The 72,089-nt window shown below is 28.1% G+C and overlaps 4 protein-coding genes across 9 annotated transcripts; 2 read left to right on the forward strand and 2 right to left on the reverse strand.

Moving 5' to 3' along the window:
- Nucleotides 1-13,839: 13,839 nt before the first annotated feature.
- Nucleotides 13,840-26,515, reverse strand: LOC130935622 (calcineurin B-like protein 1). Of its 3 annotated transcripts, none has more exons than XM_057865451.1 (8): nucleotides 25,768-26,515; nucleotides 25,400-25,547; nucleotides 18,238-18,320; nucleotides 17,886-17,945; nucleotides 17,347-17,455; nucleotides 17,203-17,255; nucleotides 16,895-16,951; nucleotides 13,840-14,308 (listed from the first exon to the last, which is right to left on the reverse strand). In XM_057865451.1, the coding sequence occupies exons 1-8, from the start codon at nucleotides 25,873-25,875 to the stop codon at nucleotides 14,267-14,269; spliced, it is 660 nt and encodes a 219-aa protein (XP_057721434.1). In that variant the 5' UTR covers nucleotides 25,876-26,515; the 3' UTR covers nucleotides 13,840-14,266. The 3 variants fall into 3 exon arrangements, with proteins under 3 accessions (XP_057721434.1, XP_057721432.1, XP_057721433.1); XM_057865449.1 differs by lacking the exon at nucleotides 13,840-14,308 and adding an exon at nucleotides 14,911-15,578; XM_057865450.1 differs by lacking the exon at nucleotides 13,840-14,308 and having other exon boundaries at nucleotides 16,409-16,951.
- A 6,572-nt stretch (nucleotides 26,516-33,087) lies between these two features.
- LOC130934725 (uncharacterized) lies at nucleotides 33,088-33,612 on the forward strand. The gene has a single exon (XM_057864266.1). The coding sequence runs from the start codon at nucleotides 33,088-33,090 to the stop codon at nucleotides 33,610-33,612; it is 525 nt and encodes a 174-aa protein (XP_057720249.1).
- Nucleotides 33,613-35,346: 1,734 nt separating this feature from the next.
- On the forward strand, nucleotides 35,347-38,659 carry LOC130935198 (uncharacterized). Of its 4 annotated transcripts, none has more exons than XM_057864805.1 (3): nucleotides 35,347-35,595; nucleotides 35,677-35,817; nucleotides 38,332-38,659. In XM_057864805.1, exons 1-3 carry the CDS (start codon nucleotides 35,551-35,553, stop codon nucleotides 38,512-38,514), a joined length of 369 nt encoding a protein of 122 aa, XP_057720788.1. In that variant the 5' UTR covers nucleotides 35,347-35,550; the 3' UTR covers nucleotides 38,515-38,659. The 4 variants fall into 4 exon arrangements, with proteins under 4 accessions (XP_057720788.1, XP_057720789.1, XP_057720790.1 ...); XM_057864806.1 differs by having other exon boundaries at nucleotides 38,335-38,659; XM_057864807.1 differs by having other exon boundaries at nucleotides 35,680-35,817.
- A 119-nt stretch (nucleotides 38,660-38,778) lies between these two features.
- On the reverse strand, nucleotides 38,779-43,092 carry LOC130935197 (GDSL esterase/lipase At1g28600-like). The gene is made up of 5 exons (XM_057864803.1): nucleotides 42,726-43,092; nucleotides 41,231-41,461; nucleotides 40,673-40,821; nucleotides 39,360-39,633; nucleotides 38,779-39,068 (listed from the first exon to the last, which is right to left on the reverse strand). Exons 1-5 carry the CDS (start codon nucleotides 43,003-43,005, stop codon nucleotides 38,833-38,835), a joined length of 1,170 nt encoding a protein of 389 aa, XP_057720786.1. The 5' UTR covers nucleotides 43,006-43,092; the 3' UTR covers nucleotides 38,779-38,832.
- Between the last annotated feature and the right edge of the window lie 28,997 nt (nucleotides 43,093-72,089).

Here is a 72,089-nt window from a genome sequence, read left to right on the forward strand (position 1 = left end):
CTTTTTTAATTACAATACACATATTTATTGTTCTTCTTTTCACTCTCTTCATTTTTTTTACCAGGCAAGAAATAATAATTGAATAAGATATACATTAATTGCATTAATAGTAATAATAAAAAATACGTTAATATTCAAATTATTTTATGGACCATTATAACAAAAATATTATCTATTATTAATAATTCTACTAAATCTGGTGAATTTGTTTCTTACAATGCCTATGCCAATTTTTAACCTATTATGCATATATAATTTTTAACCTATATAACATTTATTAATGGTTGTAAACAATTTTTTAACTAATTTTGTTTCGTCTCCCGTAAAAAATTTAACCTGTTTTTTAATTAGTTATATATATATAATTTTTTATATAAAATTATATCAAATATTTTTTATTTTAAAAAATATAATTTATGATCCTAATAAATTAGAATGTATAATTTTCTATCCTAATAAACATATACATGAGAGTATTCTTGGAGTACTCTATTTATATTTAAATTATAGAAATATTGTTAGTATAATATTTTTATGTATATCTACATTATCCATTAATATTATTAATAATATTTCTATATATATCTAAATTATCCATTAATATATTTTTTTATTCTCGTGTTAGTTTACTTTTCATGTGTATTTTGGTTCACATGTGTTTGTTTTATGGTATCAAAGCATACTCTAATACCGAACAAACACAAAAGGAACTAAGAAAACTTACTCGTCATATGACCTCGATGCGAGTGACAACCCAGGAAATGTAATCAAGCAAGTGTAGCTGCTTGTAGAAAATTATGAGGAATGGGTTAGAGCGGTGAAAATATCACTTCGGGCTTGGAGAAAATGGGGATTTATCGATGAAATTCTCACAAAATCAGAACAAGGTGCATCTGATCTTGAAGATTTGTGGACAGTACAATCCATGATTGTATCATGGATCTTGAACAGGATCGAACCAAGCTTACGGTCGACCAGTGCGTATGTAAAGAACGTACGGACACTGTGGGAAGATATCAAAGAGCGGTTTTTCACTGTGAACGGACCATGAATACAACAACTGAAGTCAGATTTGACGAGATGTAAGCAGGAAAGAATGACCATGACAGCGTATTATGGAAAATTAAAAATAATGTGGGATGAATTAGCACAGTGCGAGCAAATTTTCAAATGCACGTGTGGTAGATGTAAGCGCGAGATTGGATCTCAACTTGAGAAGCGAAGGGAAGAAGAGAGGGTCCACCAATTTTTGATGGGCCTAGATGATACGAGTTACGGAACAGTGCGGTCAAATATTCTGGCAACCGATCCTTTGCCATCGCTGAATCGTGTGTACGCAATGCTAGTTTAAGAGGAGAGAGTGAAGACGATGGCTAAGGCATCAGAAGAGAGAGGGTTGGTTGTGGGACTCGCAATGTAGACAGGGAATAGGACGAAGGGACGAGAAATCCTAGCAAAAAATCAACAATATGCTCTCACTGTGGCAAAAGTGGGCATGATGTTAAAGGATGCTTTCAGATTGTAGAATATCCAAAATGGTGGAGCGATCGACCAAGGAATTAAGGAAGAGACGGTGGCAAAGGTTACAGACGACAAGGCACGCGTACTCGAGGAATTCCAGCGCGTGCACATGTGGCACACACCGATGGAAGTGGTAGGCATGCTACCAATATAGAAGATACAAGACGTGAGATATCAGGATTGACAAATGAACAATGGCAAGTATGGGTAGATATGATAAACAAGCAAAAACCAAATGACTCAAAGAAAATAACTGGTAAGAAAATTTTTTATTTATGGATCATTGATAGTGGAGCTTCCAACCACATGACTGGAACCCTGAAAAATTTATGTGAAAAGAAAACTATACACGGATGTCCAATAGGTTTACCAGATGGAGAGTAGGTGATACTTGAAGGAGGACTTGAATAGTGTGCAAGCAAGCAAGGAATAGTGATAGTGTGCAAGCAAGGAATAGTGATACTTGAAGGAGGACTTGAATTGAAAAATGTTCTCTATGTACCTCAATTAAAATGCAACTTACTCCCAGTTTCTCAATTAACAGATGAAGAACACTGTCTAGTACAATTCACTGATAAATTTTGTGTCATATAGAACCGCACTTCAAGGACGCTGATTGGAGCGGGTGAGCGGAAGGATGTGCCCTATTGGTATCATGGGGTACACAAGATTCAAGCTTGTCATACCAAAACAGAGAATCAACTAGCACTTTGGCATAAGAGACTAGGGCATCCATCATTTCAAATTGTACAAATGCTCCGTAATGTAAGTAGAAAATATACCGCCAATAAGATTTGTGAAATTTGTGAAAAATCTAAGCAAACAAGAGATAAGTTTTCTTTGAGTGACTATCAAGCTTCCAATATTTTTTATTTAATCCATTGTGACTTGTGGGGACCCTATAGAACTCCCTCCTCATGTGGTGCTTCGTATTTCTTAACTATTGTGGATGATTGTTCACGAGCGGTTTGGATATATTTGTTGAAAGAAAAGGCTGAGGTATCAATCACATTGAAAAAAATTTTCACTTTAGTTGAACGCCAATATAACAAATATGTTAAAATTGTGCGATATGATACTGGAACGGAATTCATGTGTTTAAAACAATACTTCCTACAACAAGACATTATTCACCAATTGTCATGTGTTAATATACCGCAACAAAATAGACGAGTAGAGAGCAAACATCGACATATTCTCAATGTTGCTAGATCATTACGTTTTCAAGGCAATCTTCCTATCCAGTTTTGGGGAGAATGTGTCTTAACTGCTGGCTATTTAATTAATCATACGCCATCCTCAGTACTAAAGGGTAAGACTCCGTATGAGATTTTTCATGGAACAATTCCAAGTTATGAGTACTTGCGGATTTTTGGTTCTTTGTGTTATGCTCAAAATCAGAATAGGCAACGGGACAAATTTGCCAGCCGTAGTAAAAAATGTGTGTTTGTCGGGTATCCTTTTGGACAAAAAGGATGGAAATTATTTAACTTGGAAAAAGAAGTTTTCTTTGTTTCTCGTGACATTCATTTTGTTGAAGATATGTTTCCCTTCAAAGCGGATCAGGTTTTGGAACCAAGGATTGAAGATATTGGACATCCTATGACAGAAACAATTGTTGAAAAAGATACACACAACGAGACCAGTACTCCACACTTGAATGACTGTGCTGGGGACTCTCTTATTGAAGAACCTATTGACCAACAAGGGGGACATGAGCTCAATGAAGAGATTGAAGAGTACATCACTGACGATGCATCGAAACCAAGTGTAGTAGAAACAACATCGATTTCTGATCTACCACTAGTCACGATGGACGTTCCATTTGGTCGGGGTCACCGCATGAAGACACCCTTAGTTAGGTTGCGCGATTTTGTCTTTGTTGCTATGATAGCAATAAGCCCTACCAACCAACCTCCCTCTCCATCAAAATCTTCAGGTGTGTCCTATCCTATACAAAATTTTGTGAATTATAATTCCTTTTCCAAACAACACCACAGTTTTCTTGCCTCTCTCCAGACAGAACAGGAGCCTTTATTTTTCTCTCAAGCAGTTAGAGATGAGCATTGGCGCAAAGCGATGTCCCAAGAAATTCATGCACTTCAACTCAATGACACTTGGAAGCTCACAACCCTTCCTCCAGGAAAGAAAACACATGGGTGTAAGTGAGTTTATTAAATTAAATACAACTCTGACGAGACAATAAAGAGGTTCAATGCAAAACTGGTAATTTTGGAAAATAATCAAGTGAAAGACTTGGATTACAATAAAACATTTTCTCCAGTGGTAAAGATGGTAACAATTTGCACAACACTCGCAATGGCAGCAGCCCAAGATTGAGAACTCCACCAAATGGATGTCCATCATGCATTTCTTTATGGAAAACTTAATGAGGACGTTTACATGAAACTTCTCCCTAGTTTTCAAGTGTCTCAACATGAACTGGTTTGTAAACTTCAAAAATCTCTCCGGACTGCGACAAGCTCCACGATGCTGGTTTGCAAAACTTTCATCTGCTCTCCTTCGATATGGTTTCAAGCAATCCCTAAAGGACCATTCCTTGTTTAGCCTTCGCCACAATAGCGTGCAATTGGTAGTTTTGGTATATGTTGATGACCTTGTAATTGCAGGAAATGATGGTGCTGCAATTCAGCATTTCAAAGAGTATTTACACATGTTTAGAGTATTTTCACATGAAAGATTTAGGCCGGCTGAAATACTTCTTGGGAGTTGAGGTTCCCAGATCTCCGACTGAAATCTTTCTGTGCCAAAGAAAATATGCTTTGGATATAATCACCGAAACAGGACTTCTAGGTGCTAAGCCTGTAGAACACCGTGCGAAGAGAATCATCGACTGGGGTCAGCTACAGGTTCTCTTTTATCCGATCCTAGCATATATCGTCAACTTGTTGGAAGACTAATTTATTTATGTTTTACTCGGCCTTATCTGGCCTATATGTTGTCCAAGTTCAAGCAAAATTCACGCATCGAACACTGGCAAGCTGCTTTGCGTGTTGTACGCTATTTAAAGGGACATCCTGGACAAGGAGTTCTTCTCCCAAAAGAGAATGATTTGCGGCTCTATGGATGGTGTGATTCCGATTGGCTAGTTGTCCACTCACTCGCAAGTCAATCACAGGCTAGTTCATCTAGCTTGGTAACTCACCAATATCTTGGGAGACTCAGAGACAGTGTCTGCCTCGAGGCTGAATATCGTTCAATGGCTCAAACAACAAAAGAATTGAAGCGGATTAAAGATATACTCTCCTCTCTATACGTGCCTCATCATGCCCCCATTGATCTCTATTGCGACAGTCAAGCAGCTAGTTTTTCATAAACGCACAAGGCACATTGAAGTAGATTGTCATCTTGTTCGGATGAGATCGTGCACCAACGCCTCTTTCTATCTTATGTTCCCACTCAAACTCAGTTGGCCGACCTTTTTACTAAAGCTCTTAGTGCCAAAAAGTTTGAGGCAATATTGATCAAGTTAGGCATTAAAAACTTGCATGCTCCAACTTGAGGGGGGTATTAATGGATAATTTAGATATACATAAAAATATTATATTAATAATATATCTATAATTTAAGTATAAATATGGTATTCCAAAAAATACTCTCATATATATCTTTATTAGGATAGAAAATTATGCATTTTAATTTGTTATTATCGTAAATTATATTTTTTAAGATAAAAAATATTTGATATAATTTCATATTAAAAGTCATATATATATATATATATGTGTGTGTTTATGACTAATAGAAGAACAGGTTGAATTTTTTACAAAATAACAAGATTAATTAATATTACCCCATTAGTTACCTGCTATCCACATCATTATTCCCTTCATGCCCTTCTTCTTTCTCGGAAAAGCGATCTTTGATAATAAGCAATTGTATAAGCATCCCATAAAAGTTTTCAAAGTGCACATTACTATAAATTCGGTGAAAAGAAAATTCTTTTCAAAGATGATCTCTCAAACAAGGTGAGATTATAAATTCGGTGAAAATCATGCTATATATAGAATTGGCATTTTTCTTAATGTTGCCTTCAATAATTTTCAGGTGGACAAAATTGAAGACTATTAAATTCATAAGCTCTAGGCCTAAGCCTCTTGCACTCTATGTCTTTTCCAAAGATAAGACACTGCAGAATAGAATGATATCTGAAACATCTTCTGGCAGTTTAACTTTCAATGATGCAATTCTATAAGTATTTTTCTATCTACTCTTGATCCTTAATTTCACATGCTTCAAAAATGTTATATATGAACATTGATTTAGAATAATGTGTAGTATGCAGCGGATTCTCTACCATTTGGTGGAGTTGGAGAAAGTGGATTTGGAATGTAACATGAGAAGTTCTCTTTTGACACATTCAGCAGCCAAAAGGCAGTAGTTAGAAGAAGCTTCCTCACTGATTTCTGGTATAGGTATTCACCATGGACACTGAACAAGTTTCAGCTTCTTGAGGTCTCTTACAACTATGATTATTTGGGGTTGCTCCTTGTCTTGCTTGGCCTAAAGACACCATCAAAACACAGATCATATTTCGCTAACCTACCCCTGATTACTTTCACCATCATTAGTATTATTATTTATTTATTTAAAAGTGATTAAGAAATCAAGATTCTTAGGTTGATTGCTTGATCAGCTTAGCAATATTTATTGAGGACAACCAGACTGGATCTGAGATCACAAAAGTTTAGAAGATTGTTCAATGGTAGTTTTAAACTTAAGTAATTAATCAACCTTCAAGGAATATATAGATAGATATAGTGACATGGCAGGTTAGCTTTTAATATTCTTGTTGCTTATGATCTTCATTTGTCCATCTGCCAAGAACATTTGAAGCCTAATTTACTATATTAAATTCTACAATTTTCTCATCCTAGATATGTGTTCTCTGTTTTGATTTTCTCTTCTAAGTTTGTTAAATTTTTCTTACCCCAATTAAAATTTTACGTTTGTTGTTGTTGTTGCAGTGCTTCAGCTTTCTTTGTGACTCAGCACTGCGTGCATTGGCAAGAGATGGAAGAACAGTGATAGCTTCCATTCATCAACCAAGCAGTGAAGTGTTTGAACTCTTTGATCAATTCTACTTGCTCTCTGATGGCAAAACTGTTTACTTTGGCCAAGCTTCTGAGGCATACGAGGTACCAATCTACCAATAATAATACTATTTCTAAATTCTTAAAATTATTCATTTGTATGTGATTGATTGTGAGCATTATTATGCTGCATGGTTTCAACAGTTCTTTGCGCAAGCTGGTTTTTCATGCCCTGCTTTGAGGAATCCATCAGATCATTTCCTTAGATGCATCAACTCTGACTTTGACAAAGTCAAATCAACTCTTAAGGGGTCCATGAAACTTAGGGTATTATTATTCTACTCATCTTTATGCATGTCATAATCTTGACTATTGTAACATTTTAGTTTCATTCTTTTTAAGATTGTGGTTCTGATCAGTCCATATTTATGACAATGAGTTTATATAACTATATGTTCCTTAACTAAAATGTTTTAACTTTGTTATCTCAGTTTGAGGGAAGTGATTATCCCTTGGAAAAGATCACTACTGCTGAAGCTATCGGGACTCTTATTGATTACTACCGCACTTCTCATCATTCTTATGCTGCAATACAGAAATTCGATGAGATATCCAAAGTTGTAAGTACAGAAAGTACATAAATTTTATTTTTTAAAATAGTACCCAAACACAGTCTTATTGCTATTAATATCAACTAAACCAAACTTAGCACTAAGCAAATGAGTGATCTCTTTTTTTTTTTTCATAATTTTCTGCAGAAAGGAACAGTGCTTGATACAAGAGGAAGCCAAGCTAGCTTCTTAATGTAGTCTTACACGTTAACAAAGCTCTCCTTCATTAAAATGTCTAGGGACTTTGGTTACTATTGGCTTTGTCCTGCACTTCTTGAGATTTATCACAAGGGTAGTCACAGACAACTAAATTTGGAAATATATATTATATATTTATATTTCTTTAAATAATAAATAACAGGTCATTAAAATTAGATAAATCATTGTTTCAACAAATATTTTTAGGTATCAAAACTAAATTATAAATATTGATACATGAGTCTATCTTTTCACTCATTTTTTAACATTGATTTTTTAGTAGTATATTTTTTACCCACTTCTAACGCTATTCTTTCTTCGTAAATCTTTTATTCTTTGCTTCGATCATGAAAGGATTGAAGCCATATGGTATTTTTATTTTTTTAAAAAATTCTCGTATTTTTTATACGTTAAGATCATGTTTTTTCTATTGATTACTTAGATTACTACTTCATATAAATTAATTATTTTAAATAAAATATAATTGACAAGATACCTCATTTATATTAATAATAGTTCAAGTAATCAATAGAAAAAATATTATTTTAACATATAAAAAATAAGAATACCATATGACTTCAATTCTTCCATGTTAGAAACAAGAATAAGAGATTTACAAAGGAATAGTAAATGAAGTGAGTTGAAAAGATAGATTACAAAAAAAGAATAGTGTTAAAAGTGAGTGAAAAGATAGAGTAATGCATCAATATTTATAGCTTATTTTTTATACCTAAAAACATTTGTTGAAATAATGACTTATCTAATCTTAATAACCTGTTATTTATTATATAAATGTATAATATATAGTTTGTCAGTAAAATTTTACGCTTTCAAACTCCTTTTAAGATACTGGAATGGAATAAAGTGTAGATGAAGAAGATACTGGAGGTTCCAACTTCCAAGTACATGATTTGAGTTTGATTCAATTATTCACATCTATTTATCTATTTCTGACTTTCTGTATTGTAACCCATAACTATGACAAAAATAAAATAATAATAATAATAATAATAAAGATAAAAAGGTATATGATGGTGGAGTGGTGTTAGAAAGTGGAATACAGTGGCGAGGAGAACAATGTGGGTATGGGTAAGGGAGGCGGTGGCAACTGAAATAGTGAAATTACTTGAAGAAAGCACTGATTATGTGCATTGAAAGATTTTGATTAAATTATTTTTTTCCTCTTAATCCTTATTCATTAGTCGAAAAAGTGGTTGCTCTAACAAAATTTTAAAAATTTGAATTTAAAATTATTTGATTACAGAAAAATATTATTCTAACAATTTACATATTATCGACGTTTTCTTTTATTAATTTTTTAAAATTAAATTTTGTATTTTTTATTATTCATTAAAATAGAAAAGGTATAAAAAATTAATTTTTAATTAGTCAATACTAGTTTATTTTAATTTTTTTAATATTTAGTATTTATAATTTAAGAAATAGAATTAAAATTTATAATTTAGGATCTAAAAATTAAAATAATATAATTTTAAAAAATTAATTAATTTTAACCCAAAAAAATAATTTCCTAACATTTTTTATTAAAATATTATTTCCTAATATTAATATGTATAATAAATTATAGATATCTAATCATTTGAGTAATTTGATAAGCACTTAGCCTTTTAAAAAAATAAAAAGTCACATTCTTCTATTACCATTAAGTGTTAAGGCCATGCCGTTTTTGCTTCCAACTATCTTTTTACTGAAACTATCAAATTTTTAATTTAAAAATATTTTAATTTTTTTAATTAACTTATTCATTTATATTAATGAATAAATATTTTAGAGATATCAGCTACAATTAAGGTATATCTTTTAACATCAGATCAAGTCTAATAGAAAAAAATGCTAAGCATTATAAAAAAAGAAAAAGTTTTCGTTCATTGTCAATAATCAAAATAATAATGCAACAACAGTTTGTACAAGAAAACAGAAAAGATTTATGAGTCCATGCAAACGACTACTAAAGTTGCAATGTTATAGAGAATGGAAGAAGACAGTAATTTTTTTGCTGTAACAGATTTAAAATTGAAGGGAAAATGGGCATTTATTATATTGTTGATAATTTAAAAAAAAATATATTTTCTTCTTTTGCGATAGCAACAAAACAAAATATTATTTTTAACATATCAAACTAGAAATTAATTTTAATGCCGTGTTAGTATAAAATAGTTTAATAAAATTATTAATAACTGAATTATTATTTTGGCCCCCCACCAGGAACCAATCATTAAGCACATAGAGAATAATAATGTAATCACTAATCAAGGTGATGACTAATCACACTTTGAATGATATTCTAAGTTAGGGATAATGAAGATAAATAATAGATGTTCAGATACAATAGCATATATTACTAAACACTATGTCCACAACTTTTTAACAGATGTGGTCCACAACTCCACATTAATCCGTGAACCAATTTTAGATGCTAAGGCTCCTTCTTTCATCAAAGAAGGAAAATGGTTCAAAGCAGTAGTAACTAGTAACTGTGCCATTCCTCCTCTTTCCATCATTCCTTCTTCCAAGCCCAGCACATGGCATGTCCATAAAAGTTCATTGTGGCAAACCTTATTCAGGAAGCTTACTCTCTTCTTTGTTATAATATTATGCAATAAAATCCTTATTATATATCATACATGACGCATGTGATCGATCCTCTCTTCCCCCTTGCAATTAATTACATACCTATTGCGTGCAAGTACTTTCCGTTTACTTGCTGGCATAAGAATTAACAAAGATGATGGATGGAGCGGGAAAAACGTTTTCTTTTTGCTATACTGTATATAATGTTCCAACAGGCAGTACCAGCGTCTGGCTCCTTTTTATGGAAGTAGAAACAATAAAGAGTACGTATATGCCTACATCAATTATTGAGTGTTCGAAATGATAAGTCTCACACAAAAAAATTTTGCCTGTCTTTTTTCTTTATTTTAGAAAATAAACCCCAAGATTTGAATTATTGGAATGATACCTATAACTTATTTACACGAATGGATCATTGTTCTAATGCTGAAAATATCAATTGTTAACTGAAATTTTATAAAAGATTGAGTTTTAAATTTATTTCGGTATGGATCGTAAAACAATTACAAGAACTATTTAGATTATATATGGATCATTAATAGTATAATTTCTGATTCAAATATCAATAAATTATAATTTTTATTCATGTAATTTAAAATTGATGGTAATTAGTGGCTAAAAGAAGGGGGTTGAATCTTAACTTATTTTTTTACTGAATATTAATATCTGATTTTTCAAAGAATTTTTAGGAGATTTTTCTGCTTTTGTCTCGTGTCGAGTTGAAACATTTTTGTTTTTGTCTCCTAATAAACATAAACAAAGAAAGAAAGAGAGAAGAAGAAATAACACCACATATATCCTGGTTCAGCTACTAGGTGCATTGTAAGAACTACCCATTCCTATTTGAGACAAATCTAGATTCTAATCCCAATCTAAATTTGACTTAGACTCAAACCAAGTTTTCAACAGCAAAGTGCTAACCCAACTTACAAGAGAATCTCTACAGGATCATCAAACACAAAAGAAAGATGTACAAAAAAACTCTGAAACATCTATGATTTTTTTTCTAATTTGAGCACTGACTTTTTCTTCTCACTGGCTTTTGCTTACAAACCTATCTTTTCAGTGACTTTTTCTTCGTAATCTATCTTTTCACTCCCTTCCAACACTACTCCTTCTTTCTAAATCTCTTATTCTTGCTTCGAACAATAACTTGGAAGGATTGAAGATATATAATATTCTTTTTTTTGTTGTATTTTCAAGTTTAGTCGTCTGTGAATGCATTTGTGATAAATCACAACGAGAAGTGCAGGACAAAATCGCGTTAACATACAGATAACAGCTCTTGCATCTATTTTGGTCGCTAGTACAATTGGTGTTTGTGTCTCTCTTGTTGGCAATACCTACCATCAGCCCAGAAAAGGATTTCTTCATTGTAATTAAGGTCTTTGCTGCGGATGTCATCTTAGACACTCGTTTCATCCATGTGTTGTCGGATGCATTCAAAAATCTAATCTTGCCTTGTTTGGACGATCATCCTTAAAAAATTTTCTTTTCACTGAGTTTGTGTCAATATGCATTGCAATGAAAACTCTTATGGCTAATACCTATGCAACCGCATATTTAAAAAAAAAAAAACATTCTCAAGATGCACAATTGGAGTTGTAGGTGTGGAGAATGAAAAAAGACATGCAATCGATAATGATGTGAATCTTCACTCGCATAGAACACATGACCATACATCTATGTCTGTTCCCACCAGTCCTCGGAACTCCTTCTATATCGAATAATATCATAGATAACTAATATGATAATATTAACCAATATTTATTAATATTAAAAAAAAATGGTGTTGTCAACGTGAAATGTAAGTAGCTTTCTTCTCATTTATCAAGAATGTCATCTTTTTTAAATTATAAAACATTGTATATTACGTGATTTTACTATCAGCAATGAAATTGCAAATCTACTCTAATTATTTAAGAAAATTTTGATTTAGAGGTATTGAAGATGGGAATAGTTATGCATTCCGTAGTAATAGGAATCACTTTGGAGCATCAACAAGTTTACAAACAATAAAACTTTTGGCTGTTACTTTGTCTTTTCATCAATTCTTTGAGAGTATGGGACTTGAAAGTTGTATAAATCAGGTACTACATTAATTATTAGAAATTAAAAAAATAATTTATTTTATATTTTCATCAAATTTATTTATTATTTAATTTTTTATTTAAATTGAATTTACATATCTAGAAAAAGATATTAGATCCATTAGCATCGTTATAAAAAATAATAAATAAATTATTTTTATAATAAATTTAACTAAATATCTTTTAAGTTTATTATTTTTCACCTACTTTAATAAATTATTGACGCATTTAAATTTCATTTTTACCATTTTTTCTACTTATTTTTAATTTAGTTGTTAATTGTTAAAATTTTTTGTACACATCACATGTTAATAGTTAAGTAATTATTGAAAACTTTTGTTGCCTAATAAAAGCATAAATTATTTTAAAAAAAAAAATCAAATTATGTGCACCGAAAAGTTAAAAGAAATAAACACTTTTTTAAAAAATATTTATATTATTTTCCTGATATTTGTATATTGATAAAAATTATTTCAGGCAAGATTTAGAAAGTTGTTGGTTATAATTATGGGATTGTTCTTTTCTCTAACTACACTAATAAAAATTACAATTGGCATAAAAATCTCTAACGTTTATGATGATAATAGTCCAACGACTCTTATTGTGGAAGGAATTTTTAACGTAGCTTCAGTTGGAATTCTAATATACATGGCACTTGTCTTCTTGCTGCTGATTTTATGATTTCAAAGATGCAGACAAATATTAAACTTTAAATATAAGTAAATATTTTTCTTCTTTTATGAGTTAGTTTCATGTCTCTTATTGTTAAATGGGCATAAGGCCAATTAAGTTGCGTTATTCTCCCGTTGTCAAATGTAGGTTTTAGGTTTATCTTTTTTCCTTCAACAAGTTCTTGCATTTGTACATCTTGATTCTTACGCAATAAGAACCAAGAAGTAGTATAAATGAAAGTACTCATTGAAGGAAGAAAGATAAATCTAAAAAGATAAACTTAAAACTTATATTTGACAATAGGAGAATAATACAACTTAATTGGCCTTATGCCAATTTAGCAATAAGAGACATAAACCAGCTTCTAAAAGAAGAAAAATATTGGTCCATATTTAAAGTTTACTATTTTTCTGCATCTTTAAACTCATAAAATCAGCACCAAGAAAATCTACAAGTACCATGTATATTAGAATTTCAACTGAATTAAAAACTCCTCTCACAATAAGGGCAGTTAGACTCTTATCATCATAAACATTAGAAATTTTTATACCAATTGCAATTTCTAATAGTTTAGCTAGAGAAAAGAACAATCCCATAATTATAACCGACTTCCTAAATTTTACTTAAAATAATTTTTATCAATATATAAATATCAGAAAAATAATATAAATATTTTTTAAAAAAGTATTTATTTCTTTTAACTTTTCATATTAGGTGCACATAATCTGATTATTTTTTAAATAATTTATGCTTTTTTTTAGGCAATAAAAACTTCAATAATTACTTAACTATTAATAGTTTGTGTACAAAAATTTTTAACAATTAAATCTAACTAAATTTAAAATAAGTAGAGAAAATGATAAAAGTAAAGTTTAAATGCATGAATAAAATAGGTAAAAAATAATAAACTTAAAAGATATTTAGTTAAATTTATTACAAAAATAATTTATTTATTATTTTTTAAAACGATGCAAATGAGTCTAACTTTTTTTGGATATATTTAAATCCAACTTAAATGAAAAAATTAAATAATAAATAGATCCAATGAAAATATAAAATAAATTATTTTTTAAATTTCTAATAATTAAAGTAGTACCTGAATTATACAACTTCTAAGTCCTATATTCAACGAATTGATAAAAAGTCAAAGCAGCAACCTAAAATTTTATTGTTTGTGAACTCGTTGATGCTTTCAATGTAATTTCTATATTACGAAATACACAACTATTCTCATCTCCAATAGCTATAAATCAAATTCTTCTTGAATAATTATTACAAAAATAATTAGAGTAGATTTAAAATTGTTGATAGTAAAATTACATAATATAATACAATGTTTTATAATTTTTAAAAAAATAACATTCGTAGATAAATAAGAAGAAAACTATTCTACTTTGACAACACTATTTTTTTCTTAATATTGATAAATATTGATTAATATTACCACATTAGCTACTTTACCTGTGATATCACTCGATGCCGAAGGATTCCAAAGATGCATAACCATGTGTTCCATAAGAGTGAAGATTCACGTTATTATCGACTGTATGTCTTTTTTCGTTCTCCACATCTACAAACTCAGATTATGCATCTTAAAAATGTTTTTTTTTTTGAAAATACGCGATTGCATAGACATCAACCATAAGAGTTCTCATTGCAGTGCATATTGACACAAACATAGTAAAAAGAAAATCTTTTTAAGAATGATCGTCCAAATAAGGAGGTTAGATTTTCAAATGCATCCGACAACACATGAATGAAATCAGTGGCTAAGATGACGCCCGCAAAGTTCTTAATTATGAAGAAGTCATTCTCTGAACTGATAGCAAGTATAATTTTGCCAATAAAAGAGAGACAAATTCTAATTGTACTAGCTACCAGAATAGACACAAGCTACTATTTGTATGTTAACGCATTGCTTTGCCCTGCACTTCCTGTGATTTATCACAAGTGCAATCACAGACAACTAAACTTAAAATATATATTATATATTTTTAAAGGGGTAAGTATGGTTTTGATCTTTAAAGTTTTTTGTCAAAATCGAAACCGTCCTGGTCTAATTTTCGATTTAAAATCATTTTTAACGTTTTTTTCGTATTAAAATCGTCATTTTTAATAAAAAATTTTATATTATTCCTAAACTATCCCTATTTCTATTTTAATAATAAAAGTGATAAAAAAAAAGGTATACGAAGGGGGAGGGGAGGGGAGGGGAGGGGAGGGGAGGGGAGGGGAAGGGAAGAGGGGAAGGGGGGAGGAGGACGGCGCGGCGAAGCTTGGAGCTGCCGTCGCCGAAAGAAAGGAGAAAAAGAAAAGGGGGAGAAATAGGGAGAAGGGGGGAGAGAAGGGGTCGTCGTCGCCGCCGCTCCTCGCCCTTGTCGTTACCGCTTCGCCCTCCTCGTCGATCTGTTTCTGCTCCTCCTCCTCGCCCTCGTCGCCGCCTCGCCCCCGCCTCGCCCTCCTCATCGTCATCGGCTTTCACTCCGCTGCTCCTCACCACCTCGCCGCTGCGCCTCGCCGCCTCTGCTTCTTGCTTCGATCTCTGTTTCGCTTCTTCTGCTTATTGATTTGTTGAATCATTGTTGGCTTTGTTCTTGTTGAATCTGATTTGATTTCTGAATTGTTGTTGGTTTTGTTGAATCTGATTTTTGTTATTATATTTTTAATTTGTTAATGGAAGAAGTTGCTGTTGTTTGGTGTTCTTAGCGTTGGTATTGGTGGTGGTGTTTGTGTTGGTGGTGGTGGTGGTGGTGGTGGTTGTGTTAGTTTTGGTGTTGGTGTTGATGTTGGTGTTCGTGGTGGTGGACGAGGTAATTGTGTTGGTAGTGGTGAGGGTATTTCTGTCCAAAAAAATTAAAAGGACGATTTTAATATGAAAAAAACGTTAAAGACGATTTTAAATCGAAAATTAGATGAAGAACGATTTTGATTCTGACGAAAAACTTTAAGAACCAAAATCATAATTACCCCTTTTTTAAATAATAAATAACAGGTCATTAAGATTAGGTAGGTCATTGTTCTAACAAATGTTTTTAGGTATCAAAACCAAAGCTATAAATATTGATGTATGAATCTATTTTTTCACTCACTTCTAAAACTACTATTTCTTCTTAGTCTATCTTGTCACTCACTTCTAACACTATTCTTTCCTAGATCTCTTATTATTGTTTTTAACATGAAAAGATTGAAGCCATGTGGTATTCTTATTTTTTAAAATAATTTTCATATTTTTTATATGTTAAAATAATATTTTTTTTATTGATTACTTGAATTACAATTTCATTTAAATTGTGTATCTTGTCAATTATATTTTATTTAAAATAATTAATTTATACAAAATATAACCCTTTTAAATAAAGATATAAAAAAATATATTATATGTTAGCATATGTATAACTAAATTATTTAAATAATATAAAAAAATAATTTTATATTTTTCATTCAATTAAAAATTTTATCTTTTTATAATATTTATGACATAAAAAACAAGTATTTAATAAACTTTAATTGAGTGAGAAATATAAAATTATTTTTTTATTTTTTTATATTCTTTAAAGAATTTAGTTATACACATATTAATATATAATATTTTTTTATTTTTATTTAAAAGTGTTATATTTTGTATAAATTAATTATTTAAAATTAAATATAATTAACAAGATACATCATTTATATGAAATAGTAGTTCAAGTAATCAATAAAAAAAATATCTTACCAATATTTTTCAAAAATAAGAATATCATGTGACTTCAATTCTTCCATGTTAGAAACAAGAATAAGAGATTTACGAAGAAGTAGTGTTAGAAGTGAGTGAAAAGATAGTCTACGAAAAAAGAACAGTGTTAGAAGTGAGTGAAAAGATAGACTCATGCATCAATATTTATAGCTTTAGTTTTGATACCTAAAAATATTTGTTGAAACAATGACCTACCTAATCTTAATGACCTGTTATTTATTATTTAAAAGAAATATAAATGTATAATATATATTTTTTTAAGAGTTAAATATCAAAGTAGTCTTGAACTTACATTCGAGCCTTAAAGAAATTGTCCTCTGGGACTCATAGTAGCCCTTAAAATAATTTTTATCCATCCTTACCATTGTGGAGGACTTGAAACGACGTCGTTTTGTATTTAGTAAAAAAAAAACCAATCACCTCATCTGCTAGCGTCATTTCAGATTCATAGAGAAGCGGATTCAACATTTGCTTGACCTGTTAGAAATAACGCAAAAGAACAATGAAGCTAGGATCACTAAAATTAATCGGACGTAAGCAGAGACGTAGATGAACACTACAACAAATCATATTTTAGTGGCGAATATCACTTATTAAGTGTTCGTAGAGCAGACTTCTGTAGGGCTAGTTGTTTTTTGATATCATGAAAAACAGAGTGAAAATCTAATATCATGAAAAACAGTGAAAATCTAAGTAAATTGACACAATAGGATTGCGTTATGTGCTACCTCTTGGCGTTCTACAAAGCCTGTGCTGTCCAAATCATAGAGCCTAAATGAAACTGCAAGAGAATTGCAAAACCTAACATATGAGTTTCACAATCGAAATCTACTTTATTCCGAAAACGGGTTAGGATTCAATCTTCAACTTACAATCAATCTTGTCTTCCAGTGGTGCATTTGGGTGGAAGACATTGACAGATCGAACAAAGTCATCAAAGTCAATTACTCCCTTCCTCTTAAAATCAAATAGATCAAAGATCTGCATGCAGTAAAATTCTAATGTCAAAAGGACATTCAGTTAACTGAAATGACTAATGCTTGGAGATAACATGACAAACAATGAAATTTATTACTAAGTAGCAACTAGCGAAGACTCAAAAAACACTGATTTCTATATGAAAATTTAAATATGGAGATGCATGTGCCTTTATATCTAAAAGAATACTGACCTCTAACTAAGTGTGTCATCATAAGCATTTATGTTTCAGGTATTAAAGGGATTAAGAAATTGAGTTTCTTCCGAAAGTATATGGCGATAGAACAATGTCTTCATTAACCTATTTGCATTGCAAATCATCGATTTAACAAAGTACATTTGTGATGCTAGATAGGCATTCACTCATGCATGCAAGAAACCATAAAAATGAAGGCCTTATTCATAAACCAGACGCATGCGGTATGTATAGTACCCGATTGGCAAAGATATTCTCCTTTTTCCTATTCTTGAAGATTGCCAATTGAAATTCTTCCTGCAAAGAAAGAACACTGTAATCAAAGAACAGACTATGAAATGAATGTGAAGAACAAATAGAAATAAAAATTATTGGTAATTGTATAAGCAATTCATCATGATACTGTGTGACAGATTCTATTTAAGAAAATGAAAAGCACAAAAAACAATATAGTATATTGTTGATCATTCATATCAAGAAATAAAAAAAGCACACCAAATATCTCATAATAAAATGAACATCACAGAATAGATGCCATAAATACAACTATATTTGAGATTAAGAGGAAAACGCATTTGCTATATGGTACCTTGCTTATTAGATCATCATCAACAAACGAACTGTTTATGCTCTTAAATAGTTCAAAAAGTGCTTCAACTTCACTGACAGTGACTGTAAAACCAAAATTTGCTGTAAGTTTAAACTACTAAACTGGCATGAAGGCTTGAAAAATAGAGATAGAGCCAATTCCATAACAAATATAAAACAAGATGATTCTGTTTTTCAATAACTAATAGACCAGAACACCGGTAAAGCATATGAACCAACCAATTGGAATTGAAATTTGGAGAGGGAAAAAATTTAAAGGAAAAATAAGGAAGAAAACTATAACTAAGTCAGCAATATTTTTGAGTACATGTTGAGCACACAGGAATGACTCTCATTTTTTTTATTTATTATTTATCTTGTAATAAGCTCTATTCCTACGATGTTGAGTTGTTTTTTTTAAATGATAATATATATGAACAAAGTCTAAAACTAATGGATATACTAAAGTATTTGTAATATATTAAGGGTATGTCTAAAACGAGCACAACCATTATGTGTTTATTGGATACGCCACATTTATATAGACCATTAGATTTGATTAGATGAAAATCAAAGGCTAATATGAAAGAAGAGCATTGATGAACTCTAATAAATACAGAATATCCTAGTATATAAATAAATATTTTAAATGACAATACTTTAAATGGTAACAGAATCTTTTATTCTTAAATAATTAAATATAAAATATATAAATATAAAAATATGAATATTCTTTATTCAATAAGATTAATTATTGTGCAAGAAATTTTTATAATATTAAAAAATCTTATTAAAATAAAATTTTAAACGATAATATAAAAATATAAAATAATTAAAATTTTATTTTATATTACTTGACAAATAATTAGATTATTATATTTAAAATTTATTAATTAACTAATTTTGTTAAAGATATTATTATATAAAATAATTTTTCATCAAAATATTTTAAAAATATAATTTATTTAAAATATTATATATAATACATGAAAATATTAACTTTTTTATTTTTTTCATTTTTTAAAAAAAAATAATATAGTTCTAAAAACATGCCTATCATATTATATATTTATTTATATTAGTAAGATCTAAACTAATCAAGCTTACGAAATTAAAAATATAAAACATATAAATACAAAAAAAAATAAAAGTATTTTGAAAATATTATGACATTTGTAAGACATAAACTAAACATATAGGTCTTACTTATATTAGTATGATTTAAACTAATCAAGCTTACGTAATTAAAAATATAAAACATATAAATACAAAAAAATAAAATAAAAGTATTTTAAAAATATTATGACATTTGTACACTTTTCATATATATATATATATGGTAAATTCTACTCTATTTTTTATATTTTAACATGTAAATTACCCTTTATGACATATCACTTTTTAATTGGTTATTATGTTAACTATGATTAAGTTATTTTGTAATTAAAAAATTATTTAAAATAATAAATGTATAATTTGATAAAATACTAAAAACTGAATATTTACTCTCTGTAACTTCGTTATTTCTCTCTCTGATTGCTCTGTTGTGTTGATTTCAATTTGTAATGGATCTATGATTAGTTAAAGAGAGTGTATTTGATCGTGCTGCTATTTTATAGTTGTCTTTTGCTCTTTAGTTCACATAATTTGTGTCACATATAAATTTTTTATTATCAGGATGCATTAATCTATAATTTAAGGTTGTGATAACTATTGCATATATTAAAGTGATGCTTGAATTAGATATGCATTTAATCCATCCGTCTATTAGAATTTAAATTGGACTATATCAATTAGTTCAAAGTCGTACACAAGATCCGTTGCATTAGATATTCAAAGGATACTTGCATCTTTACTCTCCGTCTTGCTTCGAGTTACGGTGTGCTTTTAACGCGCTTTGAGTGATGAAGAAACAGTGGAAGGGAGGAAATATATTTCACTCAACACAGAAAGTGTTTTTCAATGGAAGGGTGGAACAAATTTAAGTAATAATGATTTGGTAAAAGAATATATATTTATTTTTTAATATTTACAAAAATTATATAATTATCTATCTTAAAAAAATATTTAATTATAAGATGGTCCTACTTTAGTTAAGATGTTAATTCTCATTGAGTTAAATTAACTCAAATTAAAATTAAACATCTAATTAAATGTGTCACGTCATAGAGGCTAATTTACATGTTGTTTTAGAGAATGTTTAGTAAAATTCACCTATATATATAAATTTGGTCGAGTTAGAGAATAAAAAATTTAACTAAAACAATACAAAAATACTTGAAAATAATAAAAATAAAAAATATCTTATTATAAATATATAATTTTAAATATTATATATATATGAAACTTTAAATGTTAATTTTAATAAATGAAAAATATTTATTTTTTATATTTGTTACACTTGCTTCATTGCGCTACGGTTTTAAATAAGCTTTCTTTTAAAACTTTGGCTCATTAGTAGTTAATATTTTTCGAAAATTCTAATTCATGTATTAGGAAATTCATGAGTAGTTGTAGTCACTTTGATTTTTGGTATTTTGTTAGAATATGGCATGTGATTAAACATTTTTTTTTGTGACAACTTTACAAAGGTTAGATTAATTGATTTAAAATTATTAGTCATTGTCTAAATTTTTTAAAATTATTTATGAATTTTATAAGATTTTAATACGAAAATTTAAAAAAATAATAGATTGTTGAACAAAATGTAGATATATCTCTCATAAGTCAATATTACCTCAAAAGTTACGTCAATCTCTATATCTCAATGTCAAGCTACGTCAGCAAAGTCAGGTGGAGCATCCGCTAAATCATCAGCAAAGCATGTCAAACTACGTCAATAAGGCAGGTGGAGCATCCGGTAGATCATCATCAGGACCATCAGCAAAGCCAGGTGGACCATCAGCAGGATTATCAACACCATCAGCAAAACCATCCGAACCATCAGAGTTGTCATCACTCGCTGGGGAGGACTGGAAGGGATGATGACAGCAGCCTCCTCTCGGACTGGGAGAGGAGGGCATGAGACCGATCGAGATACAACTGTAAATCTAACCCCCGCAAGAAAGAGCTCATAGTCATCAGCTACAAAGTCCCCAAAGTCAAGGTGGAAAAACCTCAGTCGAACCAGCAAATCTCGTAGGGAAATTCCCTGAGCAGAGAAATGACAATCCTAGCCTGCTCTACAGTCGTATCAACGAAAACAACGAAAAGAACTCGATACACCCCTCCTTCGTAGCGTAAATCACAAGTCAGAATTTCCAAATGTGTCCAATCAGTCATAATGTCTAACAAAAGATAGATAAATATTAGTGCATAAGAATTCATGCACAATACTATTTGTTGATCTATGAAAAACTAATATTAGTAGATTTTAACACTAATATCAAAACAAATAACCTTAATCACAACACTAGTATTAAAATAGATCAAATAAATTAATAAATTTTTAGTGAAATTTATATTTATATTAATATTAATAATGGTATATAATTAAAATATAATTGATTTGAAAAATAGATATTTATTTATACTATTTAATTAATCTTTCTCAGCCATTGTGCTTCTTAATATTCTTTGTGACAAATATTAATTATATAGTATAAATAAATATCTATTTTTCAAATCAATTATATTTTAATTACATACCATTATTAATATTAATATAAATATAAATTTTACTAAAAAATTATTAATTTATTTGATCTATTTCAATGCTAGTATTGTAATTAAGGTTATTTGTTTTGATATTAGTGTTAAAATCTACTAATATTAGTTTTTCTTAGATCAACAAATAGTATTGTGCATGAATTCTTCTGCACTAATGTTTATCTATCTTTTGTTAGACATTATGGCTTATTGGACACATTTGTAGATTCTGACTCGTGATTTACGCTACGAAGGAGGGATGTATCGGTCTCTTTTTGTTGTTTTCGTCGATACTGACTGTAGAGCAGGCTAGGATTGTCATTTCTCTGCTCAGGGGAATTCCCCTACTGGATTTGAAGGCTAGATTGAGGTTTTTCCACCTTGACTTTGGGGACTTTGTAGCTGATAACTATGAGCTCTTTCTTGCGGGGGTCTTAGATTTACAGTTGTATCTCGACTAGCCTCATGCCCCTTCTTCCAGTCCCAGAGGAGACTGCTGTCATCATCCCTTCCAGTCCTCCCCCAACGAGTGATGACAACTCTGATGATTCGGATGGCTTTGCTGATGGTCTTGGTTTTGCTGATGGTCCTATGGTCCTGCTGATGGTCCTGATGATGATCTACCGGATGCTCCACCTGGCTTTGTTGACGTAGCTTGACATGCTTTGCTGATGGTCCTGCTGATGATCCTGATGATGATCTACTGGATGCTCCACCTGGCTTTGCTGACGTAGCTTGACATTGAGATGTAGAGATTTACGTAGCTTTTGACATTGAGATGTAGAGATTTTTAATGTAGAGATTTTTGACATTAAGATGTAGAGATTTTTGAGGTGATATTGACTAGTGAGAGATATATCTTCACTTTGTTCACCAATCTATTATTTTTTTTAATCTTCGTATTAAAACCTTACAAAATTTATAAATAATTTTAAAATTTAGACAATGACCAATAATTTTAAATCATTTAATCTAACCTTTATAAAGTTGTCACAAAAAAAATGTTTGATCACATGCCATGTTCTAACAAAATACCAAAAATCAAAGTGACTACAACTACCCATAAATTTCTTAATACATGAATTAGAATTCTCGAAAAATATTAACTACTAATGAGCCAAAGTTTTAAAAGAAAGCTTATTTAAAACAGCAGCGCAATGAAGCAAGTGTAACAAATATAAAAAATAAATATTTTTTATTTATTAAAATTAACATTTAAAGTTTCATATATATAATATTTAAAATTATATATTTATAATAAGATTATTTTTTATTTTTATTATTTTCAAGTATTTTTTTATTGTTTTAGTTAAATTTTTTATTCTTTAACTCGACCAAATTTATATATATATAGGTGAATTTTACCAAATTTCCTCTAAAACAATATATAAATTAGCCTCTATGACGACACATTTAATTAGATGTTTAATTTTAATTTGAGTTAATTTAACTCAATGAGAATTAACATCTTAACTAGAGTAGGACCATCTTATAATTAAATATTTTTTTAAGATAAATAATTATATAATTTTTGTAAATATTAAAAAATAAATATATATTCTTTTACCAAATCATTATTACTTAAATTCGTTCCACCCTTCCATTGAAAAACACCTTCTATGTTGAGTGAAATATATTTCCTCCCTTCCATTGTTTCTTCATCACTCAAAGCGCGTTGAAAGCACACTGTAACTCGAAGCAGGACGAAGAGTAAAGATGCAAATATCCTTTGAATATCTAATGTAACGGATCTTGTGTACGATCCAATGATCCATAGCCATTCCAAAGAACGTCTTTGAACTAATTGATATATCTAATTTAAATTCTAATAGACGGATTAAATGCATATCTAATTCAAGCATCACTATAATATATGCAATAGTTATCACAACCCTAAATCATAGATTAATGCATCCTAATAATAAAAAATTTATATGTGACAGGAAATTATGTGAACTAAAGAGCAAAAGACAACTACAAAATAGCAGTACGATCAAATACACTCTCTTTAACTAATCGCAGATCCATTACAAATTGAAATCAACACAGAAGAGCAATCAGAGAGAGAAACAACGAAGTTACAGAGAGTAAATATTCAGTTTTTAGTATTTTATCAAATTATACATTTATTCTTTTAAATAATTTTTTAATTACAAAATAACTTAATCATAGTTAAAATAATAACCAATTAAAAAGTGATATGTCATAAAGGGTAATTTACATGTTAAAATATAAAAAATAGAGTAGAATTTACATGTCCAAAATACTTTTATTTTATTTTTTTTGTATTTATATGTTTTATATTTTTAATTACGTAAGCTTGATTAGTTTAGGTCATACTAATATAACAAATATCATAATATATCCAAAATACTTTTATTTTTTTTGTATTTATATGTTTTATATTTTTAATTACGTAAGTTTGATTAGTTTAGATCTTACTAATATAAGTAAATATGTAATATGATGTTTTTAGAATTATATTATTTTTTTAAAAAAATTGAAAAAAATAAAAAAGTTAATATTTTCATGTATTATATATAATATTTTAAATAAACTATATTTTTAAAATATTTTGATAAAAAATTATTTTATATAATAATATCTTTAACAAAATTAGTTAATTAATAAATTTTGAATATAATAATCTAATTATTTGTTAAGTAATATAAAATAAAATTTTAATTATTTTATATTTTTATGTTACAGTTTAAAATTTTATTTTAATAAGATTTTTTAATATTATAAAAATTTCTTGCACAATAATTAATCTTATTGAATAAAGAATATTTATATTTTTGTATTTATATATTTTATATTTAATTATTTAAGAATAAAAGATTCTGTTACCATTTAAAGTATTGTGTATTAAAGTATCGTCATTTAAAATATTTATTTATGTACTAGAATATTCTGTATTTATTAGAATTCATCAATGCTTTTCTTCCATATTAGCCTTTGATTTTCATCTAATCAAATCTAATGGTCTATATAAATGTGGCGTATCCAATAAACACATAATGGTTGTGTTCGTTTTAGACATACCCTATATTAAGGTATTTAACAAAACTAGAAGTCACCACCAACTTTATAAATTAAAATAGTCTCAATTTCACTATGCACCTTATAAATAATATCCTTTATGTTCATATATCACTCCCACAAGGCCAACCGAACATTAAGTCATGATATATGTGAATATACATCATGTATATTTTTTAATTGCTCTACCATATCATCATATGTTATGTTTTTCTTTGTATACAAGAATTTTTCTGTAGGATAAAAAATTGTTTGTACTCATCTAGGCACTAAGTTAATTGCTGTTATCTCTTAAACTATAAGATCTTTAGCTAGTGAATAGTGATGAGTTAGAAACACAAAAGAACATGATGAATATAGCTAAAAAAGAGAGCATAGATGGTGACTTTTGTAAAACTCGAGTCTAAACATATAATAATGATACAGGTAGACATCACAGTACAAAGGGAAAGGAATATATAGAGCAGAGGCACCTTGAGATACACCAAATATCTGAAGACACATACAGCTACCGTAGTTTTGCGGATTGGAGGTGAAACAAGAAGAGTAGCAAGTTGTATATACCATATACAGCGCAATAGATCCATGGTTGAAGTCTGTATAACTTTCTTCTTCATTTACCTGAACCAAAAATAAACAAACAAACAAACAAATAAATAAATCTAAGAGCGGTAACTAGGGATAAATTAAAACTGGAGTTACACTCAAAGGGAAGACAGTGAAAAGAAGAAGATCGAACTTATGCACAAATATGTATTGAAACCTCAGATCCAAATCAGGAGTGCAGATCAGAAAATAATAAATAATTATTTTTAGCTGAAAGAGATAATAGAAACTTAACCTTGCAGAAGTTAGTAAAGTGAGACTCCGATCCCGTGAGCCAGATCTGAGAGAGGGAGTAGCGGCTGCTTCGTCCGAAAGAAGGATCGGAGATGAACATGATCCTCATGAATCACAGAAAAACTTAAAACACAGACGTTTTTGGTTATTTACTATTTAGAAAAACTTAAAAGTGGTGACAGGATGGATTGTAAATAACTTGATGCCATAGAAAACACATGCAGCTATTCTTAATCTTTTCAACCTAGCAAGTAGAAGAGGCTAAAAATATTTTATCTGTGATTTGGTTTATATGAAAAATTTCAGAAGGAGAAGGGAAAGTGAAAGGGGAATTGGGGATGGGTTGGAGAAGGGGAAGTCGAAGGAAAAGGGAAAAAGCCTCAGATTGGGGAAGGAGAAGAGGAAGGAAAAGGGAAAGAAGAACTGGGGATGGGAAGGGAAAGGGAATGGTTTACATTATTTGAGTTTGATTCAATTATTCACATCTATTTATATTGTAAACCATAACTTTGACAAAAATAAAAAAGGGTATATGTTGGTGCCTGGTGGAGTGGTGTTAGACAGTGAAATACAGTGGCGAGGAGAACTGTATTGGTGGTGGCAGCTGAAGAAAGTACTGAATTGGTTCACAACAGTAACCAATCGTTAAGCACATAGAGAAGTTTGTTTGAAGAAGGACAAAACAGATGTGGTCCACAACTCCACATTAACCCGTGAACCAATTTTAGATGCTAAGCCTCCTCCTTTCATCAAAGAAGGAAAATGGTTCAAAGCAATAGTGACTAGTAACTGTGCCATTCCTCTTTAATAGAAACTTGAATAGAAAAAATAAACAAAATCGTTTTCAGACAAGGAAAATTGTGCAAAGTTATTGTTGACCTTGATAAAATAATAGAAACATGAGTTTTTTTTTTTTAACTGAGTTTTAAAGAAGTATATAGAAAAGTCGTTTTGCTTCTCCAAAAAGTAACGAAAAAGCACATTGCATCAATTAAATAGTACTAAAAGTTAAACTATAACCCAATAAAATAAAAAGAAAGAATACTTTCATACTAGAAATAATATCTATAAACGGATAAAAAAGAAGTATATATGAATTATAACATACCATTGAGGTGTTTCTTGTTATGAGATTTTTTTCGGGTATGCCCAGTCATAACATTTGTAGCAATAGACTTTACCTACAACCTAAACGACCAGCTGGTGATGGGGGTGGTGGTGATATACAACTGGTGGAGGAGGAGAATTGTAGTAGTAAGGTGGAGATTTCACTTGTGGTGGTGGAGACTTGTAGTAATAAGGTGGATGAGGCACAGGAGATGGGGGAGGAGGTGATTTATAGTAGTAAGGCGGAGGTGGAGATGGTGAAGGTGGTGGTGGAGATTTGATATATGTAGGCATATATGTTTCTACTTTCATAAAATGATCCGTCATGGGCTCCTTTTTATGAGTTAAACCCCAAAGTGATCCCTTACCAATTGCACTATTTATGTCCCCGACTTTGTAAAAATTGCACCAAGATCGTTCCTAGCGACATTTCTGTGCAAATTAATGAACATCACGCCCGCCCAACCTTCTTTCTTTCTTCTCTTCTTCTTTGAAACCCAGCCCAGCTCGCAGACCTCCACACCAACCTTCCGTCTGTCCGTCCGTCCCTAACGCCGGCGACCACCGTCGCTAACCCTCCCTCCTCCCTTCTTCCTTTTTTTTCTTTCCTATTTCTTCATTTCTTTCCTCCTGTACGCAACACCCTTGTTCGTGGCGCCACCTCTGTCTGCACCTTCCAGTTCCGGTGAAAACCACCAACGGCGGCGAAACTCTGTGCCGCTACGACACTACCTCCGCTCCTTACGCTATCTTCTTTTTTCACTCCTCAACGCAGGTTCCATTCCATTCTCCGTGTCTGTTTCTTTTTTTTCTAATTATTTTTTTATTTCAGTGCCTTTTGATTCTGCTTTTACTGATCTTGTTAGACTTAGGATAGTTGATTATTTGTGTTTCTGGGCCGGCGTTCATTAATTTGCACAGAAATGTGGCTAGGGAGGATTTTGGTGCAATTTTTACAAAATCGGGGACATAAATGGTGCAATTGGTAAATCAAGGACTAAATTGATGCAAACCGTGAATTTTAGGGACCACTTTGGGATTTAACTCCCGTTTTATTTATGTCAGATACACTCACAAAAAACAAAACTTGGAAGTACACGTCCAATGCAAAAGATTGAGAGTACTTTATTAGCTTATAATAATGGTGAATGCTATGGTGCCTAAAACATGATGCCTAATTTATTAAAAAAATAAAAAAATAATATGTAATAAACTTTAAATATTTTATGTTTATTTTATACATTTTATTTTTTACTTATAAAAATAAGTTAGGCAATTTAGGCACCACAGTAAAAGGTACCATAAAATCTACCTATAATAATTGGTGTTTATATCTGGAATTCACTTTTCTGTTAAGATGGTTGAGTTTATAATGATCGAAGAAAAAAAATTGAGAGTAGAAGTGGTGTTAAGAACTTAAAATTAGTGTGTAAACTAAGATTGATAAAGTAACTTATAGTCATTCATGAGTAAATACAGCTATACATCATATTTTATATTTTATTATTTTTTTATACAAATTTTTAAAATAATTTAAATCAAAATTAAATTTTTATAATGTGAATTAAATAAACTTGAACAACAATCCAATTATAGTTACCACTTATTTTAAGATATGATATTTTTAATCAAATCATAGGTATTACAATAATAATTATTATTACTAACTTAAATTTTATTATTTAAAAAGCTTAAAAGCTTTTCATATTATTGTACAATTCTATTATAAATTCATCATTTGAATATCTCTTAAATTAACAAAAATCATCTATAATTTTTTAATCAAAAAATTAAAACTAAAATCGTACCGATGTGTAATAATATTTTTAAAGAGTATTTTTTAGTATATTAAATTATATACCTAATAACTAAAAAAATTATTATCTATAGTTATATCTTAAGTTATTATAAGAAATAACAAAAGAATAATGCAAAAATTTGTTTTCATCGGATGAATTATTAAGTTTCTATCACTAAAACTATATAATTATATTCAATATTTTAATATCTTTTATTGATATTGTTGAATTTAAGGAATTAATTACAATTTATTGATGATGAATAAATATGATTATTGTTGATTTTTTTTATGATATTATTGTTGAATTGTTGAATTAATAATCCAATTATGTGTGTAACTTAATTTGTTAATGGTGCAGTAATTTTAAAAAAAAAAAACCGGCCCAATAAACAAGCTAACAAAGCCCAACAATGGCCAGTAACAATTATTCCTTCGTTAGCAAGGAGACACTCAACAAGCTCACGATCTTTCCTTATCATTCCAAAATGATGAATTGCAAAACCATACGGCAGAAGATCCTTAAGATCATTGCTATTCACAGGATCAATGTGAGCGCGAACAACAAAAAATACTTGTAATAGATTTCTTTTAATTTTTTGTTTCCTTTTTATATGTATGATTTTCAACCTGTTACGTGTCCACAATACTAATAATAGGATGATATATGTTGAAAAACAAAAAAATGTTGCATTTTAAAAATGTTATTTTTCAAATTTATTATGATTTCGTTTCTTGTATTTTTTATTAATGATATTAATATGTAGCCAACTAACCATAATTCCGAGAATCAAATTGAGCTTACTAATTTGATCCAATTTAAAGTAAAATTAAAATTAATGGTCAATGAATCAACTAAAAATAAAATAAAAATTGATAACTTGATTGAACTAATTTGATTTTTTAACGATTAACATATTTAAAATAATAAAATATAATTTTTTTAAATATATATTATAAATAAATATATTAATTCAATTTAAATCATTGATGAGTGATTACCAAAGAAAGTAGTTTACAAGAGTTAGAGAGTGAAGGGAGCAAGTCCATGAACCAATTGTACATTAGGCAAAAAAGAAAAACACCTACGTTATCCGGAGAGAATATCTAAAACGGTAAAACCTACCAAAAATATCAAAAAACCATACAAACGTAGCAAAAAAACATTTAAAATTATCAAGAAAAAATATTCAAAACCTAATAATAGACGTATCCAAAAACATAAAAAAATATTTAAAATATAGCCAAAAAAACATCCGAACACTATCAAAAAAAATTCTGAACTCTCAAACGAAAAATATTTAAAATCATTTTAAAAATATCCAAAACATACCCAAAAAAAAAAAAATCCAAAACTCTTGTGAAAGGAACATAAAAAACCTAATAAAAAAGTATTTGAATTCATGAATATAATGAAGAGGAAGAAGAGTAACATCCTCAGAATTCTCTTTTAAGAGAAGGATAATTCACAGATACAACTCCTAAATTAATGAAATTTGAATTCCCTTCGTTGTTTGAGGAAGTCATTCATGATGAACAATTGACGAGGATTAAAACACCGTGACGAGGATGATGAACGATGACAATATCTGTGCAAAAAGATGGTAAGGGAAAAGCGCACAATGCTGCAATTTTGATGATAAATAGAGAACACAAGGTTGAAGATGATTTGACAATCAGTAGCGTTAATTCTGCTGCAGAATCAACGTGTTTAACATTGCGATGAAGACAACGACATGCTGAAGTAGACGTGTAAAATGACGGCACAACATACCGGAAAGGAGAGGGCACAACACCATGGCAAGGAAAGGAGCACAACACCCTTTTTGCAATCAAGAGAGAGTGAGACGGAATAGGAATGGCGCGATTTTTGTTTTTTTTTACACAATTAGAATTAAACCAGTTTTATTCATTTAAAATTAAATTTAAAAAAATAGCTAATTTAAATTTATTACATAGTTGATAGGATGAAAAGGTGGTTGCCTATCTTTTTTTTTATTACAAATTACTTACAATACCCATTTTATAGCAGATTTTTTTAAATAAATAAAATAAATATTTTATTTACTAATATAAGTAATTTGTAGCATTTTTATGAATTTACATTTTATTATTTATCCTATTTACAGTGTAAACAAAATAACAATGTGTATATCTCGTTTACACTGTATACGAAATAAGATATGATATATTTAATGTGGTTATCTCGTTTATAATGTAAACGAGATATGCACATTGTTATTTCGTTTATACTATAAACGAAATAAACGATAAGTTATGACATTTACATTATAAACGAGATACAGTACGACAAAATTTTAGCAGCTATAAAAGGATCTGCAACTATTTGTATTCTTCACAAACATTTCACTTCTTCTTCTCCTCCGTTTTTCTTCCAAAAATTAAGAGAAAATGTCTAGTAGATATGTCATTGTAAGTGTGTATCCTAATTGTTATATGAGAAATAGTGACACTGGAGTAAAATTTGAGTGTGATAATCTCATTTTATTGTATTCGGAGAGTAAGTTCTTTGTCCGAGCTAAAGAGTCTAATATTGAGAAGCATTGGTACTAGAGGCCAGAGGGAGTAAAGAGATTGGAAGAGTTGGATATAGGTTGTTAGTACTGATGGGAAATAAAGTTTTTCGATTTCGTCTGTTTTGACTCTATGGCGATGAGCATGTGCGCCTCATGTTTGACCTCCATGGGAGAATCATGACGGAACAAGTGATGGAGCTTTTCGCGGAGGTTGGTGATGCTGGTGGCGGTAGATCTGGCCACTCAAATTTTGTGCAGGATGACCCACCTCTTGCACCACCATCGATACACTATGCTAGTCCAGTGAAAGACATGGGTGTGGACAGTGAAGAGTCCGATGAGGAGTATGTAGCCGATAGCAACGATAGTGGTTCTTCTGAAGATGATGAGGAGGAGGAGGAGTTTGTACTAGAGACTCCAGTCGACGCATCAGTTCAGTATCTTCTTCCTGCACCGTGCACCCAATTTTGGCCTTATCAATTGTACCCAGTCACTATCATATATTGGATCTGGACATGATGCACGAAAAACTCTATTTTCCAATATGAGTGGAGACAATTACAACATATTCGGTAGTGTAGAGTTCAAAGTTGGCCATAGATTCAAAAACAGAGAGATAGTAATGCAAGGTATGAAGAATTACAACATTCGCAGAAGTGGTGAGTACCGAGTTGTGGAGTCGGATTGATTAAAGTACCATGTGCATTGCCGTCAATTTGCAGCAGGATCTCCTTGGAGTATCCATGTTGTCCTCCGACAGAATCTCGGATATTGGCGAGTAGAGTTTAATTGTGTGTTATATTCTTATTTATCATGATTATTTTGGTTATAAATGCCTACCATTTATATTTTATTTCGTTAGGGAGGTTGCATAAATTTGAAGGTGCACATACCTATTTAGCCCCACCATGTCTTAGAACCATCAATAGGAACCATCAATAGTTGGATAGCAACCTTATCTGCAGTGTCATCTTGCTTCTGATATAGTCCAGTCCATCCGTTAGTATCCCTATTTTACAATGTGCAGTTAGGCAAAGCTATCACTTCAAACTCTCATACAGAAAGGTCTGGATGATGAAATAAAAGGCAATTGTGTAGATATACAGTGATTGGGAGGAGTCATACAATAAGGTGCCAAGGCTGCTTCAAGCATTACAAAGTTGTTGCCTCGAAACAATATGTGATTTTAGGGTCGTACCGTACTATAATGGACACTTGGTGGTTCGCAACTGCAGCCAATTTGATAAGGTATTATGGACTTTTTCTACCTGTGTGGAGGTTTTCAAGCATTGCAAGCTCTTTGTCTCCGTTGATGGCACACATCTGTATAGCAAATATGGTGGTGTGTTGCTTATCAGATTGGCACAAGACAATAACAGTAATATCCTTCCTGTGGCGTTTGCAATTGTTGAGTCTGAGGCTACAGGTCCTAGTCGTTCTTCCTTACAAACTTGAGACAACATGTGACACCACAAGAAGGCCTGTTGATTATATCTGATAGATCCCAGGCAATCAAGGCTGCACTGAGAGCCAACGATAGTGGTTGGAATCCTCCTAGAGCGTTCCATGCTTATTGTGTCAGGCACATGTCCGCGAATTTCATGTCTTGTTTCGAATCTACCGATGACAAGCGATATCTCATAAATGTTGCTTATAGTCCAAGTAAGATGGGGTACGAGTAGTACATGAATGCATTGAGAGGTTTGTTGCTTGAGATGACAGACTGAGCTGGTAGATTCAAAAAGAAAATATGGTTACAACACTGTGACGGCGGTCGCCAATTGGGCACATGACAACGAACCTCTCTGAGTGCATAAATGCAGTATTTAAGGGTATGCATTATTTACTGATTTTAGCAATCGTGTAATGTACTTACAAAATGTTGCAACAGTTGTTCGTCAAAAAGGGCAAAGAGGCACAAACACAGTTGGCCGCGGAAGATCAATTTTCTCAGTGGCGGGTAGCCGCCGTTAAGAAGATCAGGGAGGGGATCTCGAAGATGCGTGTTACGCACTATGACAGGAGGGCTTCAGTATTTGTGGTGAAAGAGTTAAATCCTTTCGAGGGTTGGTCTCAAGGTTCATTCCGTATTTGGTTGAGTGCAGGCACATGTGATTGTGATCTCTTCCAATCACTCAATTTCTCATGTCACCATGCACTTGCCGCCTGTACTGCTACAAGTGTCGAGTGGGGGACATATATTCATCCGATAAAGCAAGAGGTTATGTTCAAGGTGTATGAGGCGAAACTCCCACCGATACTAGACAAGAAGCTGTGGCTGGAGTGGTACGGGACACTGTTGCATCCTAATCCATCCATACGCAGGGGAGCAACTGGGCGATCAATTTTCACAAGGTTTCGTATTGAGATGGATAAAGGAAAGTGCCAAGAAAAAGCGATATGAGTTATGCAGGCAAACCGAACATACTCAGAGAGGCATTCCCCAACAAGTAGGAGATTTTTATTTTTCAAATTTAAATCAATCCAATTCGATTTATAATTTAATCTAAAATTTTTTATGTACTATTTTTTAGTACTAATTGATTAAACATATCTATTTTAATTTCTTCTACCAATTCTTTTGAGTACTAATTGCATGCTAAAAATTTAAATTATTGATATTATTTTAATCGTAATTTTTTTATAATGATACATATATCTCGTTTATACTGAAAACGAGATATATATGTTTTTTTTTTCAAACTACAAATATCTCATTTATAAACGAAATACGTATAAAGTAAAATTTGACTTATCTTATTTACAGTATAAACTAGATACATTTATAATTATTTCAGTGTAAACGAGATAAGTCAAATTACATATTTTGATAAATAAAATAATTGAATTATTTATTTGAAAAATCCCTATTATTATTATTATTATTATTATTATTATTATTATTATTATTATTATTTTATTTTGAGTAATTATCCAAATCAGTCCCTAAAAATTTTAAAAGTGGACATTTTAGTCTCCAAGAAAAATTAATACACAGATCAACCTTGACACATCAGTCCTCAGTTCATTTTTCGACAGAGTAATTAGCCAGATCAGTCCCCAAGAATTTTAAAAACAGAAATTTTAGTCTCCCAAAAAAATTAATGTACAAATCAATCCCCAACGTTTCTTTCTATTAGACATGACAGTCCTTCGTCTAAAAATAAAATAAAATAAAATAATTACTATTATTAATTACACAATAATATTGTACTATAATTTTTTATATTTTTTAGACAAAAATAATAATAAATTTATTTATTAGATTCTTATATATATATATATATATATATATATATATATATATATATATATATATATTCACTCAATAATAATAATAATAATAATAATAATAATAATAATAATAAATAAAATTATTAGAAATTATTTTACAAAAATTTCAAGTTAAAATTATTTGATATTTTTATATTTAATATAATAAAAAGATGTCCTATTTAAAAAAATATTTGTATTAAAAAGTATGTATTAAAAGAAAATATTTTAATTTGAATTTATATTAAATACATGTTTCTTTTAATACAAACATATTTTTTAAAATAGGACATATTTTAATTATATTAAATACAAAAATATCAAATGATTTTAATTTTAAGTTTCTTGTATCAAATTATTATTATTATTATTATTATTATTGTTGTTGTTATTGTTGTTGTTGTTGTTGATGAGTGAATATATATATATATATAAATACACACATAAAAATTTAATAAATAAATTTATCATTATTTTTGTCTAAAAAATACAAAAATTTATAGTACAATATTATTATGCAATTAATAATAATAATAATAATTATTATTATTATTATTATTATTTTTAGACGGATGATTATTATGTCTAACAGAAAAAATGTTGGGAATTGATATATACATTAATTTTTTTGGGACTAAAATATGTGTTTTTTAAATTTTTAGAGACTGATTTAGATAATTATTCTGTTAAAAAATAAATTAAAAATTAATTTATCTACTAAAATAAAATTTTAAGAATTAATATGTGTATTAATTTTTTTTAAACTAAAAAATTTACTTTTAAATTTTTTGGGACTGGTAATTACTCTCTTATTTTATTCGTGTTCGGAAAAATTGAAACCACGGTCTTACACTCTCAACGTCCCACCATAATTAAAAATAAATAAATAAAAAGAAGAAAGAAAGAGAGAAAGAAAAATCAGATTTTTCTGGCCCTGGGCTATCCATTTTGCTTCTGCTAGCTCGAACATCGGCACCTCGAATTCAGGACTTCACATAAACCTGAAAAGAAGAACAAAACCGAATAGAAAAGTAAGAAAGAAAAATAGCCCTTTTTTGGAGTCCAGAGAATGGCAATGGCGTCATGCAACAGTAGCCTTGGTTCGTATCAAAAGGTAACATAATCTGATTTGTAATTTTTCCCCATGGATATAACTTTTGAGACTTGCCAATTTACCATGTTCTCCTCTTTTCAGCAGACGATGGCGTTTGAGATTTCGTGCAGGAAGAGAGACAGAGACAGAGACAGAGACAGAGAACGGGGTAGCATCCATCCGTACAAAGTGGTTGAGATTACTCCGCCGCCCAAATGTCTTGGCGTTCGTTGCCTTCCTCCTGTAAGTGCCCACCCCATCCAAAGCCTCAGTTTATTATTAATTTATATATAATATCTTTACCGCAAATCACTGTTTGCAAGAATAGGTGAATTATCTGGTGTCTTTGTATTGTGATGTCTAAATTGTCTAACTTGCTTTTAAAAATAAACAATAAAATGTTTAAAGTAAAAATTAAAATTTTTAAAATTTTTAAATATTATTTATTTGCCTTTTTTAATAAGTTGGACACAATATAATAGGCACCATAGGATTCACCCACAGAGTAACACCCTTATAGAAGAATAATTGTTGACACAATTTGTGTAGCATCTTTGATGAATGTTTGGTGTGCCCGGCAACCCTACATCAGATTTTTTTTACTAGGTTGCTGTGTTGGGTGGAAATGGATCCTCTCCAGTTTTTTCAACACTTGACAAAATACAGTGTAATCTCTCACCTTTGATTTTAATAGTGGGACCAGAAATAAATAAGAGAGAGAGTGTGGTGAATGGTTAGATTAAACACTGCACACCATCCAGTTTTTTATTCACTGGAGAGGATCCACTCCCGTGTTGGGTTTGGTAGTAGATAAGAGACAAATTTTTTCTGGCACTGTGCAGTTTTCACCGGAATTTGTACTATTTTCTTGGAGCTTAATGCTCAAACTTTCAATGATAAAGGTTTTTGACAAGCATACTTTATGTGGATAGGATTAGAAGCCCAGTATCTATATGGTGCAAAGCTCTTGAAGTCAAGTTGAGAAATTTGAAAGTTTGGTTTTATAGATAAATCTTTTGGTTTCTTTGCTTTTGTATAGGCGAACCCTTATCCCCCTATCCTACTTCTCGTAATGAAATTCTTCTTTTTCTCAAAAAGAAGAAAAGTTGGTCCGATAGAAAGAAAATTGAAAACCTGGTGATCACTGCCAAGTAGAAACTATTGTGGCTAAATTCCGTTTCTGTATTCATAGTTCTTGCAGAAGAAATCATGTGCTTTTCAAAACTATTTCTGAAGCCGTGTAGACAGTTATGTGCTGTCATGATTAAAATCTACCTTACGAGACTTTGCTCAGAGAGTTGTGCTGTTGGAAATTGGAATCACTTCTAATAATTCCCATTCTAAGCGGTTAAGGTAAGAGTTGGGATAGTTGCTACTCGAAGTTTAACTGTCAATTATACTCCCACCTTTTTATAAAAGGTCTAGCAACAAGTTCATCAAAGACACTACTAGCATGATTTTTATCAAGTTAGGCTTGGATGATAGTGATTAGTAAGAGCCAAAATTAACACCGGATGCGGTGATGACGAGTAATGGAGTGAATTCAAGCATCATGAATGCCCCTTTGACAATGTTAGAAAAGTGCACACCATGGTCACATGGTTTAGGGAGGATGCTAGGATGAAGAGTCCGTCCTTGGTTGAGGGGCACAAGGTGTGATGTGCCATGGTAGATACTAGAGCAAGTGTCGATGATATTTATTGGGCAGCCATTAGGATGCTTGGCATCCTGAATGAATGCTCATGAACTAGATATGTGATAAGTGAGTCCAATAAAGAATTTGTAAGATATCCCTAGGGTAGCTTATGGAGGAGCATCCAATTCGCACATCCTACTGCGATGGCCATGGATACACTTGAATGGATGTATTGCATGCCTTCTTGAATAAGAGTTAGTGACAAAGTGTGCACCTTTTAAAGCTCATGGTCTTTGATGAGTCTTAAACTAGAAATGGCACGTGCTTCACAAATGCTGCGAGAAGTGAATGAATTGAGAATTTCTCATTGAAAATGGTGGCCTAATGCATGAAGCTGGCACCATTGTTCCTAGAGCCTTGAGAAAAATAAACTTTGATTGCTTTTCTAATTTTAGGACAGTTTTGCCATTTGTCTGCAATTAATGGAGATCGGAGATGTCTAAACTCTAAATAAACTGATGAATGAATTTTTGTACTATTTAAGCTTTTTTTTGAGTCAGAGTTTGATCTTGAAGACTGATGGGTATAGATTAGTCATAGTTTGATCTTGGAGATGCAACATTTATCAATATTTTCTTTTCATAAGTTCCCTATTTTTCGTTGGTTAATTTATTTCAGTGACTGGATTTTATCATCTGTTTCTTTTTTCTCGTTGGTTAATTTCTGATCGTGCGAGATTTAAATGTTGACAATTCAATATATGAAAGATGTAAACTAATTTGTTACTCATCAATGATTGAGTTAGTTTCCAAAACTATCCAACAAACTATACAGTTTGGTACTTTTGTCGAACTAACCAAATCCTTGATATTTATCGAATTAATTTACATCTTTTGTGGTTAAAAATTAAAATGATTCACAAGGTTTTTCTTTTTCGTTTTTTTTTTTTCATGAAAACAGATATGACAATCAGATTTGGATATATTAGTTTACTCCCAATTAGGACCTATTAAAATTGTTAATCTACTATGAATGGTTGAAAACTTCCTCGAGAAATGGCACATGCAATTTAAAATGGTGCATAACATAATGTTTTCCAACTTCTTTGTTACCCCAAAAAGCAGAACCTGCAGTGTGGGGAGAGTGTGACAATTGAAGGACAAGGTTATACAATTTCAGCAGTAACACATCGCTATCAGCTTCGGAAGGGAAAATACGAACCAAGCGAGAAAAGGCTTGATGTTTTGTCCACTGGAAGATACTTAGTAAATCTTTATTTGGAAAATTTGTTAGAACAATCTTGATTAGTGCATATTTTCAAGTTCTATTTTATTAGTTTCAATATGTAATTCCTTGGCTGTGTGTTATAATCAATATTAACAAACAAATTTGTCTCTGTTTAAGTATGATAATCATCATTATTAAACTAAATTTTATTATTTCTTGTAACGAACCTTTTCTTAATGTGAGCATATCCCTAATACATACACGTTTATCTTAATACATATGTGGAAGGCTTTTAACAAACTATACATCTTGATGATTTTAGACTGACTGAAACAGTAAAATAAATACAACGAAATCTATTTGATTAATTTGTTTGGATGATAACATAGATCATATTATATTTCTGAATTATGTACACATGAAAGATCAAGTTTAGGATTAGTAAATGGTCCATTGAATAAACCTTGGGCAATCAATTTGTATGCTGCCTCAGTAAGATGCCATCCATCCCAAGGAATGTATTGAGATGGATCAACACAAGCTATGACTCCTGGGCTGCCACAATGCAAATCAGTAGGATTGTTTACATCTGTCAGCGGACAACATGCACTTGAAATTGGTTCTGTAATACCTGAAATTTCATCATCAAGAAATAAATTAGATACCCTAAAAATAAAAAATTATTGTTTTTATTTTTTTTCTTACAAAATTCTAAAAAAAAACTGTAACTGAAAACAAAAAATAAAAACATAAATCAAATACACTTTAATTAATATCATTTAAATAAGTGATAACTAGTCAGTATCATAATATCATTCTTATTTTTTTAGTTATCATTCTACACATAATTTTTCTGAATTTTATTTTTATATATAAATAAAAAAATAAAATAACATTATCAAAAATAGAGAGTAGTTCATACCAAATTGTGTTGGAGAACGATATAATATGAGGGCAGAGTTGTAATAATCTGCATAGATGATAGTTGTAGTGGGATGAAGCAGTCGAAGTCGATTAAGTTCAGCATAAAGCATGTCGTTATAGTACTGAACAAACTTGTTTAACGACTTTAGACAACCAGCTTCATCATATTCACTCTTATTTGAAGTTTGGAACATTATCAAATACTTGAAGTTGCACCCAATAGGAAGGTTTCCTGGTACCACGAGAGTTTGTGCTCCCACCTCGATCAATTTCTGAAAATGAATTATTTGAAGGCTTAAACATTGTTCGCATGGATAATGATTTTGAAAGATTTTCTTAACTTGGTATTTACTTTTTTATTCTTGTTAAATTATTGTATGTAGTACTATTTATCATATTATTTCTAGTATTCTAGTACAGTATGAAATTGTAAAAATATATAATAAATCGTACAATCCTCTCTTCTTTATTTATTTCAAATTCATGAAAAAAATAGTTAAATATGTAAGACATTCTTTCATTCATTTTCTGATAAAGAGTCTATTTAAGAAACCAACTTTTTTTTTATATTCTTTAGCAATCAGGAAAGAGAAGAATAAGAGAGAAACACAACATTGACAAAATTTTAATTTAAAGAGTTTAGATTCCAAACTTTTTTTTCTTATAAATAATGGTAATGATGTAATTTTATATTGTTTGAATTAGATCAAATAAATTCAATTCTTAAAACATTTTTGTTTTGTTTTGTTAATTTGATATTTTCTAAAATATTGTAAAAGCATATATATATATATATTATAATGCTTTTTATTTAATCATTTTTTAAGGATTGACCTGTATCATTGAAAGCAACTTAAATATATTAAAACAATGATGGTGTATAGACACAAAAAGTCAAGCACAATATAAAAATACAAAATTATTTTATATTTGATTTTTTAATCAAATTTCATATATAATATAATTAAATTAGATTCACATTTAAAAATACAAATAAAAATATAAAAAATAAAATTGGCAATTACTTTATGGAAAATGTTAATATTCTACTATAAAATATTAATTATTTTAGTAGTTGATTATTTTATTATAAAAATATATATAAATATATACATATAGTAACTATTTATTGAGTTTTTTTTTTATATTTTGTTATTCAAATTCTTATTTAATTCTATGTTATATTTCTGACTTATAACTTTACAACATATCTCTCGTATTTCAAAGGGTCCCCCCTGACGCCTGACCCGCTAGTAACTGAAAATCAAATGAGCCATTCAAATGTATTTGTATTAAAAAAAAAAGTCTTACATTGATAGCTGAAGAGATTTCATTAATCACAAGGGGCACATATTTTCTGATTTCTTTTATACTCTTATGTTCTCTGAGAGGATGGTTGAAATCGTTTCCACCAATCTCTCCCACAAGAAACAAAGAGCTCCCAAGAATTTCTTTCAACCCTGTAAGTCAAATCAAAGTTTTATGACTCATCATAAACTGTTATTATTGGTTCAATTCACTCTAGCAATAAAGCTTCTTATTTTGTCTCATGCTTAATTCTCAATTTAAAATTTATGCACAATAATAGAAAGCAACACGCAAAGTGGATAACAACAATTGTTATTTGTAGGTCTCAAAAAGGAAAAAAAAATAATTGAAATACTAATACCATTGATAAAATACTAAGCTAATACTAGTAATAGATTTTTTTTTTACTTTTTTGTTTCCTTTATATGTATGATTATTGATTTTCATCAACCTGTTACCTGTTCATAATACTAATAAAATATAAAAAATTTTAAAATATATATTATAAATAAATATAGAGTTAAATAATTCAACTAAGTTGAAGGAAAGAAAGTAGTTTACCTGAAGAAGAGTTAGAGAGAGAAGGGAGCAAGTTCATGAACCAATCTAACTGTACACTTAGGGAATAGTTGTTTGAAGCAAATATACCCTTGTCTATAAAGAAGCTAGAATCCAAGGCAGTGGCACCCCCAACAGCAAAATTCACTCCCTCCATTATTGGATTCCAATCTTTTATTTTACCGCTCTTGATTCCCAGGTATGGTTTCACCAGCGGAATCCCCATTTGCTCAGCTACCAACAATGAATGAAAGAGGAACATATATTGGTAAGAGGAATCAACACACAATTCCTAGAGTACAAAAATGTTAAGAGTTATTACCCTACGAAAAATTGTTAAGAGTTATTATTTTAAAAAAATGAATCATTCGTCAAATTCGTCTCTAAATAATTTTTTAATCAAATTAGCTATTAGAAGATTTAAAAATAATGGCGTTTGTTCTTCGGTGAATGAGTTGACAATTTTCATTAATGATAGCCATGTAAAATGTTAATGACACGATGAAAATTTAGGTGTAGTCGATTTTAAATGAAGTTGATATTTGAGAACTATTAGATGATTTGACTAATTTGACTAAATTTTCATCTAACAGTTATTAGATATCAACTTCACGTGAAGTCGACTTTACTTGAATTTTTACGTAATGACATACCACCACCCTAAAACGATGCCATTTGGGTTCATAAGGGTTGCATAGACACAAAATGATGACGTTTTTTGTGATTGTCGTTTCCACTTCAAATCTCCTCCACTCATTTCCAGATACCAAGATATTCTGAGCCAAAATCAAAGAAAACGAAAGCTGAAAATTTGAAAACATTTCAAGCATTTCTATTTGAAGTTGGAAAATGATCAATCCTCTGCCCCTTCTGAAACTATGACGTTCGGTAATGGTCATTGGTGGTTTTGTGACAATTCTTCTCTTATGAATTAGAACGATGTCGTTTTAGGGGGTGGTCTATTATTTAACGTTTTATGTAGCCAACTGTTAACGAAAATTGTTACCATATTAATAGAATGACAAACGCGATTAATCTTTTAGAGATTAATTTAATTAAAAAAATTATTCAAAAATAATTCTTGGTGCAAAGCCTTAAAGTGCATCCCTGGTCCTTGGCATGAAAAAGCTTTTAGTATGCTAAAAACTGAAAAAAGTTGCTTCTAATAATAAAAGATCATGCATGATATGGCATATATTAAAATATAAAATATATAAAAATTGGATAGTAATATTTTTAATATGTAAATAGTATTTAGATAATAAATTATGATTTAAAAAATACCAAAAGGAGAAAATAAAAATAGATTTTTTATTTTTTAATTATTTGATAAAATATAATATTTTTATTTTATATTTTTTAAATAAAGCTAAAAAAATATTAAAAAATATTAAATAATAAAAAATGATATTTTATTAAACAATTAAAAGATAATTAAAAAAATTAAAAGTATCCATTCCAAAAAAAAACGAACGAGATACGGAGATGCCGGAATTACCAATGAAATCAATGATGAGACGGCCATCCGACCATCTTCCAGTTGGCTGATGAAAATAGGTTTCTCCGTATGGAAGATTTAATGACGGAATTATCTCTGACGCCTGAGGGAGAGTGGAAGATCCGTATAAGGTGTTTCCGGTGTCCGCAAGGGAATCTCCGAAGCTGTACACTCTTTTGTAACACCGCCGGCTTGAACTGCTGCTTGAAATGGACCCACCTGCAGCCTCCTCAAGAAGAAGAAGAAGAAGAAAGATCCATACTGTCAGAAACCAAGCCATGAATATCAGACGGTGTCAACTGTCAACTACTCAACTAAATCACTCACTCTTCATCCAAAGTTATTAACGAATTGCTTCGAGATTAAAGACGAAGAATGGGCGTTATATATAGGAAAATAAGTATATTGCGTGTACATTAAAATTAGTCAATAAAAATTATTTATTAGTATAAAAATAAATTAAAATACCCGTATATTATTAACAAAAATATTAATAACTACTTTTAATAAAAAAACAACATAGGTCCACACTCCACGTTGCATAAAACAAACAAAAAAGATTATCTGCATTACCATATTAATTAATTAATTAATGGCCGCTTTGCTTTATCTGCTGAAATGGATACCTGTAGCAACCAGCAAGACAGGCAAAGATACGATATACAAAATACAGTTACAGACACCATAAATTTATGAGAACCCGACACTTAAATTAAAAACTGGTATATCAATCTGTACTCTTCGCACGGAACAATATAAAAAATATATAAAGTATTTTTTAATTTTTTAAATAAAAAATATATAGTAAATTTTATTATAAAAAATTTATAAAGTTAATTAAATTTAAAACTTAATTATTTTTAATATTAAAAAAATAAAATTAATGAATAATAATTTTAGCTATTTTCAAAATATAATAATTATTCACTAATAATAATATATAATTTGTGATTAAATTAAAATATTTATATTAAAATTTTATCTTTTTAAAGATTTTTTGGAATAACGTCAATGGATAAATTTGTAAATATTTTTTTATGATTTATGATTAAAATTTTAAATTTTTTATTATTATGTTAAAATCAATTTAAGCAAATAAATCTAATATGAGATAAAATTGTCTTTGAATTATTTTTTTATTATTATAGCAAAAAAATATTAAGAAGAACTATTTTTCGTTACAATCTATTTAAAAATTATTTTATATTCTATTTATCATATTCATTCTTAAAATTAAAGTAATATGACTAACATTGTTATTTTTTAAAATATACCAATATATTTTATCTATTCTTGAGTTAAAGTAGTTGTATTTATACTTAAAAATAATTTTATATTTTTTTGTTAGTTTAAATATCTACCAAAAATATTAAAAATAAAATAAATGCACAATATCATATCACAATGTTAGTAGACTTATTAGTTCAAAAAGTAATTTATAATATTTTTTTCTATTTTAAGATAGATAACAAATTTACTAAAATAAATAGATAAAATATAATTTATACTTATCCTTTATACATAAGCACTATTGTATATAATTATGCGTGATCCTTATAAAAGGAAGATAAGCTAAAAAGACAAAAAAAGAAAATACATAACACTTTTTATCAATGTTATTTCATCACTCAATCTCTCAAATTTAAAATAAAATTAAGCTCGTAATGAATATAATTTAAATATTGAAAAGACTCAATATGTGAATAATTATGATAAATTATAATTTGTATGAAATTAAAATAATCAAATTTGTAATAAAAATATAAAAAACTCAAATAAATAAAAATAAAATAAAAAAGATTGAAAAATTAGAGTACAATAATGAATAATAATATTTTATGTTTATAAAAATATTAAAGAGTAAAAATAAATTAATAATGCATCATAGGAAGGAAAAAATATTACCAAATGAAAGAACATCCAATAAAAAATAAATTTTTTTTAGCATATATGATATTTTATAGGGAATAAGTTATAAAATAAAGAAGTAAATAAAATAAAAGAGAAATAAATAAAATTTTGTTTTTTAAATAAATTAAAAAATATTCATGATCATATAATTGATGGTCAACATATAAGATAATAAATTGTAAGAAAATATTAATAAAAATATTAGATTTAATATTAAAATAAAAATAGATATATGAACAATGAATAAATATATGGAATGTAAGATTAAAAAAATGAAGAGAAATTTTTGGTAAATAACTAATTAAATATTAATATGACAATAAATTAATTATAATTGTTTGAATAAATAAAGTAAGTTAAATAAATATCTTAGAAATATGCAATATATAAATTATAATACTTTTAAATATAATTAATCAAAATACATAAGACGAAAAAAATTAATATAAATTAAAACAAAATTAATTTATTTATTTCAGTCAAATTAAATAATTAATACAATTAATTAGTTATAATTAACGTGATTAAATAAAATATTAAATAATTTGATATTTATCTCAATCAAATCAAATAAATGATTAATTATGACATTCTTAAAAAATAAAAATTATTAATCAAAATATAGAGAAAAAATTAATATAAATTAAAATAAAATTAATTTATTTATTTTAGTTAAATCAAATAATTAATATATTTAATTAGTTATAGTTAATGTGGCATAATAAAATATTAAATAATTTAATATTTATTTTAATCAAATAATTAATTAATTAACACATTTAAATAAATTAAATAAATAAATAAAATATACCTTAAAAAATATGACATGTCAGCAATGCTATTAATTAAAAAAGTCCAATTTTAATAACATATAATAGATAGATAGATTGTGGTTTAAATGGATTTTGTTTTTATAAAATATTTTTTAATTATTTTAAATATATACTAAAATTAGTCACTAATATAAAATATATATTAAAATATAAAATATATATTAAAAATAAGTTAAATTATATATATATATATATATATTTATACATAAATACATGATGACTAACTTTTGTAATTAATTTTAGTATGCAAATAATTTTTTTTTTGTTTATTTTGTATAATATTTCTTTTGGTTTTGATCTAATAAAATTTAAAAGAGTTTAATTTTAATTCCAGTTAGTTTTAAATATTAATGTGATAAATTATGTGGCAAGTCATGTTAACATTTAACTTGTGATGTAAGCGCTTAATGTATAAAAGAAACTAATACAAGAAATTAAAACGATCGAAAACATTTTAAATTTTACTAGATCACAATCAAAAGAAAAATTTTACAGGAAACAAAAGAATAAAATAAGAATTTTATAGACACGAAATTAATCGTTGAGAATAAAAAAATAATTAGCTTAACTAAGTTTTATTGAACAAAAATAAAAAAGATTACAGGACCAAAAGTCCAAAACTAGAAAATAAATTTTTTATAAGACCAAAAGTTTAACTAAGCCAAAATTGTGAGATACAATATGACTTGTATAATATATAACATTTTAATTAAATTATCTATGATGAAATAATTGTGCAGTATATACTAAAGTAGTAAAGTGTCCCTAAATTTCGGAAAATAAAAATAACTTATATTTATAAGTTTATTGTTTATTTATTTATTTTATCGTTATACAATATTTACAACTTATGATTACTATGCTTTTTTATTTTTTTTTTATTTTCGCTATTTGTTCGGAGCAGTCATTGGCCTTAGCTATAATTACTTTTTATATTTGATATTTAGATTCACAATAGTTTTTTTTTTTTGGGATTATGAACGGCTGAATGTTAAGTTTAAATGTGACATTTTTTTAATTTAAAATTCAAAAATAAATTTTTTAATTTCTGAAATTGCATCTTTCAATTTTTATTTTAAAAAAATTAAAAAATTTAAGATACAAGAATTGAATTTTCTAATTTTTGCTCCTCTTTTAATTTTAAAAGACAAATTTTTTTTTATAATATTAAGATATATCACTCGTGTTATTTTCATTAACAAAAAAATTTAGCATAATATAACGACCAGCAAGTGAGATTTAATTTATTACATAAGAATTGTAATGTTATTCTCGACTCATTAAACAATGGTTGAAATGGGAAACGATAACGACATAGTGTGTGTTTGGATTACAGTTTGCAAACCAGAGTTTGCATAAAATTGATTTTGTAAAATTGATTTTGATGATAAGTTAGTTTGGGTTAACGTGATTTATGTTTGGTAATCTTTATATCAAAATTGATTATAGTAAAATAAATGTTGTTTGGATTATATTACTCAAAATCACTTTTAGATGAAAAATTACTAAAATAGACATCAATTTTATATACCTGCAAAATCAGAATACTATAAAAAATAATATAAAAAATATTTATCATATAAATAAAATAAATACAATAAAAAATAAAAATATAAAAGAGAGTACTATAAATTTTATAATGTCACACAAAAAGAAAATATTCTATAATTTTTTTTAGTATCGTCGGTACTCTTTAATTTAGTATTATTTTAGACTATAAATTTTTATTATTTATGACTCTATTGTTACTTATAATTAATTTTTTATTTATTTTGTCCTTTTTTTATAGGATCATAATTTATATTATTCAAAATTTTGATAATAAACGTAGTATATAATAATTACAATTACAATTACAAATTTTACAAATTCAGAATAAAAAATAAAAAAATTAATACAAAACAAAAATAGAGTACATCAAAGAATAGAAAAAAAATTATACAGATAAGAAATAATAAAAATTCCATAAAACCAACAACATATATCATATGAACAAAAAAATCATAAAACGTAAATAAAATTCATATGAATAAAATCAAATAAAAATAAAAAATTTTCAATTTATTAGTGATTGAAATAAATCTGAACGATTTTAATGAAAAAAATGGAACTAAAATTATGAAAAAGTAGGAAGAACTACAGAGAATGACTGTGAAGATAACAGTTACTAGTATCATTCTTATAGAAGAAAATGAAGGGTAGGATTGGTAAAAAAGAAATATTTTAGCTTCTCCTAAACATGAAACGTGAAACGTGAAACGCAGAAGCTACAAATTTGAGCTTTTCCTAAACGTGGGTTCAGAGACAGAATTAATTCTGCGTTCACAAAGATAAAAATTGCCAAACATCAAAGTAAAAATTTTAAGAAGCTCAAACGAACTTCTATCCTCTCCAACGTGTTTGTCAAATACACCCATAACAAGTGCCTAGGCGTAGGTGGTGGAGTGAGGAATTAATGGAATTAAAATAACTTCCCTTGGAGTGAGATAAACCATAGGAAAAACTAATATTAAGGAAACTTAACTAACAAGAAACTAGTATAGAATTGGTAAAAAGGTACGTAGTTGGTGGAGGGCATTAATGGAATTAAAAATTATTTCCTTAGGACTTAGGAGTGAGCTCGGTAAACTATAATATTAAGGACTAATACCAAGGGGGAAATTTTTTTTTTTGGTTGAATGTTTTTCAATAATAGTTAGTTAACTTTGTTTTTCTTTTTTTCTTTCTCTAGCTTGTTGGATGAAAATATTTGTTTCTCGTGAGGAAATTAATTCCCTAATTATATCAGTTTAATTAATAATAATTTGTCAATTATATACTTTAATAAACGGACTAAAGAGAAGTGCCACTCTTTTTTAGGCAGACAACAATAATGTTCTTTAAGGTTTCCTTTATTATCCCCTCTTTTATATTTTATGATTTTATCTAAGAACTCTTCTCTTAAAATTGGAAATCAAATTTGAACTCTGATGACATGCTTTCGTTTTTTCTCCATCTTACGCACATATATTAGTTGCTTGGTCCACCACACATTTGTCTATACTCTATAGTGTAAATAGACAAACTTACCCATAAAAAAGTTTAAGATGGACACAATTATATATAAAAAAAAGCAAAAATATTAAAATATTTTTAAAAAATTATTTTTTATAAACAAAAGTATGATATTGTTAAGGGTTTCTAAGATTTAGAGTATATTTTTATCTATTATAATTAATTTTTAGATATATTTTAATCTTTACAAATTTTGATTATTTTTTTATTTTAAATCTTTTAATATGTATTTTTTTTATTCATTCGTCTATCTATAATTTCTTTCGATTTCTTTATTATCATTGTCATTGCACGTTTACCTATGGTTTTTTAATTATTTGAGTAGGTGGTTTGATTTGATTTAAGAAAAGAAATTTTCCAAAAGAAACTTCCCAGCTAACCCTTTCATTCTTATCTTTTGTGTTCGCTAGGGCTGCACACGGATCGGATCGGATCGGATATGGCCTAAAATTCTATCCGATCCGCACTGCATTCATCGGATCGGATCGGATACGATATCCGCAATTTTTTAGGTCGGATTCGATCCGATCCGATCCGCATAATTGCGGATCGGATCGGATCGGATATCGGGTATATCCGCATAATTAAAAAAATTTATTTTAAGATTTTGTTTGGCCTTTTTACAAAGAAATATCCAAAAAATTTATTTTTTATCTGTTTAAGCCTATTTACTTCTAGAATATTATCAATAATAGTTCTTTTGAATAACAAAAACAAAATAATAACACAAGATTTAAGTTTAATTATTCTAAGTTGAAGTACAACATAAAAAATTAAAAACAAAATATCATAAAATTCATAAAATAACATACTAAAATTCATATCACATTAGGGTTTACTATCTTAAGCTATGCTATTTATATGTGATGTGCGGATATGCGGATTTGCGGATCGGATCCGCGGATATCACTGCCAAATCCGCAATCCGATCCGACCATAGTGCGGATCGGATAATATCCGCAAAATTCGGATCGGATGCGGATAATTACCACGGATATGCGGATATTATCCGATCCATGTGCAGCCCTAGTGTTCGCCTTTTCTTGTCAGCATAGAAGATGAGCTTGGGAGACCCTCTTCTTCTTGTTAAGTGTGGACAGCTGTATTCTGTTCCAGAAAAGATAAAAGAATTTACTTTTCCAAACAAGATGGAGTTTAATTTTAATTTTATTTTATTTTCAGCCTAAAATATTTTACGTAGTCTTATAATTATATATGTCTTTTTGGGTAAAAGAATTTACTTTTCGAAATAAGATAGAATTTAATTTTGATTTATTCTGAGCCTAAAATATTTTACATCATCTTATAATTATATATATATTTTTTAGATTATTATTTATTTAGTCAATATAAATAATAAATATTTTTTATTAAGTAATATTACGTAATTAAATACACGTGTAAAATTATTTTTTATTAATAATTTTTAAAAAAATAAAAAAATAAAAACAAAAAATTCTTTGTTTTTTAAATTATTCTTTGACTTGTTTAAACTTATATATGTGATGCATGCCGCACGTCGCACGTCGCAATATTTTATTATTTTATAATTTTTGAATTTGTTGGAAGCCAATTTTAGGGTAAAAAACCATATTAAGCCAAATGAGTCAAAAAATAACGTAAATACGCCAAAGCAAAAATCGTTTCGGCAATAAGCCAGAAGCTATTTTTATATAATTCGAACCAGCTTGGTTCGAACTCCATTTCTACATAATTCGAACCAGCTTGGTTCGAATTATATACAAACACATACACACACATAATTCGAACCAGCTTGGTTCGAATTACACATAATTCGAACCAGCTTGGTTCGAATTACACACAAACACACGCACACACTAATTCGAACCAGCTTGGTTCGAACCAGCTTGGTTCGAATTACACACAGTAATTCATGGTATAATTCGAATTATGCTGTTAAAAAATTAATAATTTATTAAAAAATTTTATTAAAAAATTTATTAAAAAAATTAATAATTAAAAAATTAAAAAATATATATTTTTATTTCATACGTTAAAAAAAAGTTAACAAAATATTTAATTACGAGACTTCTTTAAAATATTAATGAGCTATCAATTTGAATTCCATACAATACTTTTCTGTCCATTTTTAATAGTTCATGAATATTTTTTAATAAATTTTTTTAAATTATACTACAAAAAATATTTTATCCTATGCAAAACAATTTAAAAAAAATGGCTTAAAAATGTTAGGAGTACTATAAAAATTTGTAATGTTATAATAACTTAGGTAAATACATGCATGTACTCAAATTTTAAATAAAATACTCTACATAGTCAATAATAATTTAAAAATGAAAGAAAATATTTTATTCCATACAAAATAATTAAAAAATATATTTTATTCTATACAAAATAATTTTAAAAAATGGCTTAAAAGATGTTATGAGTACTATAAAAGTTTGTAATATTCTAGTAATTTAGGTAAATACATGATAAAAATATTTTTTCTTTAATTTCTAAATTATTAGTGACTATGTGGAGTATTTCTTTAATGTCCTAAGTCATTAGGACATTACAAATTTTTATATTACTTCTAACATCCTTTAAGTCATTTTTTAAATTATTTTGCATAGAATAAAATATTTTTTTGTGGTATAACAGTACACTTGAAGATATTCAAATAATTATATGTGTAACTAAAGATCAAACTTCAGAGAAAAGCAACATGACATGAGTGCTCTTCTTAGCGTCAAGGGATCAACATCTTCGTCATGGAGAACAACAATTTCTAAAAGAGGCTAATTTTTTTATATTGGTTAAATATATGTGTAATACATTTTTATTGGAAAATTAGGTGTTCTTTTATATGATTTTTATTCAAATTGAACGGTCCGATTTGTTTAATAAAAAAAATAAACTACAAATTGAAGGGTCCGACTTACTTGAAGAAGAAAATAAACACTAAATCGTAGGGTCCGATTTGTATTTTTTATTTTTTTAATTTGTTAAAATGAAAATCGGACGGTCCGATTTCAACATTAAATTTTTTTTTTATTTTCGAAATTACAAATCGGACCGTCCGATTAATTTTGTTTTCTTTTTAAATCAAAACGGACCCTCCGATTAGAATTTTTAACTTTTTTTTTTATTTTTTTTTCAAACTTAAAACGGAGGATCCGTTTTCTACTAACACCATGTATATGTAAAACATCTTTCTTCTCCACATTGTTGTATTGCTATATTCTCTTCTCTATATAAAAAATCAAAAGCGCTTCTAAAGAATAAACATGTAAACATGAGTAAAAGAACAGTTTTCGAACAAATTTAAAAATATTTATAACATTTTAATGATCATATAATTTAAACGTATTTTAAACATAAATAAAAAATTGAATTAAATTAAAAATTAGAAATATGTTTTATTTTCTTCAAAAAACTTTAGATATAAAAATTATAATTTAGCCGTTTCTATTTTTAGTCCTTTTTTATTTTGTAAGTTCACTTTGTAGTTGTGAACAGTTAAACCAAACACAGTTGTGACTTGTGAGAGGTGCACCAAACCCCCAAACTAAGAGGCACTAGTTGACGCCTGAATCAGAATTTTTGTACATTTGGTTAAGATTATTTAAAGAATATTTTAAAATATTTTATACAATTATTTAATTATATTTATTTTTTAATAATTATTTACAAAATTAATATAAAATATAATTATTTTTGTTGACATAATAATATTATATGATTAGATGGATGTATAAAATTATTTTAAATTTTATTCACAAAGAGTTTACATTGTCTATTTAAAATGCTATTTTTTTATTTGTTTAAAAAAAACTCAAAAAAAAAAATAAAGAAAAGAAAAATCCAAACGCACCCTTAGTCAATAATCAACTAATTTTGGTAGGTATACTGTATATATCCGTCACAATCGAAATGGCATAGGATCACTAGAACACAATTATTCACGGAAATGTACAGACCCATTTTTAATTTAATAGATGGAGAGCAATAATGCATCTTATTGAGATATCATAAATTGATTGGCGATCTTGTCAACCTATATCATAATTGTCGCTTTTCTGAATTCTGATATTTTTCTTGTTTAATAGAAAAAGATGACACCATTATTTTAGAAGTCTTATAAAGTGGTATCTAAATTTTTGTCTAATTTATTTTTTATAATAAATTTTAAATATTTAAAATTATTTATTTTTTATTTTATAAATCAAATATTATTTTTTAAATTTTTTTGACTAGTTAAACACCATTTTTTAAACACTATACCAATTACCTATTTTAAAATTGACCAATGATATTCATTTGTCTATATTTTTGAATTTGATCGTTCTATTAGAAAAAGTTTGCTTGCTGTATGTGGCTGTGGTACACTGTCTTAAGCAATATAGAAATAGGTGAAGAAAAAAAAATAGCGAGTGTCAAAATCGTTATTTTATCAAATCAATTTGAATTAATTTTTTAAAAGATGTTGGTTGCATTTTATGAGTGTAGTTTAGTGTGTCCAACCAAGTTTCTTGAAGAAGGAATTTAACAATTGATCACAGAGGTCAGAGGTTGGTGGTTTGAGTGTTTGATTCGTTGAATGATTAAATGAACTAGAATAAATTAATGGGAGAAGAGTACTTAATTAATTAATAGAGTTCATCTAAAAACAGTTATAATCAATTTTAATTTTTAATTAATAAATTTAGAATTTAATATGTTCTAACAAGTTAACTATCAATACCTGAAAAATTTGTGGGAGTTTTTTAATCTGGTTAACACGTTAATAACAAGTTAACCCAGGAGAGAATGAGAGTTAATTAGAGTTAATATCAATTTAAATTAATCAGATTAAATATCTAAACTCAACCATGAAAAATTGGGATTCAGGTTGCTATATTCTAAGTTAATAATCTCAAGCTACAATAGAAAATTACTCACTCGTGAAAAACATAAACATGATAAACTAAATAAAAAGAGTATAAAATTTTATTGATCCAAAGTATTAAAAAAATTAAAGCAAAGTACAGAAAAAATTAAGAAGAAGAAAACTAACACTACTACAAAAAAATGCTGAATATCGTAGGACGTTAACGGCAGATTTATTGACAAATTTATCGGCAGATTTGACAATAAACTCATCGGATAAAAAAGTTATCGTCGGATTTGATATTCCGACAGTAAATTTGTCGGTAATTGGAGCCAAGATTACTGTAAAATTTATCGTCGGATTTATCCGTCAGTAAATCTCAATTAATAGAACGCTGTGTTTTGGTCATATGCAATGCATTACCGTCGAATAAATCCAACGGTAAACCTAATCTAAATTTAAAATGCACGGCCCTCTCTCTCCCATTCTCCTCTCTCTTCTCTCTTTCTTGCAACATCCTCCAGCAGTTCCTTCGGCCACCCTTCGCCAACGCTGCCTACCTCCATTCTCTTCTAAAGTCTGTGTCAAGTTGCTTAAATCATGTTTTGTTGTCTCAAACGGGGTTGTTTTATTTGTCTCCGCCATCATTAGAAAAGCTACCACTACCGCTCCCTATGTTGCTGAAGCTGTATCTTTTTTCCATTGTCCAGATAGATTGTCCTCATCCCTCTCACTATTCCATTCTATTTTTATTTTTTTAATAAAAAACTCTAACCCCTTTTTTAAACCACTATTTAAATCTACCTTTGCCTTTGGTTCTTCTGTCCATTCAGGTAAATTCTTCACTGCTCTTTCTACAATTTTTATCATCCTACGACTGCACTATACTTGTGGCTTGCTGTATTGTTTCTTTGATTTGTCCATGAAACATATTTTAGTATTGCAATTGATCCTGAGTATATTACAAATTATATATGTATGTGGCACATTTTTTTTAGTCTAGACTAGTATTTTGTTGTTGTATTAAATTAAAAATTGTTTGGTGTAAAATTACAATCATAGATTTGTTGACACATCTTATTTTTTACCATGATTTAAATTATTTATATATATAAACTTGTAAAGTCAACGGATGTAAAGTCATAAGTTGATAATAAAAATGAATATATATAATAATTCATTTTGTTCCAAGTAACTCATACATAGGTTGCACATTATTTTGTCTACTCCTTATTATTGATTATTAATTTATTATTCCCCCTGTAATTTTTTTTATCTTTTTTATTCTTTTTTATTTTTTTATTAAATCCTCTTTGACTATTACAGATTTCTACAAAATAACAATTTGGCATATCAAATTCTATCAAATTTAATTGAAGAATTAGCATTGAATTTTGGATAACTAAAAAAACATATTTACTTTTCAACTTTTAAAATTGTCTCAAATGATTAATATTAATAATGGTTGATAATTGTTCATACTTTGACTCAACACTAGGGTCCAAGTCTAAATAAATTAAAAGGGCCAAATCCAAAGATTGGCCTTTGCTGACAACTGACCTCCTTCAAAGAGGTCAAATTCTACACAGACTTCACTCTCAAGAAGTCGGGCTTGGAGGATAGCTAGTAGATAATACTTATGTAAATTAATAATTGCTCCTAAAATCTCTCAACCCACTTCCAAGAACCATAATTCAATTTTCCTAAGATGAAGGGACGGTTATCCATCTTAAAAGGTGGAACTACTCCAACGGTGGTTATTGGTTCACCACTATAAATACACTGACACCACTCAAGTATCTCTAAGTTCGAATACTCTAAAACCTGCTTAACCTCTTGCTGAATTTGGCATCGGAGTGTCTTTGTAGGTACCACCCCCCATTCCTTCATACACACAAGTCGGACGGCGGCTCCCCAGACGTAAACCAAGTCAGAGACCACCTCCTCCAGACGTTTGGGCTAACCTCACAAGTCCAACTCATTAATATCCGGTTACCCATCATAACGATAATAAATTTTTTATTGGTTATGAATTAGTGTTTGATTTGGCTATTATTGCCTTAATTTATGACAATGTATGGTTGATGTTGTAGACGATAAATTTATTAATTATTAGTTGTTAGTTAATTGGTATGTTTTAAAAATTATTTTTCTACTTATTTGAATTTTCTTTTTTATTTTAATAATGAACTTTGATACTTAAGCTTGTTTGTGAACTTTAAACTAAAATTTATAGACAAATTATTATAAGAAATGATAAAATTTTAAATTTTGTTAGTTTCTAAATTATTAAATTTAAATATTTAAAATTATATATTGAATTTTTAAACAAATTTTTTAAAAAAATAAAATATAAATTTATTGTCAAATTTACCGAAAAAAACCCGACAATAACAAACTCTAAAATTTTACAACTAAAAATTTATATCCGCCACTAAAATTAGCATCGGACGAAAAAATTCATCAATAAATAATTATCGACGAGATTTATACTATTAAATTTATTTTAATACTAGATCTGACTGTAAATAAATTATCAACAAATTTTTCGATAAATCTAAGAGTATTCGATGTTTTTTTTAGTATAAATTCTAAAAATATTCTAAACTAATATGAGCATAAAATAATTTTTGCTAGTCTCTCACTTTCTTAGTATTTAGATTTCCTGTTCTCCTTTTGTTGGACAAATTTTATAACATTAGGATGGATCGAATTAGGTCGAAAATAAATAATGCATGCATCTTATTGTTTTTCTTATTTGTGTAAGACACTTAAGTAATATCTTGCTACTTGAGCGTGAGCCGTTTTGAACATTTTGCTTTACGCAATTTTGTCTTAATTTTGTAGCTTTTTATCTTAACTTTCAAAATTCAAACACCACTGGAACCTCTTTAATTGGATTTTTGTAACTAGAGTTATGATTTGATTAGTGTGAGTAGGTTCGAATTTCACCCCATCAAAAATATTTATGGCACCAATATTTATGTAAAATTTTACTAATAATTTTTTAAAATTAATTTCGTTACATAATCAACAAAGATCTAATTAATAATAAATTAACAAACATTTTTTAATTTATTTTATACTAATTAATTATCATTAATTAATAATTATTTAAATAATATTTTTAAAAAATATAAAATTAATGATTATTAATTATAATTATTTAAAATTAAAAGATTAAAAATTATTTACTTATACTTTTCTATTTGGTTAATATATAACTCTTTATTATTTATTTTATCTTAATCAATTTCTTATATTTTAATATAAAACAACAAAAAATCTCATAAATATCAGGTAAATATCAAAATTAATTATATTTAAAATAAAACAAAAATTTATATAATTTATCAATTATCGCATTTAAAGGATAAAATCAATTTGAATACGTGAGCAAAGAATTTAAATTCCTAAAAAAAATTAAATATAAATACTTCTACGTTATTTTTTTTACTTCATATGTCCTAACTTACTAATTAAATTAGTAAAAGATTAATATTAATAAAAATAAAATTAATAAACAATCTTAAATTATTATCAATATTGGACATTAATAACTCAAAGTTACCTATTCCTTAATCTCAAGTCAAAAAAGAGAAAAACTATTCCATAACTAATACAAATAATTTATCAAACACTTAGTGTACATAAATCATAATAAATTACAAGAATAATAAAATTTATAACTACCCAATTTAAGTAATTAAGTAAGAATAAAGCATAAAATATCATCAAATTCATTAAAAAAAAAATAAAGATTCAACAAAAATTCATAAAACTAAAATAACATAATAGAAGTAACAAGAACCTCTAAAAAATTAGAGTAGCAAAATAAAAAAATATAAACTAAAACTATAATTAAACAAAACTAAAACTTAGAGTTACAAACAAAATTCTGAAAAACTCTCTAGAATTCAAAGTTCTAAAAATTAAAAAAAAAAAGAAAAAATGAAGAGTGTACGAGTGTTTTCCTTTTTCTCTTCATCTTGATTTTAAAATACATCAAAAAATAGTTACTATGAGCCTTTGAAAAGTCAAAAACATAAGTATGCACGTGTTTCATTAACTCATCACATGGAGTCATCTCGTGCACGCGAGAATCTTGAGCACAAGAGAAATTGTTGCTCATTCGGAAAGCTTGCTTAAGCGAGAAATGCTCACCCACACGAGAAATGCTCACTCACCCACGCAAGAAATGCTTGCTCACGCGAGGTGCTAGCGAGCAATCTCCACTATGAATCGCTTCTCGAATTCACTTCTTTACTCTATTCTTTTCGATCTTTCGAGACCGTTGATATACCTTAACTCTGAAATACTTAAAATTTTTTTTATCATAGCATCGAATGGCATAAAAAGAGATTAAGAAATTAATAATTAGGTATATAAAAAGTATATTTTTCAAAAATAACTTCATCAAAAACAAGATTAAAAAAACTTAATTAATTGAGTTGAAGAATATATATAATGCCGAATTTCAAGTCTATATTGATCTTTATCATTATAGCACTCTTGTGGCTGAGAAGGAATTCATAAAAACGTGGGATCCGACACCATGATAAAATACTACCCTCATGGTTAGGTTGTTCACACAGGCAGTGTGATGTGATTCTGAGGGATCCGAAGTCTTCGACTCAGGCTCAGACGAATCGAGAGTCCTGTCTATCCTTAGTCACAGCGAAAGCCTTATACTTTTTAGCTATACCTCCGCAGAAGACTAAGCTCAGACGAATTGCAGTCCGCCGGGTCGGTGACGGTAGATTGATCCTGAGAAATGAGTTCTTTCCTTTGTGTAAGATAGTTGATAAATTCTATACTTTTTTATATAATTCAGAATGATAAAATAAAGTTTATCAGGTGACAAAGTCAATGATGGATATGTGTATATATTAAAGGTTTAATTATTCTATTGGTTCTTATAGTTTTGCAAAATTTTCAATTAGGTCTCTATACTTTTTTTTCTTTTAATTGAGTCTTTGCATCAAATTTTATTTTTTAATTGAGTTCTTATACTTTTTTTTATTTGGGTTTTTGCACCAAATTTTTTTTAATTGAGTTCCTATACAATTAAATAAATTACTATTAAAAAGAACTTAATTAAAAAAAATTAATATAAAAATTTAATTAAAAAAATATAAAAACCTAACTAAAAATTTTACAAAACTATATGAAACACCAGAATAATTAAACTTATATTAAATTACTGAACACTCTAACAATTTTAAAACTAAAAGTACACGAAAGAAAGAGTGTATCTTGGTGAGTTATCTTCCACTTACAATTTTTTTTTGTTTAATGATTTTAAGTTAGACGTGTGAAAGAGTGATTTGTGCTTAAACTGGTCGAAAAGTTAAGATTGTCAAATGGAAGTTCTCTTCGTTTTTATTTGGCTTGTTTAAATTTGTGAGTTATACGGACTATTTCTTTTATTTTTTTATTCAATGTCTCAATATTCAAACTCGGACCATTTACAATTAGTTCGACGAGTTAAACGGATTAATTTATTTATATTTTATTTTTTATTTTTTTAATAAATTAAATATTTTACATAAAAAATCATTTTAAAGTATTTTTTGGACAAAAAATACTATTTTAAACCAAAAAGTTTAATCAAATAAATTTTTTTTAGGTGATAAATTCAGTTTTCAAGATAAAATGTAAAATTAATTCTCTTTAATTTTAAATGATTAAAAAACAAATTTATCCCTTAAAATTATTTAAAATATATTAGAATCAGTTAAATTATTTAGCATATTCGAATATTTGTTATAAGATATTACATTTTTATTATTTTAATTGTTTTAACACTTATAAATATTTTTTATATTGTATTATTTTACACAATCTTAAACAAACACAAATCTTTTTTCTATTGTTCTCTCACCTTTTTAACATGGTATCAGAATCATAGTATCCTTTTTAAAGAAAGTAGATCATTTGTCTTTGAGTTAAATTATTGTATTTTTTATACTTTTTTTATGCTATTTTTTCTTGTTTTTTTATAGTTTTTTTATATTACTTTCTTCCCCTCACCATTAGCCTGTCCTTTCTCATTTGTGTCTTTCCAAGTATAATGAATCAAACATCACTATTATTTGCTACTTACCTATTATCATGGAAAAATCAAATATTTTTCGTCATCCTTCACTATTTTACCATCTCTTTGCAGTTTGTTATCTTTTGGTAGTTTTCGGGTAGTTTACCATCTTTTCGTCAGTTTTGTCTGTGTTTTTCTTACTACAGTTTTGTCTGTACTTTTTTTGCTGTAGTTTCGTCTGTGCTTTCCTTGTGACAGTTTTGTCTGACTTCTTTGTGACAGTTCCGTCTATGCTTCCTTCTGAAAGTTTTGTATACGCTTTCATCAGTTTATGCAGTTTTTTTTCTTTATTTCATTGTTTTAAATAAGTTTCAAACTCAAGTTACCACTTGAGTTTGAGGGGATGCTAAAATATGTTAAGATCAGCTTTCATTAGAATTATTTAACATATCTGAATATTTATTATAAGATATTACGTCTTTATTATTTCGATTTTTTTAACACTTATAAATACCTTTTTATATTGTATTATTTCACATAATTTTGAACAGACACAAATTATTTTTCTATTATTCTCTCTTACCTTTTTAACATAAAAGTAATTGTCAAATTTATCATATCTCAATTGCAACCAAAATTAATTTTTTTTTATTACACATCTCAATTACTAAGTACTTGAAAAGTGAATAAATTCAAGAAGTCCTCACATCAACACTCGAGATGTAATCTATTATTTAATTAAGAGTTTTGCTAACTTCTGCCTAAAGACATAGATTAAACATACTAAAAAATATATTTTATAAAAATTATTGTAAAAATATTTTTTTAAGTTTTAATGATTGAATATATAAAAATATAAAAAAATTATTATCATATATTTAAAATATGCATTTATGAGACAAATTAGTTAAATTCTTTAATTAAATAGATAAATTGTCTTAAAATTATAGGTAAAACAATCCTTTTTTTTTTGGCCATTTTAAAATAGAAGGATGAATGTTTTTATATCTGCACATGGTCAAAAAACCAGATCCACATTATTGCAGAAGCCACATGGTGGTTCTAAGTAGTATTATTATTATTGTTATCATTAAATGAGAAATCGTGTGACGACGAGGTTATTAAAATCTCTATTTGTGTTAGGTGTTGGTTGACTTGGTTCACCTTTAAACACATACATCAGATTGGGCGTTGTTAATTTGTTAGGCACTCATCTCTCTCTGTACAGAAGAGAAGCCATCAACATGACCCATGAGTCCCAACTTCAACTGTCGCAATGAGCTACGCTAATCCTCAAGTAATTAAACAAGGATTGCGCCAAACTATTCTTAAGCATCCAACTTCACTAGCAACATGTGTTACTTGATAAAGAACTTTATACAGATTCATATTACATATAATACAGCGAATATAACTTAAGTAGATTAGTTATTGAGTTTGTTATTATTATTGCCATCTAAAAATAGTTAGTTAGAATTAAATTAACATTATATAAAATTGTTGTCATAGTGATAGTTACTTGAGCTCTTTTATTGTAAATTGAATTTATGTCAATTCCATTTCTTCTCTTAATTCTCTCTATTCGTGTGTATTCTTTTTTTCTTTCTATTTCGCTCACCTTTTCCACAATATGCTAAAAAGTGAATCTGTGTTCCTTCTACAATCATGCTAAGTATACATTAAAATTAACTAATAAAACTAATTATTAATATAAAATACATGTTAAAATATAAAATCTATTCTATTATATAAAAATCGGATGTCTGCACTTAATGATGGAGCTGACGTGGCATACTCCGAAGAGTATTTCCCGATTTAATTATTTTAACTCATTCAATACAATTTATTACCATGATTTAATTATATTAGCTAATTGATTTGATTAGATATTTAAATATTAATATAATTTATTATAATATATATTACTTAATTAATTTTACTACATTAATTGTAATTTGTTATATTAATTAATTAATTTATTCATTTATAAAGTCTGAAATAAAATAAATAATTTATTGTTTATTCTAATTGAATTCATTAAATTTAATTATACATTATATACGAATTAATAATAATTTGTAAATCACTTTATATTATATATGTATTAACAAAATATTATATATGTCTTAATGTGTTAACTAAATATTATATAAACACAGAAAAATAAATACAAAGATGATTTATATAATATTGATAATATTATATTAGCACGGTGATTTTTTTTGTTTTGATATCATATAGTATTGATAATGATAATATTATTATATAGTATTCTATAAACTTTCTAATATTAGTATAGAAAATTAGAAAATTATTCTTTATGACAATTATTCTTAGTGGAATAGTGTGTCTCTTATATAGTATTGATAATTGTTGCTTAATTTAAAGTAATTGTATGTTGGTATCTTAAATTTATTTTTCAATAATGACCTAAATAGATAAATCTAATTGAATTGAATGATTATATAAACTATTTTATATTATTAATATACTAAAATTAAATTCATTTTTTGGTACAGAATTTTATAGGTAAATTTTATACAAGATTAAATTATTTTTTCTTTTTTATTTGTTTTATCTGTGTTACTTTATTTAATTTTAAGTAGCATCATATTTATAATTACCGCCAGTATGATATTTTATAAAATATAAAAATTAATTTTTTTATAATTTAAATATCAATATTTGAGTTAATTTTAATTTAACTTTTTTAAATTAATGTTATCTTTCATTTAGATCTTAATTAATTTAAAATGTAAAAATACTAATATATTTACTGTCTCTTTAAATAATAATAACTTTAATTTATTTATTGTCTTTTTTTCTTTTATATTTTGTTTAGCATATGGATTAGGATGGAGTTAAAAAATACTCTATGTGATGCATGTTTGGCACTGATAAATTCATATGAAATAGAAGAGAAGAAAATAAAAAGCTAAAGAACACTGAGTTGAATGGTGTAAACAGATTCATTGAAGCCAAGTGTCTGTGGATTCTTATGTCTCATCTCATTTTTCAAAGTTCAAATACATTTTAAATGTATGAATTTTAATTATATTTATTTTTTTCCTCTTCAATAAATACTACAATCTCTTCCTATTTTTGCTATAGGCTTGTCTTTTATTTAAAAAACACACAAAAAATGTAAAAAGAAAAATAAAAGAAATTAAAACTGTTATTATATTTTAAAAAATTAAATGCTCTTTTAATTAAATATCTATGTAATTCTTATCTAGATATATAAATTGTATTTTAATATATTGATGAGTGGTAAATATAAAAAAATATATAATTAATAGATAAGTTAAAATAACGAATAATGAGATATCTATCTATTCTATTTATTTTATTATATAAAAATTGAATTTTTGCACTTAATGATAAAGTTAACGTGGCATGTTTCTTAGAATGTTTCCATATTTATTTTTTCTAACTCATTAAATACAATTCATTACGGTGGATTAATTATATCAACTAATTGAGATATTTAAGTATCACACAATTTAATATTATGTATATCAATTAATTGAATATAATTGTTAGAGTATAATTATGATCAATTAGATCAATTAACACATCTAAATATTTATTATAGGATATTATGTCTTTATTATTTCGATTCTCTTAGCACCTATAAATATCATTCTATATTGTATCATTTTACACAACTTGAATACACACAAACATTTTCTCTATTGCTCTCTCTTACCCTTTCTAATAATAATAAGTACAGTTTAATTTAGTTAGAAGTTCGTTATTTTATAGTCTTATATAGAATAATCTTTTTATCACTTTGGATATTTTAACTTTTTTTTCTTTTTTTTTCTCTTTACATATAATTTTGTTGTGCATTAACTTTGTTTATTTAATGATGAGATATACTCATGTTAATTCTATCATATAATAGTTTGTTTTTCTCCTATGTATTTTGATTTGTATAATTATTATTGATCTTACTGTTTTCGATCTTGCTGCTTTTGTTTTCTTGAATTGTTCTTTATTTTTTTATGACTTGATAATTTAAAAAAAAAGAGAGCAAAGAACAGAAAAAAATGGCCAAAGACGAAGGTTAGAAGCCTAAAGCAGCAACATCATTCCTCAGCATTATTATTATTAATATAAATTTTATTATTTCTTTTCTAACATTCTTTAAATACAAACTTCGTTTCTTTTTCTTAATTATTATTAATACTTTTATTCTTTTATTCTCTAATTATAAATCTCCTTATAATAATTTTTTGATTGGATATATTTTTGATTTAATAATTTTTTCTTTATTTTTTGTCAAAAATAATTTATATTAGAAAAAAAAGATGAAAGTAAATTTTAAGATTCAAATTTAAATAAGATGTGCAAAGAATAACTATTGAATTCATTTGGTCTATTTAAATACTTTATATTATCGTCATTGAAAATTTTAAATACTATTATAAAATTCTAGATATTTTTATTTTATTATTCTTAAATTATATATTATACCGTGTATTTGAAGAGTTTCATCTTTTTAAAAATAAAGTGTGATATTATATACTTTTTAGATACAATAAATGAATAATAAGGTTAAAGTGAGTAACAAAATTGATTATATAATAAGATACAAATTTTTAGAATTTCTAGCACAATTAAAAAATTTATACTTTCAAAATAATTGTTTACTCTATTTTTTATCTTTTATTTGATTTTTTATAATTTTTTCTTGATTTTTTTAAATTAATTATGATTGTAATAACTCATCATAAATTTGTGTTCTGTAAAAAAAATTTATCAATCATAAAACATCGAAGACTTAACCTAAAAATTTAAAAAATATTGATTAATCACAAAATAAAAAATTATGAATTGTGTTTTAATTATGTTGTAAAATACAAATTGGGACTTTTTAAAATTAGTTTTTCACCATTAATATTAACTTCAATCATAATAAGGTAAAAAGAAAAAATTGTATATAATAATTTAATTTTATTATTTATACTACCAAAATTATTCTTTAATGTATTATATCCTATTTATTTTTATTCATTGATAATCTTTAGTTCTCTATTTTTAATAAAAATTTGAATTGATTAAATAGATTATTTTTCAATTAGTAATATAATTATTGTGATATTTACTTTGTTTAGTAATATTTTTTTAATTTATTTAATCTGATTAATCATTTCTTTCTTATTTTATACTAATTTAACTAATTAAAGTTAATAAATTTTAGTTATTTTAATTCTTGCAACTTTTTATTATAATAATGTATTTCTATTAATGTATTAATATAATTTTAATATTTATATGTCATTAATAATAATAATCTCATTCTAAAGTGATGTTTTATTCCCAATATATATATATATATAATATGTCTAATTGTAAAAAATTTACAATTTTTTATACGATTAGATTAGACATATTTATATTCAATTTATTTGATTATTTAATTAAAATTAATTATATTAAAAGATTATATTAAGATTATGATAGATTATCATTATTTTATTATTTTTTATTTTTTGATATTAATTCAGATGTTTAGCTGCTTATTCTCTTATTTTATGTGTTTATTCCCATAAATCTTGCTAAATTAAATAAAATACTGTATATCTTCTTTTTATTCTTCTTTTATATACACATAAAATTTATTAAATTATTTCTCTTCCATCTAATAATTTTGTTTCTCTTTCATTTATATTTCTTTCCTTCAATATTTTATTGGTTCTTATTTTTCTAATTTTATTTTAATTTATATATTTATTCTTACTATACCTAATTTTTTTTATTTATGTGTAATATACATTCTTATGTATGTTATAGAAATATGATTTGATTCCATTAACTTGCCAAATTTTTTTGAAAAATCTAAAGCTAAAGCACAAAAATATATTTATAGATATTTTACTTTAATTTTTTAACTAAAAAATATAATATTTTTTTGTCATATTTGTTGGAATTCAAAGTTAAATATGAATATTAATTTTTGAAAAAAAATAAATATATTTTAAATTTTTTGCATCTAAAAATAATATTCTATCCATGTTAGAATTATTTAGATGGATAAGTAATAGTGAATATAGAATTATTTAGGATGGATAGAACTAAGTAAATATTTTTATTGAAAATTCAAATTTAAAAATATTATATTCAATTCTCAATAGTCAACCTCTCATTAAACCATTGTATTTTCAAAAGATTTTTGAAAAAATGAAATAGTTTTAGGTGTATAAATTTTGTAAAAATTTAATTAATTTAAGATATTTATTATCGTTGATTAAAAAAGTAAATTGAAATGACAATTTAATATTTCTATACTCTTAAAATATTATTTTTCTAGCATTCTTTATCATCCAATGATCACATTAATATAATTTAATTCAATAAAATTATTTATTATCAGTTGATTGAATAAAATTTTTATTTTAGCTGAAAGTTTTAGGATTTCTCAGCCTCAAGATCATCCATGTTAAATCATTAAAAAATATAACTAAGAGCGCGGAAGCGTCTCTTCATTCGAGAGTATGATTGAGATCAGAGAGCTTGGCTCTTGTGGTTCTTTGATCTTCGTCAACCAAAACCTTATATATTTTTTATAGGGCTGAATCACAATTTTACTGTGGGAAAAGAGTTATGAAGGCGAGTTTGATGTGTTGGAGACCAAAATTCTAAAGTCATTATTTATATTTGAGTGTGATACTCATTAAACCCTAAAACTCAAATAAAATAGTATCTATGATTTTAATCTCATTTATCCAAATTAAAAGTAATAATGACTTATTTAATTTAACATTTATGACAATAAATGAGATCACCGTTATATAAGTCATTTAATGTGAAATTACTTAATTTACGATTATAATTAATATATGTATTATCCATAAATATATTAAGAAATAATAATTTCCTAACAATCTTCTACTCGGTTATAAATATATATTTTCCTGAGATAACTTCTTATAAAATTTACGCGTAAATCTGAATGTTATTTCTCTTATTACTTTAATAATCTGGTCTATCTCATATATTAGTTATGAAATTACCGAAACTTTTATCACATTAGTGTCACAACAAAACTACGATGATCCCATACTAAAATACTCAACCACATAGATCAAATTTGGATGAGAAAATTCAGAAATTACATGCAAAAACGATCTCATACATGTCTATTTTTAATTTGAATAAAAATTCTATTTTATTCGGTGACAAACTCAGATGAAACTGCAACGGCAACGTCCGGACTCATAGCGAAGGCGACTAAGTGATGAGTTTGTGGAAGAAGAAGAGAAGAACTTGACAGACTCACAAAGAGAGAGAAGGAGAGAGAGAGAGAGACAAAAATTTACCTAGAAAAAAGAAACTCGGCAGGAGAATGGTGGCGACGGGCTCAACGACGACGGTAACAGGATGAGCAGCGATGATGACATAAGCTGTGAATAGTGACGGACCCAGAAAAATTTAGTAATGGGGACAAAAATATAATAAAATTTAGGTATAGATATTTTTTTGCTTCCCACGATATTCAAAAAGTTAAGGACTAATCCATCATGAATTTGAATTCCATTTAAGAATCTAGAATTGGCCGGCAACTAATTGCTATACATACGAGACAGAATTCGAACCCTCAATACTTATTTAAGCAGACGACTAAGTTAATCACTTGATCAATCTAAATTGGTTTAGATATATTCAAAATTTAAAATTAAAACTATCTAATACATATTGATAAGAACTATAAATATACACACAATCATTATTATAATATTTAAAATAATAAAAATATAATTTCATACACATAGTATAATATTTAAAATAACAAAAAAATATTTATAAGGACCTTTTTTTTATTTTTAACATGATTAAATATTATATATATATATATATTTATATTTAAACAATTATTTTACTTAATTGTCAAATCTACTTATTATAATTTTTATAGTATAAATAAATTTTTTAACCAAAATAATTACAGTATATTAATACATAGATAATATATTTTTTATCTTAAACAATTTTTAAAAAATCACTAATAGTTTAAGTTGTATTTAATTAGAAAATTAAATTTTAATTTAATTATTAATTAATTAACTAATATAATATAATTAATTATCACTAATTTTTTAGTGTATTTATTTATTTTTCATACTAAATCAAATTTAACAATATAATTATTATTATGTGTTAAGTTTAACAAAATATTTTTTAATATAAAATACAAAAGAACTATTTATATTTTATTTTGAGACAAATATAATATAATAAGTGGTATATATGTATATAAGTATTACTTTTTTTTAAAAAAAATTGTGGGGGCAAATGCCCCCTCTATATTAAACGTGGGTCCGTCTCTGGCTGTAAAGGAAGATGGGAGTTGTGAATAGGTAAGCGGCGATGGACTCAGCAACAACATGACAGGAGTTATGTAGTTTTTTTTATGAAGAAGTCGAGAAGAAGAAGATTTTAGGTGAGGATGATTGAGTTTATTTTGCATGATTATAGAGTATAGATTGAAGCTATGAATCATGTGTGATGTGAGGTAAATTCTAATTCCTAAAAAGTATTTATATGTATATATTCGAGGCGAGTATATCCTAAATCCGACCAAACCCTGTCTTGAGCAAAATCTGCCCCGTCTCGGGTCAAGTTATTACCCTTTTCATTTGGGTATGGACGGGTCGGGTACCTGCATATTCGAAAACTCCTGCCAAGTCTAACCACGTATTGATACTCCATTTATCAAGAGTTTATCGCTAGCTAATGGATTGCTATATACACAAGACGAGATTCTAACTCCTAATAGTTGTTTAAGCGGACGAGTGAGATGATCACTTAACAAACTCAAATTGATTAAGATAAATACTAATTATTTTTAATATTTTAATATTAAAAATTTTGAGAGTTTGATTTAATTATAACTTTATAAAATATTTATAATAATAATTATTTTATATATTATTTAATTTTTTAATAATATTTTTAATATAATTTTATGTATTATCCCGTAGACCCGTACAAGATACGGGAACATACACTAGTATATACTAAAAATAAGTTAAATAATATATATTTGTGTACAAATTCATCATAACTGATTTTAGTAGCTAATTTTATTATACATATAGTAAAATATTTCCAACTTTTAAAACTTAACGGGGACAATTTGCTTAAATGATTGATCAGAAGGAAAATCAATTAAATTAACAACAGCATATAAAATTGATTTATCCAGTTTGGAAGCAACTTAATTAAGTTCTTTTTGAAAAAATAGTTTAAACAATAAATAATTATATTAAAAGTAGCTTATAAATAAGTTATTTTATATTTGGATTTTTAATTCTAAAAGTGTTTATTTTAAAAGAAATGTGATAAAAAAAAGTAATAGTATTATGAGAGAAATCATTTTTTTTAACTTCTTTATAAACTCCTAAATAGTTTCTTAGAAAGTTGTAATTTGGTTTTGAAAATTACACTAGACATTAATACTACTACTTTTCATAAATCAAAAGCTCAAAAAAATTATTTTAAAAACTTTTCAAACAGGCCTTAATCTTAACACGACTTATCAGAAGTCATGAACTTACATCAATGAAAACGAGATGCAGCATTAGTTTTTTTTTTTGGGGGTCATAATGCATCATTCGTTTGATATTCAATTGTTGAGCCCAAGCCTAAATGGTTAAATCGAAAAAGTAACGAACAAGGAGATAGGTTCAGGTTATGGATATTGATATGATTTCTTAATGGGCTAATATCCAATCTAATTCACAGAATATGAAACTAGGCCATTATTTTCATGAAAGGGCCTTGTTATATTCAACGGGCTAATTTCAAAAACAGAAGACTCACATTAAAGAATCCTTTCTTGCAATATATTGGGGAAGACATGGTCATTCTTGAGACAGCTATTATGGAGGAGGATCAACACAATTCCATGGACCCAGAACCACCAGACCCACACTCTATAGCTTCAGAGATAATGGTGGAAGCAGCTCTTAAGGTTGAAGAAGATGAGCAGAAAAAAATATTGACAGAAGAGGACATAGCTATGGCCATGCAGGAAATGTATGAGAGCGACATGCGAGTTGAAAACAACTCAATGAACACAGATAATGGTGAAGATATGTGCCATGAGAGGGATAAGATGCTGCTGGAACAGTAGTTGTCCGGGTGTGCTTCTCTACCTATCTCTCTCTATGATCATTTTTTGTGGAATTGTAGAGGAGCAGTGAGTAAGGCTTTCACTCGCTCCCTTAAAGAATTTAGTAGGTTTTATAAACCTGATTTCATAATTCTTCAAGAAATTAGATGCAGTGGTGACAACACTTTGGAAGTTGTTAGGAGGATTGGGTTTGAATTTTTTCATATAGAAGAAGCCGTTGGCTTCAGTGGTGGTATTTGGATCCTTTGGAAGGACCCGAATATAATTGTTAATATCAAAGTTTCAAAAATTCAATTTGTTCACTTAGATATTACCAGCAGCAATGGGGAGACTTGGCTCTTTACCGCCGTTTATGCTAGCCCCCATGAGAGTTTAAGGAAAGGTTTCAGAGAGGATGTAGTCTGCCTTACAAGAGGCGTGCAGAAGGCGTGGCTAGTTGTGGGAGATTTCAATGACATAGCGTGCCCTTCAGAGAAGAAAGGAGGGGAGATTACTGATTCTAGGGCGTGCATCAGATTTAAGGAATGGATTAATGCTTGCGGTCTCATAGACCTTGGCTATGTGGGAACCAAATATATGTGGAGAGGACCTCAATGGCAGGGGTTAGAGCGAGTTTTCAAATAGCTTGATAGGGCCTTGGGAAATACAGCTTGGAGAATTAGATTTGAGGAGGCTCGATTTGATGTTCTTACGAGAATAAACTCTGATCACCACTCCCTCTTAATTACTTTCAAACCACAAGCACAACAACAAAAAGAGAGACCTTTCCGTTTTGAGGTTATGTGAAACCTCCATCCGGAATTTAAAGGGTATGTGGAGAGCACCTGGAAGAAACAAGAGCCGCTTGGTACTGCCTTAAGAAACCTCTCAAGAGGATTGAAAGAATGGAATAGAGATGTTTTTGGTCATATTGGAAAGCAAAAGCAGAAGCTACTCAATCGTATAGGGAAAATTCAGAGGGCGCAAGCTAGGGGCCACGACCCTTTTCTTGAGAGGTTGGAAAAAGAGCTCACAACAGAGCTTGAAAATGTTTTAGAGAAGGAGGAGCTAATGTGGCTACAGAAGTCAAGAGAGAGATGGGTGGTTGAAGACGATCGCAATACAAAGTACTACCATACCAAGACCATTATAAGAAGGAGAAAGAACAAAATCTTAAATTTAAGTAACGAAAATGGGGAGTGGATGGAAGAAGAGGAGACCATTGCCCAACATGCTATTAATTTCTTTAAGATGCTGTATAAAGAAGAAGAAAATAATAATCCAGTTCAGCTTGTTATCAATAAGTATCCCCCACTAAATGAAGAGATCAGGAGGGATATGGATGCACTTCCAACCCCAGAGAAAATTAAAGGAGCTTTCTTTAAAATTGGTTCTCTTAAAGCACTGGGGGAGGACGGCTTCCAGGCTAGTTTTTATAAGGATAATTGGAACTGTATTAAATCTAATGTTCTCTCCATGGTGGATATCTATTGGAAAGATCCGACTTGCATTAGGGAGATGAATAACACACTGATTACACTTATCCCAAAGACCCCCACACCAAAGTTCATAACCCAGTTTAGACCCATTTCCCTCTGTAACGTCAGTTATAAAGGGCCATCTAAAATAATAGTTGACAGAATCAAACCTAGGCTGGTGAGTAGAATTGCTCCGCAACAATCCAGCTTTGTTTCAGGTCGAAATATTCATGATAATATATTGATAGCCAAAGAGATAACTCATATCATGAAAAGAATGAGAGGTAAGAAAGGCTTCATGGCGATCAAATTCGACTTTGAAAAAGCTTATTATAGAGTGAGATGTTCTTTTCTTAACCAATGTTTGGAGGAGTTTGGGGTGACAAGCAAGCTGAGAGAGATTATCGTGACATGCGTGTCATCCGTCTCATACAATTTGTTGTGGAACGGAGGAAAAACAAAGATTTTCAGCCCCACAAGAGATTTAAGATAAGGTGACCCGCTGTCACCTTATCTTTTTGTAATTGTGATGGATAAATTATCCCAGATGATAGAAGAGTATCTGGAATCTAATAAATAGAAGCCAATCACAGTTGGAAGAAGGGGACCAAAAATCTCCCACATTCTCTTTGCAGACGATCTCTTAGTGTTTGCGGAAGCAACTGTGGAGCAAATTGCTGCTATTACAGATGTGATGAAGAAATTTTGTGAGGTGTCTGGGTTGAAAGTCAGTGTTTTCAAAATAGTTATAACATTCTCTAATAATGTGAAGAAAGAGGAGAGAGAGACCATAAAGAAAATCTGTCAGTTCCAGCAAAATCAAAGCTTGGACAAGTATCTTGGAGCAATGATTACTAATCAACGAAGAGGGAAGGAGAAGTTTAAACATGTACTACAACTAGTGCATAACAGGTTAAAGGGATGGAAAAGACAGTGTCTATCTTTAGCAGGGAGAGTAACACTTGCAAAGGCGATGTTGAACTCTTTAGCATATTATGACATGCAACACACCAGAGTCCCAAAAGGAATTTGCAGGGAGATAGAGAAAGCTATTCGAAGTTTCGTTTGGGGGGATAACCAATCTAAAAAAAAGTTCA

Source organism: Arachis stenosperma, chromosome 6 (genome assembly GCF_014773155.1).
Source record: "Arachis stenosperma cultivar V10309 chromosome 6, arast.V10309.gnm1.PFL2, whole genome shotgun sequence".
Lineage (NCBI taxonomy): Eukaryota > Viridiplantae > Streptophyta > Magnoliopsida > Fabales > Fabaceae > Arachis > Arachis stenosperma.

Excerpts from the sequence above, each read along its gene's own strand:
- LOC130935622 (XM_057865449.1), bottom strand. The coding sequence starts at position 25,875 with ATGAGGATCATGTTCATCTCCGATCCTTCTTTCGGACGAAGCAGCCGC. Across the intron at positions 25,548-25,767 it reads ACTTTACTAACTTCTGCAAG|GTAAATGAAGAAGAAAGTTA; the intron begins GTTAAGTTTCTA and ends TTTTTGGTTCAG. Across the intron at positions 16,952-17,202 it reads GCTTTGTAGAACGCCAAGAG|GTCAAGCAAATGTTGAATCC; the intron begins GTAGCACATAAC and ends TATTTCTAACAG.
- LOC130935197 (XM_057864803.1), bottom strand. The coding sequence starts at position 43,005 with ATGGCTTGGTTTCTGACAGTATGGATCTTTCTTCTTCTTCTTCTTCTT. Across the intron at positions 39,634-40,672 it reads AAATCTCTTCAGCTATCAAT|AAATTGATCGAGGTGGGAGC; the intron begins GTAAGACTTTTT and ends ATTCATTTTCAG. Across the intron at positions 39,069-39,359 it reads TCGTTCTCCAACACAATTTG|GTATTACAGAACCAATTTCA; the intron begins GTATGAACTACT and ends ATGAAATTTCAG.
- LOC130935198 (XM_057864805.1), top strand. The coding sequence starts at position 35,551 with ATGGCAATGGCGTCATGCAACAGTAGCCTTGGTTCGTATCAAAAG. Across the intron at positions 35,596-35,676 it reads GCCTTGGTTCGTATCAAAAG|CAGACGATGGCGTTTGAGAT; the intron begins GTAACATAATCT and ends TCCTCTTTTCAG. Across the intron at positions 35,818-38,331 it reads GCGTTCGTTGCCTTCCTCCT|CAGAACCTGCAGTGTGGGGA; the intron begins GTAAGTGCCCAC and ends TACCCCAAAAAG.
- LOC130934725 (XM_057864266.1), top strand. The coding sequence starts at position 33,088 with ATGTTGCAACAGTTGTTCGTCAAAAAGGGCAAAGAGGCACAAACACAG.